A 72,089-nucleotide genomic window follows, 5' to 3' on the forward strand; every position below is an offset into this window, starting at 1 on the left:
TTGGACCACCCATTACCAAAGACTATATTCATGCTTGCAATCCTTTGATGTGTGTGTGAATTGTCCGGTGCTCATACAGCATTTTAACAAACATATGAGTGGCTCATGGAATTTTGTTAGTCTTTAAGGTCCTACTGGACTCTTGCTGCTTTCTACTCGACAGATTGAGTGATACTGAGGATAGCTTGGAGGGTTAAAATCCATCTTTCCTTCTGCCTGAGAGCCGTTGACTGTTTGCACACAGACCGACGGGGCTCTGACATCTCTGCCTCGTCTGCTTTGGCTCTGGGAATAGCCAGCATGTGGGTTTCGTCTCCGATTTGCTCTTTCATGTAAAAATATTGTGATGTCCTCATTTGCTTCAGAATACTTGGAAGGGAAAATGAGGTGCAAATGGCAAAACTGTACACTGAAAAGGGGGCGTCCCAACGATTACTGACGGCTGTAATGAGCTGTGTTTTTCTGCCATTAAAGGATCTCCCGTAGCTTCTCTCCGATTCTTTCTTTGAAGGAGGAAAACTAAAATCTCGAGCTCAGGACTGCAATTTGTTTCGCGGCTGATCTTTTAAGAAAACTGAGTTGCATTTCATTTTTTACTTTTGTCTCTGATGCTTTCAGCAGGCTGCGCCATTTGCAAAAGATGAGTCGCCTTGCCACAACTGCGGACGAGACATGAAATGCCGCACCATTTGGACCAGAACTCAGCATGCGCCATCATGGAGGGCACAGTCCCCTGAATGTGGGGGTGTATGATATGTGGTGGTCCAATCCATATTTTGGGGTGCAGAGCTTTTGAATTGTCCTCAAAAACATTCAGGAATTAGGAAATGTGAATAAGGAACTGGGAATAGGGAACAAACTGGGAATAAGTAACCAACTTCAGCCTCCTCCATCGTGGTGTAGTGGTTAAAAGTGGTGGTTTGGAGCAGGGGACTCTGATCTGGAGAACCAGGTTTGATTCCCCACTCCTCCACGTGAGCGGCGTAGGCTACCCCTACACATGAAGCCAGCTGGGTGACCTTGGGCTAGTCACAGTTCTCTCTGGACTCTCTCAGCCCCACCTACCTCACAGGGTGTCTGTTGTGGGGAGGGGAAGGGAAGGTGATCGTAAGCTGGTTTGAGTCTCCCTTAAATAGTAGAGAATGTCAGCATATAAAAACCAACTCTTCTTTTTCTCTTTTTCTCTTTCTTTCTTTCTTTCTTTCTTTCTTTCTTTCTTTCTTTCTTTCTTTCTTTCTTTCTTTCTTTCTTTCTTTCTTCTTCTTCGTGGGATATGCAAATAGGAGATACAACACAATATTTTGTTTGGATTCCCAATGCTGGGTCCTGCCTGCGGCCTGCCATTTAGGGTTGCCAACGCTGGACTGGTAAATTCCTGGTGGTTTGGACGGAGATCCTGGGGAGAAGAGGGTTTGGGGAGGGGAGGGGACCTCAGCAAGGTCATAGACCCACCTCCAAAGCAGCCATTTTCTCACGGGGAATTGATCTCTATGGTCTGGATATCAGTTGCAATTCCAGGAGATCTCCAGGCTCCACCTGGAGGTTGGCAGCCTGAGTGTCCCGTCAGGTTCCAGGGTAACAGAATGGCATCATAGGTAGGGTTGCCAACCTCCAGGTGGTGGCTGGAGATCTCCTGCTATTACAACTGATCTCCAGGTGAAAGAGATCAGTTCCCCTGGAGAAAATGGCCACTTTGGCAATTGGACTCTATGGCATTGAAGCCCCTCCACAAACCCTGCCCTCCTCAGGCTCCACCCCCAAAATCCTCCTGCCAGTGATGAAGAGGGACCTGGCAACCCTAATCATAGGCATAAACCGCTAAGAAGGTCCCCAGTATTTTGCCCCGGTGTCCTTCAACAGAGCAGACAGACAATCTGCCTTGAAAGGCAGATCATTTCTTGCACAGGGTTCAGAAGAAGATTCTGGGAGGTCTCCAGGCCCCACCTGGAGGCTGGCAACACTATGAATCGCGTCCTTTCCAGAATAGCTACATCCCCTTCTCCAGGCAGAATATTCAAGTTTGCAAACAGTTTTGGGATTGCATTCCAAAGCGCTTTTGCAAATCAATACCATTTTTCCCCACAATGGCCCCAGTAATTAGACTCAAATATGTATTTAGTTAAGGAAATGTCTAGGGAACACAGAAGTACAGTTAATTGCTTGCAAAAGTTTAATGGTGATCCCATTGCATTAGATTTTCAGCCGTTGCTGACTTTGGCATATCCTTCCACATTTCGTTGCATTCATGCCGTGGTTCGCCCCCTGGTTTTAAAAGCTCCTGCAGAAACGACAGTGGATGAATATAACTTTTTATTTAAATGGGTCCTGGTCTATTTTTAGATTTGGATGCTTGGTATTCAGAATGTTAGGAAATAATTAAATAAAGCAAGATTTGCCTAACTCCAGATATTTAATAATGCATGTGTTTGTTTATTAATTGCAAAGTGCTAGGGTTGCCATCACCATGTTGGGAAATTGCTGGGTTTCAGGGAGCATAGCTGAGTGAAGGCAGAGTTTGTGGGGGGGGGGTGTTGGGGGAGCTCGGCTGGCAACCCAAGGGAATGCTCCAATATAATTATTGCCCAACTTTGCTGGGAAGGGAGGCATAATTTGGTATGAACTTTGGAAGCAAAGAGACTCTCCAGTCGACTGCTAGTCAATTTCTAACCGATAGAGCAGTTCCTCAGTGGAACAGGCTTCCTCGGGAGGTGGTAAGCGCTCCTTCCCTGGAGGTTTTTAAGAAGAGGTTAAATGCCATCTGTCAGCAATGCTGATTCTGTGACCTTAGGCAGTTCATGAGAGGGAGGGCATCTTAGTCATCTTCTGGGCATGGAGTAGGGGTCACTGGGGGTGTGGGGGGGGAGGTAGTTGTGAATTTTCTGCATTGTGCAGGGGGTTGGACTAGATTACCCTGGTGGTCCCTTCCAACTCTGTGATTCTATAAATCACACTGGTGGAAGTACTAATTGCCCATACTCAATGGCAGAGATTACTTGGTCTTCTGGAGATCAATTGTAATAGTGGGAGATCTCCAATCGCCACTAGGAGGTTGGCCACCCTACCAATGGACCAGAATGATTGGCTGCTTGGCCAATTTAAGCAGTCATCCCTGTGCCCATGTGTACATCACTTCTCTATGGACCAGGGCCAGCCTGACCAGTAGGGCTGCCAACCTTCAGGTACTAGCTGGAGTTCTCCTGCTATTACAACTGATCTCCAGCTGATAAGAGACCAGTTCACCTGGAAAAAATGGCCGCTACCCAGCAAACATCCGTGGCACAAGTGGGGATTCAAATCCTGGTCTTCCAGATACTGGTCTGATGCTCTTAACCACTATGCCACACCTGATACAACACATCTACAAAAGCAATACCAGAAAGCAGAGACAAAAATAGAAATGAAAAGGAAAGGAAAGAAATGTGCTATATTTATTTCGCGTATTTTTATACCACGTTTCCACCCACAGGTCTTCCAGGGAACATTCAATCCTCCTTCTCTGCATACTTCCTCAGATGTTAATATGAGGCCAAAGTGGGATTTAAATCAGTCAGTAGTAGGGTTGCCAACTCCACACTGGGAAATTCCTGGAGATTTTCATGGTGGGGCCTGGGGAGGGGTGGGTTTGCGGAGGGGAGAGACCTAGGGTTGCCAGGTCCCTCTTCACCACTAGTGGGAGGTTTTGGGGGGGCAAAGCCTGAGGAGGGCGGTGTTTGGGGAGGGACTCCAATGCCATAGAGTCCAATGGCCAAAGCTACCATGTTCTCCAGGTGAACTGACCTCTATCAGCTGGAGATCAGTTGTAATAGCAGGAGATCTGTAGCTAGTACCTGGAGGTTCACCACAAGAAAAGAAGGCTCAGTGCTGTAAGGATAATTGGAGCAACCCAAAACAGCACTATAACACTATAAAGCAAATAAGTGAATTTTATAAAGTGCAAAGTGAATAAATATATACCTTTTTAGGTTGCAGTTATTGGAACAAAGCCACAGGAAAAAGATGTCAGACGTGTTGTCTAGATCGGGACCACGTTTCGCATATGGCTTCTTCGGTGACCTGTATCAATAATAGATATAAGTATAAGTGCCTTAGTAGGTGTTGTCTCATAGGGACCGCAAAGATTTGTATCCAGGTCTCCAAAAGGACAGAATCCAATAACTGCAACCTAAAAAGAATTTGAATGATTCAAAAAATTCTAATATCAAATGATACCTTAATTGGTTGATTACTTGAACTTACCTGTTGAATCAGGATCCTTGGCATCCTCTTGATAAGTCATATTTATTGGATTGTTATTGTAAATTTTGTATCTGGTTGTACTCCCTTTGTATATGCTGTATATATTTATTCACTTTGCACTTTATAAAATTCACTTATTTGCTTTATAGTGTTATAGTACCTGGAGGTTGGCAACCCTAGAGAGACCTCAGTGTAGGGTTGCCAGCTCCAGGCTGGGAAATCCCTGGAGATATTGGGGTGGAGCCTGAGGAGGAAAGGGTTTGTAGAGGGGAGAGAATTCAGTGCCGTAGAGTCCCATTGCCAAAGCGGCCATTTTCTCCAGGGGAACTGATCGCTGTCACCTGCAGATTAATTGAAATACCGAGAGATCCCCAGCCACCACCTGGAGGTTGGCAACCCCACCTCAGCGGGGCATATGCCATACAGTACACCTTCCAAAGGTGCCCTTTTCTCCAGGGGAACTGATCTCTGCAGTCTGGAGATCAGCTGTCATTCCAGGAGAGCTCCAGGAGAGCTCCAGCCACCACCTGGAGATTGGCAAGCCTCATCAGTTGGCATCAAGCACTTGAGCATATAAGTGTGCCCTTTTAATTTTGGAAGGCCTGGGCTTCAGATGCCCCTGCCAGACGACCCCTCTCTTGCTTCCCATCTGGACCCGTTCAACAAAATCGCCTGAGTCAGCAACACTTGTGGCCCAGTGGAACTCCTTCCTCTGTAAAAAAAAGAAAGAAAAAAAGACAGGATGTTTGATTTCCCGTCCGATATTAAATCCCCCAGCCTCTCGCACCTCTGAATGGTTTCTTGCTCAGGGCAGAAATGAAATTACCCCTTTAATAAATTATTACATATCAAGAGAATAATTTTAGAATGCCTGGCTTTTTAAAGGTTCGTTGTTTTTGGTGGGGAGCCAACCCCGTCTGGAAAAATCACAGCGGCTCCGCTTGCAGGGGTGCTGCGGAGGGCAAGGAGGAAAGGGGGCTGAAGCCACTCAAACTTGAAGGTGGTTATGGGTATGGCTGCCAACCTCCAGGCGGGGGGCTGCAGATCTTCCACGATTACAACTGATCTCCAGGCCATAGAAATCAGTTCCCCTGGAGAAAACGGCCCCTTTGTCCATTGGAGTCTATGGCATTAAAGTCCCTCCCCTCTCCAAACCCCACCTTCCTCAGACTCCACCCCTAAAATCTCCAGGTATTTCCCAACCTGGAGCTGACAACCCTAGTTATGAGGAATATTTTAGTTTATCCATTTTGTTTCTCTCATATCCCCGTTCCTAGGGCATGGGGCCAATTGTGACACAAAGACATGCTAAAATGTAAAAGTCTAGGTGGAAATATTATCCTTCCTATGCAAACCCCCCCCCCAGTTCTCTACCTGAGTTCCCTCTTTGCAACACCCCTCCCACCTTCTGTTTAGTGACCCTGGACTTCCTTGGTAGTTTCCCATCCAAGTACTAACCAGGACTGACCCTGCTTAGCAGGCAAGATCTGATGGGATCAAGCTAGCATGGGCTATCCAGGTCAAGGCAAATCCATCTCACCACATCCCAGATTTGTTTCAGCTCTCTTTTAGGTTTTCAGATTTCTATAGTCCAAATCCTATCACACTGTGCAGGGAACTCAGGATTCAGAGGTACAATGCAAAATGTGATCAGTGTGGTGTAGTGGTTAAGAGCAGTGTAGCGCCAGAGTGGTGTAGTGGTCAAGAGCTGATCAGGACAGACAATGTGGTAAATGGAGAGTAAAAATAGAAACCAATACCATACAATACATACATAAAAAAAAGGAAAAAACAGGTTCTGGGTGGTCTTATAATAAATGATGACATTACAATAGTTGTCCTTAATTATTAACTATTCTACCTTCTTAATAACAGGTACCCTTAAGTTTGGCTTGGTCATTCATTCTCTAAGATGTTGATACTTTTACAATTACATAATAAGGCTTACCTTCACTAAATATTCAACTAATTTTAACCTAAATGCTAACTTATTTTTTACATTAATTTCTAGGTCAACCCATATTGTTGTCTATGGAGGCTTAAGCTTCATAACATAAATACTGCCGCCTTTCAAATAAAAGGATTCCTTTTGGAGGTTTCAGGTAGGTGGCTTATTTCATCTGGAGTAGAAGAGTGAGACGCAAGCCCAATAGCATACGGACATAAGAAAGGCCCTGCTGGGACTTCCGGTGGTGCCGTTGGAGAGAGCACTCCATTTCCCCAGGTTGTCCTGGGAGAAATCCAAGTTTGCGTTATTTTTGGGGTACATAGATACCCCAATCCGACCCTTGCAAGTGGGTTGGAAAGCAGGAACTCCCTGCAGCCCGCAAACGCGGTTTGACCTCCTAGGTACTCTGAGGGGGCTTTTTTAAGCCCCTCGGAGTCCTAGACGCCGGTCCTGCGAGGGCACTAGGGAAGGACATCGCCGAAACGCAACTTTGGCAGCAAGCTCTACCCTCCACCGCCTTAATACCAACATAAGGACTACATAAAGAAAAGAACCTCACCTCTTGACACCCAAGTGAGTACAAAAGAACTCTTCGTCTACTTACTAGAAATTTGAACAGACGGGGGGCTGATAAGAATATGTCTGGGACCCCCACCCCTCCATAATCCGAACTGGAAAAGTTTGATCTGAGTTAGTCATCGGGATTAGCGACAGGAGCCTTATCGGATCGATCAGCCTAAACCATAACAAAGAGTCGGAAGGATACCTTTTAGACTGACAAGAATTATCACCAATGAGAAGGTCCGAAGGAAGGGGAGGGTGATCTCTCTTCCTGATTTTCCGGCGAATTCCTGCCACGTTTGCAGTAAGGGAGTGCCTGGAACGGAAGACTCTCTATAACACCCTCTCTATCATTGGAACTAAAATAACAGGAAGTAGCCGCGGGACTGAATATCCGTCGCACTCGAGTTACTTTCAAATCATTCCTGAAGGAATAACCATCGAGAAGAGGCGATAGAAGGTCTGCAGCACTAGTAACTTCCTGTTTACTTCCTGATTAATCCGATCTAGAGCGACCGAAAAAACTCACTGGTATTTTAAAACTTTAAAATGCAATTCTAAAGCCAATTTCGACTCTTTTCAACCCGAAAAAATTATTAGGCTGATCTTTGAACTATCATCTTTTAACCAGCACCTTAAAGGCCCTGTCGGTGGACATGTATTTTACCAGCTTTTTTTGAATGTAAATGTCTCGACCCCGCTCTGGCTCACTACACAGCCCTGCCTATACTAAACTAAGGGACTCTTTACAAACCTCGACCATGGAAAAAAAGTTACAGGATATGCTAACTAAACAAACTGAGGCAACAAATAAACAGTTTGAACAGATGTCTACACAGATGGCACAGTTGACTTCTATGATGACAAATCTTGGTCAAGCATCCCAAGCTATTAATCAGAAGTTGGATGTGGTCACTGGAGACTTGAAAGAAGTAAAAACTCAAATGATTGTTATGAAGACAGATATGCAAGCGATGGATGTATCAATTAAGAAAGTGATGGATGAGCACAAGGACACAAAGAAAAAATTAACAAGCCAAGAAAAACAGATTGAAACAATACAAGCGGATCAGATGGCGGCAAAAAATCAAATGGCAATGATGGAGATGAGAGTGAAAGAGACCAACCTTCGTATACGCAATTTTCCAGATATGATGGGAGACAATAAAGAATCTGCAATACCAAATTTGGCCTACTTATTTCAGATAGATGAACAAGAATTAAAACAAGCCATTAATAGAATATACAGGATACCACTACCTGCTAGAATGAGAAGATCTAAGCCAAGAGATTTGATGATAGTGTTCTATGACACCAGAGTTAAAGACAAGATTATGAAGATTCATTATGAAAATCCAGTGTCAGCAGGAGATTCCTCTCTTATACTACTGAAGGATATTCCAAGGCATCTACTTTCACAGAGGAATAACTACAAAGACTTTGTGTCTATACTGAAAGCTAATGGCATCAAATATCGTTGGATTATGCCACAAGGTTTGGCTTTCACCTATAAGGAAGTGAAAACGACAATTCTATCCCAAGCAGATGTGGGGAAATTTCTGAGAAAATATAAAATGGACCTTAAAGAATTACCTGGAGAGAAGGAGGAAGAAGAAGAGGAAGAAGAAGAGGTACAGGGTGCAGAAGGTGGTACCAAACTATAGACTTTTTATTTTGCTAAAAAACACTACATTATGGCAAAAGCAATTTCTTGGAATGTAAATGGACTGAATGAGAAAACTAAAAGGGCCAGAATCTTCAAATATCTACAGAAATATAAATACTCCCTAATTTGCCTACAAGAAACCCATATAGCTTCAAAGCATAAAAAATACTTGGAGAAACAGGTGCTTGGACAAGCATTTATTGCTTCTGCTAAAACTAAAACAAAGGGAGTGGTAATCTATGCCCACCCCAGTCTCTGTCCAGAACTAGTATATAAAGACAATGAAGGAAGAATTGTAATTATCAGAATTAAAATATTGGGACAAAGGACAATAGTGGTTGGAATCTATGCACCCAATGAAGGGAAAAAATCCTTCTATGAAAAATTACATGATCTGATAACCCAGTACGCACAAGACCAAATTTTATTGATGGGCGACTTCAATGGAATTATTCTCCCATCTCTGGACAAAAAATCAAAAGCAAAAGATATCAATGATGGATGCTTGCCTAAAACTTTCTTTGCCATGGCTTCAGAATTAGAATTACAAGACATTTGGAGAACAATGAATACAACAGCTAAAGAATACACCTTTTACTCAGCAAGACATGATTCACACTCCAGAATCGATATGATATGGGCCAGTAAATCAATTTTCACGCAACTACGTAAAATTCATATTTTACCTAGAACTTTTTCTGATCACAATCCTGTTACCTTTGATTGGAACAATAAACAAGCATTTAGATGGCGAATGAACGATAAACTTTTAAAAGACAACAAGATACAAAAGGAATTACAGGTTTTAATGAAAGACTTTTTTGAAATTAACCTTAATGGGGAAACTTCTTTAAATACAGTTTGGGACGCATTCAAAGCTGTTCTGAGAGGTTTTATGATACAGAAACACTCGGCCTGGAAGAAGACTCAATTGCAATTTACAAACAACATACTTTGGAATTTACAAAATTTGGAGCAGAAATTGGTAACGGTAACACAGGAAGAGGAGAGAAGAGAAATTCAAATACAGATTTCTGCATCTAAACACCAATTAAATTTGGTAATAATGGAGGAAATGAATAAAAATCTGAAACTTGCTAAACAAAAGTATTTTGAATATGCAAATAAACCAGGAAAATTTTTAGCAACACAACTGAAGGACTCATTTCAAAAGAAGATTATAACAAAAATCCAAACTGCTAAAGGACCAGTTTATTCAACTTCAGAAATTCAGAAAGAATTTGTTTCATTTTACTCTAAGTTATATCAGAAAGAAAATACTCCAAAACAGAAAATAGATAAATTTTTAAACTCAATACAGATGAAAGCTTTGTCAATGACCCAGAGAGAATGTATTGAAGCTCCAGTAACAAGGGAAGAAATACAAGAAGCAATACTGAGACAAAAAACGGATAAAACACCTGGACCAGATGGAATTACTGCATTATTCTATAGAACATTTAGTGACAATTTAGTTGGATTTTTTGGTTCACTTTACAATGCAATTTTGGACGAGGGAACATCCCCGGAGACTTGGTCACACGCATTTATATCACTGATACCCAAAGAAGGAAGAGATCCAGAAAAAACATCTAATTACAGACCTATATCGCTCTTAAATGTGGATTACAAAATTTTTGCTTCGGTTTTGGCATGTAGGATAAAGCAATTTATTAAGGATCTTATACATGAGGACCAAGCAGGTTTTATACCAGGAAGGCAAATAAAAGACAATGTAAGAATTTTACTAGATTCACTGGAATATTATGACCATAATATTCAACAAACTGCGGCTTTTGTATTTTTGGATGCAGAAAAAGCCTTTGATATGGTCTCTTGGAACTTTTTGAAACGGATTTTGGATAAATTGAATTTTGGAGATCGTTTTCAGAAAGGTATATCGGCTATTTATACCTCCCAACAAGCTAAAATTTTGGTTAATGAATCAATGTCAGATAACTGCCAAATCACGAAAGGGACTAGACAGGGATGTCCCTTGTCTCCACTTTTATTTTTGTTGGTGTTGGAACCGCTATGTGTGAAACTAAGAAGTATGGAGGACATCCGCGGGCTAAGAATTAAAAAACATGAATTTAAGTTGAGAGCATTCGCGGATGACCTACTGCTAATTTTGGAAAACCCAACACAGTCAATGAATATACTTCAGGAGACTTTGGATGATTTTGGAAAAGTATCAGGCTTTAAAGTGAATCAAGAAAAAACAAAGATAATATTTAAAAATTTATCGGAAATACAACAACAGGAATTTATATCATATACTGGCTGGGAGAAAGCTAACAAAGTTAAATACCTGGGAATTTGGATCACTGCAAAGAATAAAGATCTGTTAGCCAACAATTACCTCAAGTTATGGGGTAAGATTAAAACTGATATGATTATATGGTCAAACAAAAAATTGTCATTAATGGGACGTATCTCAACGATCCAAATGAATGTCTTACCGAGGATGCTCTTCTTATTCCAAAATTTACCAATAATATCACAAACAAAATATTTTGAAACTTGGAGGAAAGACATTTCAAACTTCATCTGGCAAGGAAAAAAACCAAGGACTGCTTATAAATACTTGGTGGATCTAAAAACTAGAGGAGGTTTAGCACTGCCTAATTTTCAACTCTATGCTGAAGCGGTAGCTTTAGTATGGCTAAAAGACTGGATGAATTTGTCAAATGTACGTTTGCTAGACTTGGAAGGTTATAATAACTTAAGTGGATGGCATGGTTATTTGTGGTATGATAAAATTAAATTACAAGCAACATTCCGTAATCATATAATCAGGTCCTCTTTACTTCGTATTTGGATGAGATATAAACACATTTTGGAACCAGAAACACCGATGTGGATATCGCCCCAAGAAATGCTAACTTTGCGCCCACTTAGACCAGACAAATTTATTACTTATCAAGATCTAATTAATTGGGAAGGAAAGAAATGCTCACTAAAAGACTTTCAACTTCTTAAGGATGATTTACAATGGCTTCAATATTACCAAATCAAATCAGTTTTTGTACAAGATGCAAAAAAAGGTTTCTCTAAAGAAAAATCTCCTTTTCAAAGGATTCTACTAGACAATAATACAAAGCTGATTTCTAAAATGTATAATCTCCTTTTAACAATATATTGTGAGCAGGACACGATTAAACCAACTATGATCGATTGGGCTCAAAATGTGGGACATGATATTGTTTTAAATAAATGGGAAAGATTATGGTCTAAAGATTTAAAAGGAATAAAAGCACAGTCAGTGCGAGAAAACATCTATAAAATGATGTATAGATGGTATCTAACACCCAAGAAAATTGCAAAGATTTATAAAACGATGTCCCCTACTTGTTGGAAATGTAACAAAGAAATTGGTTCCTTTTATCACATGTGGTGGACCTGTGACAAAGCCAAAGATTTCTGGGACATGATTTATAACGAACTGAGATTAATACTACAAAAGAAATTCGATATTGTTATAGATGTTGTTTAATGCAATGGAAAATTTCTATCATAAAACCCAATAAAATTTATATAAAAAAAAAAAAGAAAGGCCCTGCTGGATCAGACCAAGGCCCATCAAGTCCAGCAATCTGTTCACACAGGGGCCAACCAGGGGCCTCTAGGAAGCCCACAAGCAAGATGCCTGCAGCAGTATTGCCCTGCCTGTCTTCCACCGCACCTAATATAACAGGCATGCTCCTCTGATCCTGGAGAGAATAGGCATGCATCATGACTAGCATCCATCTCCTCCATAAGAACATAAGAAAAGCCCTGCCGGATCTGACCAAGGTCCATCAAGTCCAGCAGTCTGTTCACACAGGGGCCAACCAGGTGTTTCTAGGAAACTCCCAGTCAAGACGACTGCAGCAACATTCTCCTGCCTGTGCTGCACAGCGGCTGGAGATATCCTGCTATTACAACTGATCTCCAGCCAATAGAGATCAGTTCACCTGGAGAAAATGGCTGTTTTTAATATATATATTTTCCAGCCCTTTGGAACAGATGGGGGCATAGAAGGCAGCCTTTTGACAAAATATACACTTGTTACAGCTGATGCTTAGTTTTTCTTTTCTTTTTTCTTTTCTTTCCTTTTCCTTTTCCTTTTGTTTTTCTGTAAAGGAAGACTTCCTTATCCAAGTCTAGCCATTTAAGTATATAACAGTCTCATAAAGTAATTAAGCACATTGTCACATATTGCCCTTCTGAAGTGTACAGATGAATAAAATGGCTAGTAATCATAATTTAAGACATTGAAGACATCTGTGAACCCCACTTATGAAGCAGTGAGTCCCATGACCCCGCCTTTGACATCTGCCGCCTTCGCAAGATTTACCCAGTTTTATTGTACAGAGCAAAACAACGTAATTGTTTTCAGCACTGCAGTGAAGTTTAATGGTTTATAATGGGGAAGAAAATCACCTCAAAACAAGTTCTGTTTATTTCTCAATTATGCACTTTAGAGTAGAGAGGAGACAAAGAGGAATACTGTGTTTGGCAATTGGACTCTATGGCATTGAAGTCCCTCCCCTCTCCAAACACTGCCCTCCTCAGACTCCGCCCCCAAAATCAATCGGGTTGGTTTCCCCACTCCTACACATGAAGCCAGCTGGATGACCTTGGGCTACTCACAGCTCTCTCATCCCCACCTACCTCACAGGATGTCTGTTGTGGGGAGGGGAAGGGAAGGTGATTGTAAGCCAGTTTGAGTCTCCCTTAAGTGGTGGAGAAAGTCAGCATATAAAAACCAACTCTTCTGCTGCTGCTGCTGTGCAGGCCATTCGTTCTCCAGGGGCCTTTTGAATGAGCCGAGAAGCCGTTCCAAAGGAGCAGATGGGACCCTTCAAGGCCAAGACGCTTGTCCCATAAAAGTTTCCTAAAATGTTTGCATAACCTCTGGGCCCGAACTTTTCCTGCCGCCTCCTTTCCAGGAATCTGTAGCCTTCAGCAAAAGGAACCCAGCTGGACGAGGGACACTGTCAGTTGGGATGCAACCCCAGAGGGGCCAGCGTGGTGAAGTGGTTAGAAGGTCGGAGTAAGATCTGGAAGACTTGGGTTCAAATCCCCACCCCTGCCATGGAAGTTCGCCAGGTAGCCTTGGGCCAGTCACACACTCTCAGACTAGCCTACCTCACAAGGTTGCTGTGAGGATAACATGGAGGAGAGGAGAATAAGCTGCTTTGGGTCCCCCTTGGGAGACAGTCAGGATATAAATGAAGACAATAAAATCCTCACTGCTGCAGAAGACTTACCTGTTCCCCCCCCCACACATCTCACAGAAGTTTTGCAAACCCTTGAAAGGACTTTTCCTTCTCTCATTTCCCTTACATTTTTCTCCATTCACTTTCAGTGGACAGATACAGCTAGAAATGAGCTGAAGAGAAGGAGGAAGGAAGGAAGGAAGGAAGGAAGGAAGGAAGGAAGGAAGGAAGGAAGGAAGGAAGGAAGGAAGGAAGAAAGAAAGAAAGAAAGAAAGAAAGAAAGAAAGAAAGAAAGAAAGAGTTGGTTTTGACATGCTTGCTTTCTCTACCACTTAAGGAAGAATCAAACTGGCTTACAGTCTCCTCCAGTCATTTTCGGAACTGGAAATAAGATGTCCTGGGATGGTGCCCAGCTCACATCAACAATGGGGTGTGTGCTTATTTTAGCTTCTCTACTTGTGCCTCAGACAACCCCAGTGCACAGAGAGTCCTTTGGACTGATGGAAGGATGAGTCCGTGGCCCAGGGCAGCCGTGGTTTCAGTTGCCCAGGGCAGCCCTGGTCACCCCGCCGACTATTTCAGGGGGCTTTGCTTTGATTATGCCTGCACTTTCCGACCAACAGCGGTCGCCTTGCTCTCCCCATGCATTTTCTGGATGCTGGCTAAACACAAATCCAGAAAATGTGTGCAAAATGCAGGGGGAGAGCGAGACGACCTCAGGCAGTCGGAAAAGGCATGCACAATCAAAGCAAAGCCCCGAAATAGTCGGCGGGGTAACCACGAGGAAACAGCCCTGCATTAATGGCCACTGACTGTTGCCCCCATCATTTTAAATATCTGCTGCACTTCGTACCCCGACTGCCCCATAAGTGAAGGGCTTTGTACTTGCTGGAGATTCCTAGCATACAATCGTGGTTTCTCTTTGGACAGCCAAACAGGTGTCGAGGCATAAAACACACAAAGGCTGACAGACTGAAAAGGCTGGAAATAGCTCCAAATGGCAGGTCAAGAAACTGATACCGTCCTGTCGTGCTCTTTAGAGAGAGATCCAAGAACATAAATCGATGCCTTCTCAGGTTGCTCAGCCATAAAAGGATGCAAACGGGAGATATGCTGGACACAAACACAATCTGGGCTGGGGAAGGATACAGCTCACCAGAGATGAAATGAATGGGGAGAGGGGGTCGATAACGGAGAGCTAGCGTGGCAAAGTGGTTAAGAGCGGTGGTTTGAAGCGGTGGACTCTGATCTGGTGAACTGGGTTTGATTCCCCACTCCTCCACATGAGCTGTAGAGGCTAATCAGGTGAACTGGATGTGTTTCCCCACTCCTACACAGGAAGCAAGCTGGGTGACCTTGGGCTTGTCACAGCTCTCTCAGCCCCACCTACCTCACAAGGTGTCTGTTGTGGGGAGGGGGAGGGAAGGTGGTTGTAAGCCGGTTTGAATCTTTAAGTGGTAGAGAAAGTTGGCGTATAAAAACCAACTCTTCTTCTTTTTCTTCTTTTGTTTCTGATTGGAATTTTGCATGCTAAAAACCTGAATGCTACACCGTGGTTGGATATTGGTCCCAGTCCAGCAGAGTGTTTGGAGAGCAGGTAGAGCTGCCTTACTTGAGATCTTTTTAAAAGCCAGAGTCCAGTTAATCAGCTGTGGCAGAGAAGGAAGGAAACTTTGCATAACATTTACATGTGTAATTTCTGGTAGGGTATGAGCTTTCATGAGCCACAGCTCACTCCTTCAGGTATCTGAAGAAGTGAGCTGTGACTCATGAAATCTCCAACCCTGCCAGAAATGTTGTTGGTCTTTAAGGTGCCACGGGACTCTTGCTCTTTTTTACTGCTACAGACAGACTAACACAGCTGCCCATCGTGATCTGTTTACATGCATTTAGCCCCAGTGAGGCAGGGGAATTGCACACCAGATGCAGTTCCCTTCGTGGTTCTCCATCTAGCTCAGTATGCAACACGTGAAGAAGCAGGCCAAAGAGAAAAATATTCTGACCCAGAAATCTGGAAAGCGGTTTCCACTGCAGAACATAGAAATATAGAAACATAGAGCTTGAAGGGACCTCAAGGGTCATCTAGTCCAGCCTCCTGCTTGATGCAGGAAATTCACAACCACCCCCCTCCACTCCCCCAGTGACCCCTGCTCTAGCCCAGAAGAAGGCAAATCCCCTCCAGGATCCCTGGCCCATCTGGCCTGGAGGAAAATTGCTTCCTGACCTCAAAGTGGTGATTGGCATTTCCCTGGGCATGTAAGAAAGGGTCGCAAGAGCCAAACACTGGTGCAGTCCTTCCTGCCCTCCCTCTCATGATCTGCCTAAGTTCACAGAATCAGCATTGCTGACAGATGGCGATTGAGCCTCTGCTTAAAAACCTCCCAAGAAGGAGAGCCCACCACCTCCCAAGGAAGCCTGTTCCACTGAGGAACCGCTCTAACAGTCAGGAAGTTCTTCCTAACGTTTAGCCAAAATCTCTTGTGATTTAATTTCAACCTGTTGGTTCTGGTCTGACCTTTTGGGGCAACAGAAAACCTATGTAGCTTTCTTCTACCATTTGACCCCTGATCCGTCAAGTTGATAGCAATTTGGATTGCCAGGTAGAGAAAGTTCTTTCCTAACAATTTCTCAGCAGTTGCTACCCTTCACCTGTGAATGTGTGAATGCCAAGGGGATTGGATTTAGGACCTTTAGCACACAACAGGTTCTTGGCCACTCAGCCAGTCTTTCCCAGTTCTCGAGCAGATTCACTTATGTGAACACACACAGATATTCAAAGGAAGGCATCTAATGAAGAGACAAGAATTCACCCAGTTGAGAAAAGTATCAGTTTAATGAGAAATTCTGCAATAAATATCGCTTGGATTCATCACACAGGGAAAACCTGGCCTGGGCAGAGAACATGACACACTTCAGGCTGATCTTCTGGTTCTTCTGGATCACTTTCAACCTTTCTGGATCATGAAAGAATGCACAGGAAGAGTTATGTCAAAGTTCCTCCTGGGTAGGGTTACCAGCTCCAGGATGGGAAATCCTGTAAATTTGGAAGGTGGAGCATGAGGAGGGTGGGGTTTGCGGAGGGGTATAAAGCCATACAGTCCACCTTCCAAAGCTGAGGTGATCTCTGTCACTTGGAGATCAGTTGTAATCCCAGGAGATCTCCAGCCACCACCTGGAGGCTGGCAACCCTAGGGCATGGGGTGTGGCGGGCGTTTAGCCCACAATCTCCAAAAATCTTTGCAAAACACTTAAATTCTGAAAAGATGGAGAGTGAGAGAGACCGAAAGAGGGAAGTTACATAAAACCCATTTCAGCATAGCTTCATGAGCAGGATATTTATACTTGTGCATCTTGGGTACCTGTGTGGCTATAAGAAAGACATAGTTAACAGTAGGAGTTAGCTACTACAAGGTTACTAATAGTAGTTATCTACTACGACCCTACTACTAATAGCAATGGTTCGCATTTCGGTTTATGTGCAGACATTGCTGTCTAGAGAATGCTGAAGTCACAATATCCAGCTCAGAGGGCAAGGCTGGGAAGAAGGCAGTGGGTGAGAGAACCCCAATGAATGAGGTTAGAAAGGAGTCAGGTGCTGGAGGGGAGCAAACATCAAATGAGGTTTGGATGGTTCAAGAGAGGCTGGGGAGGGCACGGCGGAAGGCCCAGGGATCAGGAGGGAGAGGCGTGGAGGAATCCCCGTTCCAGAAGGGGAGAGAGAACCACAAAGCATTTTTAACACGTTTGAGCATCCTTCCAGGATCGACTCTGCTGTCAAAAGCCAAGCCCTTTCTCCCACTGCATCCTGCCGCAGCCAGTCGTATCCTAAAAACAAAGCAATTTAAGGGTTAGAAACAAACGCAGGTGAACAAATAAATTGAGGGAGAGTTGATCAACAGGCTTCCTGAAAAAAACATTTTGCTAGGTTTCCACTGGGATTGCTTCCTACCGAGATTCTGTTTTTTAAACAAAAGATACAGAATATCAAGTTTTGAACCCAGGTGATTTCAGAGATATGCTTGAGGTTTGTGCTAGAGATGGAGGGATATTACCCTTTTTGTTATTTTTTGCTTTCATCTTCTTATTGTAAGCAACTCCACCAATTTTTGCTGCAGGTATACCTGATTTTATTTCTTTTGTGCTCTATTTACACCATCCATATGGCTTAAATAAAAAGGTAAAGGTAAAGGTCCCCTGTGCAAGCACCGGGTCATTCCTGACCCATGGGGTGAAGTCACATCACAACGTTTACTAGGCAGACTATGTTTTTACGGGGTGGTTTGCCAGTGCCTTCCCCAGTCATCTTCCCTTTACCCCCAGCAAGCTGGGTACTCATTTGACCAACCTCAGAAGGATGGAAGGATGAGTCAGCTACCTGAAGCCAGCTTGAGCCAGCTACCTGAAACCAACTTCCGTCGGGATCGAACTCAGGTCGTGAGCAGAGCTTGGACTGCAGTACTGCAGCTTACCACTCTGCACCACGGGGCTCCTCTTAATGTTATTTTTTTAATGTAACCTATGACCAGAATAGGTTACATTAAAAAATAGCATTAAGATGTATGGATATAATGGGGAAATTCAACAAAGGGAACAGAAGACAATGCAATTTTTTAAAAAAATATATATTTATGGTTGTAACTCACACGAGAAATAAAATTAATATAAATGCAAATGGAATTTTGAATCAAAGCGATAGTGATGAGAGATGTGAAATTATCCAAAGAGAATCCACATGGTTGGGTCACATCTTTCTATGAGTAGCCCACCAGAATTAATGACTAATTATGCAAATGTTCTGGATCCTTCTAATTATAGCATCTGATGTTGCTTGGGATGTCCTGGTGACACAAATGAATTATTTTTGATGTACAGATCTATATACGTATTCACAAGTGTGTTTTTTCTGGAGTTACTTGAAGCCAAAATACTAGAATGTAGGAGAATGTGCAGGGAGTTGGACTAGATGACCTTGGAGGTCCCTTCTGCTCTATGTTTCTATGATACTATGAACCAAAAGAGGTATGGGCCTCACTTTCCGCAAGTGACATAGAATCATAGAGATGGAAGGTACAACCAGGGTCATCTAGTCCAACCCCCTGCACAATGCAGGAGACATATTTCTTGCTTTTTGCCCACAGTCAGTTTCGATCAAATGGGTTTTGCAGGTTTTTCAAGCTAAGCAAAAACCTGCAACAACTGTTTCTATGATACTAAGAACCGAAAGAGGTGTGGGAGAGGCCCCACTTTCCACAAGAGACACAGAATAATAGAATCATAGAGTTGGGAGGGACCACTAGGGTCATCTAGTCCAACCCTCTGCACAATACACTTTTCTTGCTTTTTGCCTGCAGTCAGTTTTGATCAAAGGGTTTTGGTAGGTTTTCAAGCTATACAAAAACCTGCAACACCTGCTTGCCAGAGACCAGAGACATGTAACCATTTCCTGGTCAAAATTATATTTCCCCTACGCACTCAAGTGATCCTCCCCCTCCCCAAACTGGGAAAAACAGCACAGGGAAAGGATTAACTCCCTTCTCCCCTATGCAGTGGCCCCGATCCAGTTGCCCCCATCTACTTTTTAAAGGAAAAATCCATCAGGACATCCACCTTTGGACATTCCACATACCAAGTCATTTGATCTTGAGAAGACTATCCCATCATTTCTTTCTTTTACCTTCTTTCAGACCTCCTTACTTTTCAAGCACCAGTGAAAATCAGAGGATAGGAGTTACAATAATGAGTTTAAGTTATAGGTAGAAAGGTACTGGCTGAATATTGGGGCGGGGGGCGGGAATTTACAGTAAGGGTGGAATCGGCTGCCTAGGGAGGTGGTGAGCTCCCTCTCAGTGGCAGTCTTTAAGCAGATGCTGGACAAGCACTTCTCAGGGATGCTCTGGGTTGATCCTGCATTGAGCAGGGGGTTGGACTAGATGGCCTCTATGGCCCCTCCCAACTCAATGATTCTATGATTCTAGCCCCAGATTTGAACATAAGAACATAAGAAAAGCCCTGCTGGATCAGACCAAGGCCCATCAAGTCCAGCAGTCTGTTCACACAGGGGCCAGCCGGGTGCCTCTAGGAAGCCCACAAACAGAAGCATTATCCTGCCTATGTTCCACAGCACCTGATATAATAGGCATGCTCCTGGAGAGGACAGGCTTTGGGGAGGGGAGGGACAATGCCTTAGAGTCCACCCTCCAAAGCTGCCATTTCCTCCAGGGGAGCGGATCTCTTTAGTCTGGAGTTCAGTTGGAATCCTGGGAGATCTCCAGGCTCCACCTGGTCCCACTCATGGTATCCATGTTCTTAAAATGAACAGTGAGGGGCCTTATTTTTCCCCCTAAATTTGTTGATGAGCTCCTGAACTCCTGTAGCTTATAGTAAGCATTTTTAAAAAAACAAGCTTAGGATGACCACATGATCATAAAGGTCCTAAAGCGTGGCGTAGTGGCTAAGAGCAGGGGTTTTGAGCGGTGGACTCTGATCTGGAGAACCGGGATTGATCCCCCACTCCTCCACATGTGTGGCAGAGGCTAATCTGGAGAACTGGATTGGTTCCCCCACTCCTCCACACGAAGCCAGCTGGGTGACCTTGGGCTAGTCACACTCTCTCAGTCCCACCTACCTCCCAGGTTGTCTGTTGTGGGGAGGGGAAGGGAAGGTGATTGTAAGCCGGTTTGATTCACCCTTAAGTGGTAGAGAAAGTCGGCATATAAAAACCAACTCTTCTTCTTCTTCTTCTTCTTCTTCTTCTTCTTCTTCTTCTTCTTCTTTTCACCAAGAAACAGAGCGGGGACCGGGGAGGGGGCCTGCTGTTTGCATCTGCTCCCACTCGTTCTGGGCCAGAAGTCACAGAGGACCATGGCCGGGAATGATGTCTCTTTGGACACGGGAAGTTATATAACCAGAACGGCATGTGAACCCGAACAGCACTTGACCGCTGGAGAGGGGTCGAGCAACACGCTATGCAGAGAATGTAGCAAATTGGTTCATATTATCAGGACCTGGCGACCTCTGCGAGAAGGAGACAGGCAAGGAGACTGGGAACGAATGCATAGCTAGGGTTGCCAGGTCCCTCTTCGCCACCGGCAGGAGGTTTTTGGGGCAGATCCGGAGGAGGGTGGGGTTTGGGGAGGGGAGGGACTTCAATGACATAGTGTCCAATTGCCAAAGCAGCCATTTTCTTCAGGGGAACTGATCTCTATCAGCTGGAGATCAGTTGTAGTAGCAGGAGATCCCCAGCTAGTACCTGGTGGTTGGCAACCCTATGCACAGCCATCCCCAAACTGGGATCCGAAAAGATGGAGGGCAACCTCTAGGGTTCATAGAGGTGAAGGTAGGGTTGCCAACCTCCAGGTATTAGCTGGAGATCTCCTACTGTTACAACTGATCTCCAGCCAACAGAGATGAGTTCACCTGGAGCAAAGGCCATTTCAGCAACTGGACTCTATGGCATTGAAGTCCCTCCCCTCCCCAAACCCTGCCCTCCTCAGGCTCCACCCAAAAAACATCCTGCAGGTAGCAAAGAGGGACCTGGCAACCCTAGATGAAGAGCTGCCAACCTCCAGGTGGTGGCTGGAGATCTCCTTCTATTAAAACTGATCTCCCGGCAACAGAGATCAGTTCTCCTGGAGGAAACGGCCGCTTTGCCAATTGGACTCTAAAGCATTGAGGTCCCAACTCTCTCTAAACCCCGCCCTCCTCAGGCTCCACCCCCAAAAATCTCCAGGTATTTCCCAACCCAGAGCTGGCAACCCTAGGGAAGGCCCTTGGCTCAGCTGAAGGGTTCATGGCAGGGCCCCTTAACCTTGTAGATCCTGCGGGCAACTTTGGAATTCAGACAGATGTCTGTGGGCGCAACCCAAAAAATGCCTGCCACAGGAGGTAGAGCCAGCCACAAAACAGGAGGGACTGAGGTTCTGATAGTAGTTCTTCAGCATTTCAAGCAGAAACGTTGCCCAAGTGAACATATTGTTTAAAAATATTTTTTTGCTGACTCTCAGCTTATCTTCAGTCGCACAGTGAAGACCTCTTGTGCTCCAGCGGCAGCTTCTGCCAAAGCAACGTATTTGTGAATCTGCCTCGTCAATCAGATCTCCAGTCAGATACACATTCTTCAGATTCACATTCTAGCCATATGTGAAGAAGTGAGCTGTGGCTCACGAAAGCTCACACCCTGCCAGAAATTTGGTTAGTCTTTAAGGTGCATCTACTGGACCCTTGCTAGGGTTGCCAGGTCCCTCTTCGCTACCGGTGGGAGGTTTTTGGGGCAGAGCCTGAGAAGGGCGGGGTTTGGGGAGGGGAGGGACTTCAATGCCATAGAGTCCAGTTGCAAAAGCAGCCATTTTCTCCAGGGGAACTGATCTCTTATTGGCTGGATTTAGGTCATCTCAGTTGTAATAGCAGGAGATCTCCAGCTAGCCCCTGGAGGTTGGCAACCCTACCTCTTGCTCTTTTCGACTGTATCTAGACTCTTTTCTACTGTATCTAGACTGATTCAGAATTGTTTAATGGTCGAGGAGCAGATGGGAGAGTGAGGTGACCTAAATTCAATTACAGAAGAGTCCTAACAAACTCTGTGGCTGCACACCCATTGACTGCCGAGAAGAATCCAACAGACTGGAAACCTGCTACAAGGAAAAGAAAGCTATCATTGAATCATAGAATCATAGAGTTGGGAGCGACCACCAGGGTCATCTAGTCCAACCCCCTGCACAATGCAGGAAATCCACAACTACCCCCCACAAACCCAGTGACCCCTACTCCATGCCCAGAAGATGGCCAAGGTGCCCTCCTTCTCATGATCTGCCGAAAGTCATAGAATCAGCATTGCTGACAGATGGCCATCTAGCCTCTGCTTAAAAACCTCCAGGGAAGAAGAGCTCACCACCTCCTGAGGAAGCCTGCTCCACTGAGGAACCGCTCTAACTGTCAGAAGGTTCTTCCTGTCTAGACGGAAACTCTTTTAATTTGTTGGTTCTTGTAGGTTATCCGGGCTGTGTAACCGTGGTCTTGGAATTTTCTTTCCTGACGTTTCGCCAGCAACTGTGGCAGGCATCTTCAGAGGAGTAACACTGAGGGACAGTGTCTCTCAGTGTCAAGGGTGTAGGAAGAGTAATATATAGTCAGAAAGGGGTTGGGTTTGAGCTGAGTATTGTCCTGCAAAAGTAATGTGCTAATCATTGTCCTGTAAGTATCAAGATAATGTGCTAATGAGGGTATGGTATGTTAATATGGAACCATTGTATCCTGAAGTGATCTGTTAATGTGTGTAATCCAAAGCTAATCTGTATGGCTATTGTTGAATGTTGTCTTTGTCTGGAGGTTTTTCAGGGCAGGAAGCCAAGCCTTATTCATTCTTAAACTCTCCTGTTTTCTGTTAAAGTTGTGCTGATGTTTATGAATTTCAATGGCTTCTCTGTGCAATCTGACAAAATAGTTGGTAGAATTGTCCAGTCTTTCAGTGTCTTGGAATAAGACCCTGTGTCCTGTTTGTGTCAGTCCATGTTCAGCCACTGCTGATTTCTCAGGTTGGCCAAGTCTGCCATGTTCTTTTATCCTTGTTTGTATGCTGCGTTTTGTGGTCCCGATGTAAACTTCTCCACAGCTGCAAGGTATACGATATACTCCTGCAGAGTATATCGTATACCATACCCTCATTAGCACATTATCTTGATACTTACAGGACAATGATTAGCACATTACTTTTGCAGGACAATACTCAGCTCAAACCCAACCCCTTTCTGACTATATATTACTCTTCCTACACCCTTGACACTGAGAGACACTGTCCCTCAGTGTTACTACTCTGAAGATGCCTGCCACAGTTGCTGGCGAAACGTCAGGAAAGAAAATTCCAAGACCACGGTTACACAGCCCGGATAACCTACAAGAACCAATGAACTCTGACCGTGAAAGCCTTCGACAATATCTTTTAATTTGATTTCAACCCATTGGTTCTGGTCCGACCTTCTGGGGCAACAGAAAACAACTCGGCACCCTCCTCTCTATGACAGCCCTTCAAGTACTTGAAGGTGGTTATCATATCACCCCTCAGTCTTCTCCTCTCCAGGCTAAACATACCCAGCTCCTCCAACCTTTCCTCATAGGAAAGCCTCATAGGAAGGCCTCCGTGTGGACCGAGCATTAGATATTGTGGCACAAAAGTCTCAGCAGGCTGGAATTATCTTCTCCTCTCTGGGGCTCCGGCAAACAGCTAAAACAATAAAAACAACCCTTACTGTCCTGCCGGCCTGTTGCCGCAGCACTGATAATTTCAGATCTTGCTAAATAAACAAGATCAGGATGCGGGAGAAGATAAAATGAACCAGAGGAGAGGAAAACAGGAACTCGGACGACAGAGCCCAAACTGTTTTTCTCCATTAATCTAAGACCACCACCCCCCCTCTCTTTGACTCACATGATTGATGGGTTGGTTGGACCCCAGGTCAAGTTTTTCCCAAGAGCTCAAAAGACATAAACTTGCTTCTTTAGTCACATCAGCTGGCAGTGGTCTTGTTTTTTTATCCTCTTGAAGGGAGGAATACGAAGCTTATCGGTGGTTGCAGCAAAGCTCATGTTGTGATGGGGAATCTGGGGATTAGCTCAACTGACCTCTGTAGCTAATTCTCCAAGCCCAGGGGTGTTTGGAATGCACAGGGCTAGAAGGGTGGCCCAGGCTAGCCTGATCTCATCAGAGATCTCAGAAGCTAAGCTGGGTTGGTCCTGCTTAGTTCTTGGATGGGAGACCACTAAGGAAGTCCGGGGTTGCTATAGAATCATAGAGTTGGAAGGGACTACCAGGTTCATCTAGTCCAGCTCTCGTACAATGCAGGAAATTAACAACTATACCTCCCCCCCGCACACCCCCAGTGACCCCTACTCCATGCCCAGAGGATGGCAAAAACAAAAAAAAACCCTCAAGGATCCCTGGCCAATCCGGCCTGGAAGAAAATTCCTTCCTGACCCCAAAGCGGTGATCGGCAGTACCCTGGGCATGCAAGAAAGGGCCACGAGAGCCAAGCACTGCCACTACCCTTCCTGTCCTCCCTCTGGTGTTCTGCCTAAGTTCACAGAATCAGCATTGCTGACAGATGGCCATCTAGCCCCAGGTTATGCAGAGGGAGGCAATGGTAAACTACTCTGAACGTCTCTTGCCTTAAGAGGAGGGGCTGCGCCTAGTCCCTTTAGCTGGAGATGCTGGGGATTGAACCTGGGACCTTCTGCATACCACGCAGATGCTCCACCATTGAGCCATGGCCCCTTCCCAAAAACATGCACAGGGGGCTTAACATGAAACTATCCATAGAACTCTGACCAGCGGATACAATTGACACCTCCTCTTTAGGGTCTACACATTAACACATGAAGTTGCCTTATACTGAATCAGACCCTTGGTCCATTAAAGTCAGCATTGTCTACTCAGACCGGCAGCAGCTCTCCGGGGTCTCAGGCAGGGGTGTTTCACATCACCTACTTGCCTGGTTCCTTTAACTGGAGATGCTGGGGATTGAACCTGGGACCTTCTGCATGCCAAGCAGATGCTCTACCACTGAGCCAAAGCCCCTCCCCAGTCCTGGGAGCCTGCAAACCCCAACTCATGATGTTCCTGGTTAATCCCAAATATTTCCAGGATTTCTTTGGGACCCATTTTTTGGATATGTTGAAAAATCCTGGGAAATATTTGGGTAACCCGAATATATCTGAAAAATATCATTCAATATGCTGTTTTTCAAATATGTTTTTCAGTCCAGAAATATCTGAATGCACATCCTTAGATCAGGGTCAAACCTCAATCCCGGCAGGGCCTGCACTACAGGCCTCAAAGTTCCTGGCCCCTTGTGACAGGATGGGATCCATGTGGGGTTTTTTGCAAGCAACAAAAACCACCAGCGGCCAAAGCTCATGCTAACTCCAGCGAGCCTTCCCTCGAGGGAACTTTTGTTCATTAAATTTCAAAGATTCTCCTCTGGAATGCTCAGCAAGGCCCCTTCCTATAGCTGCCAATCAATTGGTGGATATAGAATCATGGAGTTGGGAGGGGCCATAGAGGCCATCTAGTCCAACCCCCTGCTCAATGCAGGATCAGCCTAGAGCATCCCTGACAAGTGCTTGTCCAGCCTCTGCTTAAAGACCACCAGTGAAGGGGAGCCCACCCCCTCCCTAGGTAGCTGATTCCACCGTCGAACAACTCTTACTATAAAAAAAGTTTTCCTAATATCCAGCCGGAACCTTTCCGCCCGCAATTTAAACCCATTATTGCAAGTCCTGTCCTCTGGGGCCAACAGGAACAGCTCCCTGCCCGCCTCTAAGTGACAGCCCTTCAAATGCTTCAAGAGAGCAACCATGTCCTCCCTCAACCTCCTCTTCTCCAGGTCGAACATTCCCAACTCCCTCAGCCTTTCCTCGTAGGGCTTGGTCTTCAGGCCCCTGATCATCCTCGTCGTTCTCCTCTGCACCCGCTCCATTCTGTCCACATCCTTTTTAAAATGAGGCCTCCAGAACTGCACACAGGACTCCAGGTGCGGCCTGACAGTGTACAGCGGAACTATGACATCTTGCAATTTGGCTGTTATGCCTCTGTTGATGCACCCCCAAGATCGCATTAGCTTTTTTTGTCACTGCATCACACTAGCTCCTCATATTTAACCTCCGGTCCACCCATACCCCAAGATCTTGTTCACAGACCCTTCTGCCCAGAAGTGTATCCCCCATCCAGTATGCATGTCTCTCATTTCTGTTACCACATACAGGATGGATTAATCATGTATTGAGGATCCCTTGAGAAAAATAATCGTGTGACCATTTTATCAGCCTACCTGGAGTTCAGCTTGCCATGATGTGCTTCACAAAAGCTGGAACAAACAGAAAAAAAAAGAATCATTTGCTTAAAAACTTCCAGGGAAGATCACCACCTCCCGAGGAAGCCTGTTCCACTGAGGAACCGCTCTAACTGTTAGAAAATTCTTCCTCATGTCTAGACGGAAACTCTTTGGATTCAATTTCAACCCGCTGGTTCTGGTCCGACCTTCTGGGGAAACAGAAAACAACTCGGCACCCTCCTCTATATGACAGCCCTTCAAGTACTTGAAGATGGTGATCATGTCCCCTCTCAACATTCCTCAGCGAGCTTCCATGGTGGAGGGGGGATTCAGCCCTGGGTCTCCTATATCCTAGTCCAGTATTCACCACTACACCACACTGCCACTCCAGTACTTCGAATGCAAAAGCCACAGCCTGCTTTTGCTCCCTTCCCTGCTGAGCGTGTGAGACAGAGCCCGAGATTTCCAATTCACAGTCCAGCTCTGCCAGCACCACTGCCCCCGCCCCCCCCGATTGCCCAGGCGTCAATGCCACAGTTGCCCTTAACCCAAGCCCCACAGCCTTCTGTTTCCAGATCCTGACCTTCATAGTTGATGCAGCCATTCGAATCCTCTTGGCCAGCCATGAGCTTGTCAACCTCCTCTTCGGTCAGCCTCTCCCCTGGAACGTGAAAACAAAGAATGTGGAAATACATATTTCCCCATTTTCTTTTTACTGGTCTGACTGACTGTTTTTTAATAAATTTGAAACATATTTCCCCATAAATCTGCATATTTCAGACATCTTATTTTGTATGTATGTGCCATTGAGTCACAACCGTCTTATGGCTTTCCAGGCTAGTGAGAGAAACAGGTGGTTTGCCATTGTCTTCCTCTGCAGAGCCTTTCTTGGTGGTCTCCCATCCAAGTCATATGGTGACCCCAGCAAGGGGCTTTCAAGGCAAGCAAGAAGCAGAGGTGGTCTACCATTGACTTCCTCAGCAGAGCCTTCCTTGGTGGTCTTCCATGTAGGACATAAGGTGACCCCAGCAAAGGGCTTTCAAGGCAAGTGAGTAGCAGAAATGGACTGCCACTGGATTCATCTGCAGAGCCTTCCTTGGTGGTCTCCCATCCAAGTACTAATCAGGGATGACCCTGCTTAGCTTCCAAGATCTGATGAGATCGGGCTAGCTGGGGCCATCCAGGTCAGGGCAGCACATCACACACAGCTACAAAAATAGTCTTGGCAAAGACTCCCTCTTTTTGAGACAAACAACCTTCTGGTCCCCCAAGCTTGCAAAAACAGGCTTTGTGGGTAATGTGTGCTCAATAGGGTTAACCAGACCCTTCCCCATAATCAGATCAGGAAATAACCCAGTAGCCAGATTTATTTTGGGCATGTTCTGATGAACTTCAGAAGAGAGTGGACAGGGAGAAGTTTTTCTCCCTCTCCCTTAATACTAGAACACGGGGTCATTGCTAAAGCTGGAGGGTGAGAGATTCAAAACAGATAGAAGGAAGTATTTCTTCACACAACGCATAGTTAAATTGTGGAGCTCCCTTCCCTAGGATGTGGTGATGGCCGCCAACCTGGATGGCTTTAAGGTGGGAGTGGGCATGTTCATGGAGGAGAGGGCTATCCATAGCTACTAGTCAAAATGGATACTAGTCATGATGCATACCTATTCTCTCCAGGATCAGAGGAGCATGCCTATTATTTTGGGTGCGGTGGAACACAGGCAGGATGGTGCTGCTGCACTCGTCTTCCTTGAGGGCTTCCTGGAGGCACCTGGTTGGCCACTGTGTGAACAGACTGCTGGACTTGATGGGCCTTGGTCTGATCCAGCAGGGCCTTTCTTATGTTCTTATGTTCAAGAGTTTAAACCAGATCTTAAATTGGGTCTGTGATGAGGCCTTTAGGCATTGTTTAGTAGGGATAATGTCATTCTAAAGGAAAGATATTTGGGGCACTTTCTGGTATTGTAAATGGTAGCCAAACCCAATTCAATGAAAAAGAAGGAGGGTTGTTTTTTATAACCCGCTTTTCTCTACATTTAAGACATCTCAAAGTGGCTTATAATCGCCTTCCCTTCCTCTCCCCACAACAGACACCTTGGGAGATAGGTAGGGCTGAGAGAGTTCAGAGAGAACAGTGACTGGCCCAGGGTCACCAGCCGGCTTCATGTGGAGTAATGGGGAATCGAACCCAGTTCTCCAGATTAGCGTCCACAGCTCATGTAGAGAAGTGGGGAATTGAACCTGTTTCTCCAGATCAGAGTCTGCCGCTCATGAATACATGAACAAATGAAGCTGCCTTACACAATATCTGACCCTCGGTCCATCGAAGTCAGTATTGTCTACTTAGACCGACAGCGGGTTTCCAGGGTCTCAGGCAGAGGTCTTTCACATCACCTACTTGCCTTACAAGTAGCCCCTTTAACTGGAGATGCTGGGAATTGAACCTGGGACCTTCTGCACACCAAGCAGATGCTCTACCACTGAGCCACAGCTCTTAACCACTATGCCACACTGGCTCTAAGGGGTCAGTGAACAGGTATCCACGACCACGATGTTTGATTGGAACCAGTCGGGTTGCCAACCTCCTGGCAGAGCCTGGAGATCTGAAACTTTAGCTGATCTCCAGAGGACAGAAATCAGTTCTCCTAGAAGAAATTGCAGCTTTGGAGATTCTATGAGATTATACCCCACTGAGGATCACTCCCCTCCTCAAACTCTGCCCTCCCCAGTTCCACCCCCAAATCTCCTGGAATTTCCCAACCTGGAGTTGGCAGTCCTAGAAACCAGTGTGGTAGCATTCTGGACCACAACTAGGGAGACTAAGAATAAAGTCCCTGCTTAGACCTGAGGTTAACTTGGTCTTCTTTACCTAATCTCTCTCTTCCCCCCTTTCCTCCTATCCTACCTCACAAGGTTGTCGCAAGGATAAAAACATGATAGCTAGACTTCAAGGCCTGGTAACTGACTTCTTGCCTCCTTCATTTGAAACTGCCACAACTAGGGATAAAATCTTCAGCAGAGAGAGCCAGAATATAGAGTCATGTGTGAGTCTTTGCCTTTCTCCATAAACTGCAGGTGTTTAGTCTGTCAGTCGGCAAGTACATTTATATAAATGAGCTTCATTTGCAGAACTTGCTATTTTGGGTACATAATGCACATTGGGCAAAGATTTTATCTCCGCTTTCCTTCAAAGAGCTCAAATTCGCATTCACAGCACCACCCCCTATACTTTTCTCATAACAACCATGCGAGCCAGGTTATTTCAGGCTGAAAGTTAACATACTGGCTGCAGGTAAGCTTCATGACAAAATGGGGATTTGAACCCAGGTCTCCCTAGTCAGGAAGGGCTGTGGCTCAGTGCTAAAGCATCCCCTTAGCATGCCAAAGGTTCTAGGTTCAATCCTCGGCCTCTCCAGTTAAGGATCAGGTAGCAGGTGACATGAAAGATCTCAACCTAAAATCCTAAGGAGCTGCTGCCAGCCTGAGTAGACAATACTGACACTGATTGACCAAGGATCTGATGCTGTCTACAACAGCATGTGTATTGGGGAGGGGCTGTGGCTCAGGGGGAAAGCCTCTGCTTGGCATGCAGAAGGTCCCAGGTTCAATCCCCGGCACCTCCAATTCAAAGGACCAGGCAGTAGGTGATGGGAAAGACCTGTGCTTGAGACCCTGGAGAGCCACTGCCAGTCAGAGTAGACAATACTGACCTTGAAAGACCGAGGGTCTGGTTCAGTATAAAGCTGCTTCATATGAAGGGCTGTGGCTTAGTGGTAGAGCCTCTGCTATGCAGAAGGTCCCCGGTTCAATCCTAGGTATCTCTAGTTAAATGGGATCAGGCAGTAGGTGATGTGAAAAACCTCTGCCTGAGATGGTGAACAACAGCTGCTGCCTGAGACAACTGGAGAGCTGCTGCCAGTCTGAGTAGACCATACTGACATTGATGGACCGAGGGTCTGATTCTGACTAAGGCAGCTTTGTGTGTTCATGTGTAGTCTAAGTCTGACAGTACTCATTGTCCTACATTGAATTTTCAACAAACGCAGCCCTTCCCTTTCTAAGATGGGTAATACAGAATAGAAGGAAGTCACTGTTATCTACCCACTCCTATTGTCATAGGTTGTTTATGCAGGGGAGTTTTACCTGAGGTTCATTGCTCGCTGGACCCACACCTTTCTGGAATCTCTGCACCAGCAGTCTCCAGGCTCAAATCAAGTCCCTGCCCCTTGAAACGCTGCTTTGTAATTGGCTTACTTTGTAGAGCTTACTGTGAGCGAAACCAAGCTTGCATGTCCCGTGCTTTGCCTTATGCACGGGGATTTCACCTGGGCTGAGCTCAGCGGAGAGGGAAGAATTGGGTTAAGAGAGGAACGGGATTTGTGAGGGCTGGCAGTGAGGTCATCTCTAATGGACAAAAAACTCATGCAGAGTTCCAAGGAACAACCGAGACAGACCGGGGGCAAACATGAGTGAAAGTACCCATGCATAAACGACCAGACCAAAGAGTCTAAACAGCCATTTCCCACCGGCATTTCACTGGAAACACGGGAAGAAAGCGCCCAAGCAAAGCCTGCTCAACATGTGTCGATATACTTCTACCGCGCGGCTTACCGAGAGTCGCCAAAACGTGGCGGAGTTCGGCCCCCATGACAGTGCCGTTCCCTTCCTTGTCGAAAACTCGCAGGCCTTCCACGAAATCCTCGAAGGTCCCGGTGTCTTTGGTCTTAGCCATGTGTTGCAGCATAGGCAGGAAGGTGTCAAAGTCGATCATTTTGCTGTTCATCTCTGCTCGCCCCACACGCAGCAAATGAGAAGAAGCACGACAGGTGATCTGCCTAAAGCATTCATTTTTTCATTCATTCATTCATTCGAGTTTATATTCCAGGGATCTCGGAGCGAGTCCCAGCTCCCCTATCAGCTGTTTTTGTCCTCGGAGCAACAGCCCCGAGAGGTAGATTACATGAGGCAATGGGACTGGCCCAAGATCACACAGAGAGCTTTCAGGCAGGGGATGGATTTGAACTCGGGTCTCCCGGAGCCTAGTCCGACACTTTGACGTTACACCACTCTGACTCTCCACTTTGCATGCAAGTTAGCAGGTTACCAGGCAGGGGGTCAGAAATAGCTTATCCTCTACAGCTATTTCTTCCCCCTGCATTCTTGACGGAAGGATGTTAGCCTCCTCAGACAGCCCAGAACTGGAAACCACAACACACCCCATCCCTATAATGCTGGAACAGCTGGTTTCATTTTGGTGCCTGGTTGGAATTTTCTGGGTCTCAGGGTTGCCAACCTCCAGGAGGGGCCTGGAGACCTCCCAGAATTACAACTGATCTCCAGACAGAGATCAGTTCCCCTGGAGGAAACAGCAGCTTTGGAGGGTGGACTCTATGGCATTATATCCTGCTGAGGTCCCTCCCTTCCCCGGGTTCCACCCCCAATTTTGCAGGAATTTCCAACCTTGAGTTGGCAACCCTAAATTGTGCCTGACAATACATCACAGTACCAAATGAAATTTCCCAGCTGAATTGCCCAAGGGGCAGGTTATGTAGTACTTGACTGTTCATGCATGCCTAGGGTTACCAGGTCCCTCTTTGCCCCTGGTGGGAGGTTTTTGGGGTGGAGCCTGAGGAGGGTGAGGTTTGGGGAGGGGAGGGACTTCAATGCCATAGAGTCTAATTGCCAAAGCAGCCATTTTCTCCAGGTGAACCAATCTGTATGGGCTGGAGATCAGTTGTAATAGCAGGAGATCTCCAGCAACTACCTGGAGGTTGGCAACCCTATGCGTGTCTGCTCACACACATGTGCAGTAGATAAAGCTACCCTCTGCTGAGAGAATTAAATCCTATTGTCCTGAAGGAAGAGGTTGGAGCCCAAAGACCAGGGTGGCCAGCTTCAGGTTGTGCAATACCTGGAGATTTTTGGGGTGTGGATCCTGGGAAGGGTGAGGTTTGGGGAGGGAAGGGACCTCAGTGGGGTACAATGCCATAGATTCTACCCTCCAAAGCAGCCATTTTCTCAAGGGGAGCTGATATTTGTAGTCTGGAGATCGGTTGTAATTCCAAGAGATCGCCAGGCCCACTGGAAGCTGGCAACCCCTACCAAAGACTGACAATGCTACTGCACACTTTTAGAAATGTATTCTCCTATCCCTCCCCCCCCCAAAAAAAAGTCTCTCAAAGAAGAAAAATAAATCTACAAATGGCAATCAGTATTTATCCAGGAGAGGCACCAGGAAATTAGGGATGATTGAATGCTGCACGTTTCATTTTTAAATATTTACTAGATCATCTGTTTCACTTAGCCGTTTTCACAGCTGTTTTTATCAATCTGATTGTATTGTGTTCATACACTGTGTGCTTTTTATAGGCCTTTTATGTGGCTTTCTACATCAGTCAAAATCTGCTTCATGGGTTTGTTATCAGGAAGGATCTCACCTTCTGGTTTCGGCCGGCCAAGAACCTTCAGAACTTCTGCCTGGGTTGGGTTCTGCCCACAAGCCCTCAAGACGTCGCCGCACTGCGCATAGGTGATTTTCATCTCGTTCTTCGGAGTTCTGTCAAAGATCTGGAAAACCTCCTTAAAATCTGGAGAGGGGAGGGTGAAGAAGACCATGCAGAAAATACTTAGATATATGATCTCATCAGTGTATACCAGTTATTCTCAAACAGTTTCTAGTGGGTAAAAGGTAAAGGTAAAGGTCCCCTGTGCAAGCACCGGGTCATTCCTGACCCATGGGGTGATGTCACATCCTGACATTTCCAAGGCAGACTTTGTTTGCGGGGTGGTTTTCCAGTGCCTTCCCCAGTCATCTTCCCTTTACCCCCAGCAAGCTGGGTACTCATTTCACCGACCTCGGAAGGATGGAAGGCTGAGTCAACCTTGAGCCGGCTACCTGAAACCAACTTCCGTTGGGATCGAACTCAGGTTGTGAGCAGAGCTTTTGACTGCAGTACTGCAGCTTAACACTCTGCACCACGGGGCTCCTAGTGGGACTCACTTCTAAAGTTATTCTAGATTTTGGGATCCATTCTCAGAGTAACGGTATCTTGCCTTCCCCATTTCCAACATAGAAAAAAAGTATCTCACACAAGTCAACACCTCTACATTCAGAGGCAGTCAACCTCTGAATCCCAGTGCCAGGAGGCAACATCAGGGGAACACATTGGCCTCTATGGCCTGTTGCTGGACTTCCAGAGGGACTGGCTGGCCACTGTGTGAGAAAGGATGCTGGACTAGATGGACCCTCCTTGGTCTGATCCAGCAGGGCTCTTCTGAGGTTCTTATCAGGGGATGGCCTCGTCCTCTATGCCCTGTTGCTGGACTTCCAGAGGAACTGGTTGGCCACTGTGTGAGACAGGAAGCTGGACTAGATGGACCCTCACTGGTCTGATCCAGCAGGGCTCTTCTTGTTGACATTTAAGACTGTTGACATTTAAGACTGCTGACACTTCTGAGGTTCTTATCAGGGGACGGCCTCCTCCTCTATGCCCTGTTGCTGGACTTCCAGAGGAACTGGTTGGCCACTGTGAGACAGGAAGCTGGACTAGATGGACCCTCACTGGTCTGATCCAGCAGGGCTCTTCTGGTGTTCTTATCAGGGGAAGGCCTCGTCCTCTAGGCCCTGTTGTTGGACCTCCAGAGGAACTAGTTGGCCCCTTTGTGGGACTTGATGTTGGACCAGATAAACCACTGGTCTCATCAAGCAGGGCTCTTCTTCTGTTCTCAGAACTGGGTTATATTTTGCGTTTCAATTTTAATACTACTAAATATATTGCAACGTTGCTATATATTCATAGACACAATGATCACCCCTCCTCTGGAGACATCTACGCATCCCAGCTTAGGCTGAGGGATGGCGGATGCCATGGTAATGGCAGCAATGCAGCAGGCTTCACAAGGAGGTCCAGATGTCCTCCTACAAGATGTCCAGGCCGGATGGGATGCTGTGGTTGCAGTGGTATTCATAGCACTTCAGCCTTCCTGGTGGGGTCATTCCTCAGGAGGTTATATCCCAATGTGCACCGATGAGCACAGCTGAGTTTTGGGCTCCAATATTGAGACTGCAACCTACACAGCGCATGTCTCCATGACCAGCCCACAAAAGTAAGTTGTGAACCAAAGTCTGAGAGCCACTGGTGTATATCATAGTTCCTGTTTAGCTGTTGCGGATTCCACAACCAATCATTTTGCTTTTGTGTGTTTATACTTGAAATATCAGACTGTGCAGATATTCCTCCCTTCCATTTACAGAGTGTGATGCAGACTTCAACTTCCTCAAGGCTGGAAAATCCCCAACGGCAGTGTCATAGACACGACTGGTGTAAATCAACTGTTACTCAACATTTTAGACGTTTCCTTATTTTATTAGCGGGCTTTGGTTGTTTCCCTCACTTTCTCCTCCGTCCCTTTCCGTTGATTATTCCTTCCTGTTTGATTATTGCTAGGGTGCCTCTTTGATTTTTAGAATCTATAAGGTTTTAAATGTTATAATATGCATTTTAAATTAACTGTTTATTCCTGTTGGTAGCTGCTAGGGTTGCCAACCTCCAGGTAGTAGGTGGAGATCTCCTGCTATTGCAACTAATCTCCACCTGGAGAAAATGGCCGGTTTGGCAATTGGATTCTATGGCATTGAAGTCCCTCCCCTCCCCAAACCCTCCCCTCCTCAGGCTCTGCCCCAAAAATCTCCAGGTATTTCCCAACCTGGAGCTGGCAACCCTAGTAGGCGCCCCTGAACCTAACTGTAGTCAGGGCAGGATATAAATTTAACCAAATGAATGAATGAATGAATGAATGAATGAATGAATGAATGAATGAATGAATGAATGAATGAATGAATGGAGCAGGAGTCCCTGACTTTTTAAAGCTTACAAGCACCTCTGGAATTCTGACACTGCATGGTGGATCCAGCCAAAAACGGGTGCCCCAAAATGGCTGGCAGAAGAGGTGGAGCCAGCCATACAACGGCTGTTGCTGTGCACCTTCGGTCACACAGTTGACGATCCTTGTGCTCTGCCCAGCGGCTACCAAAGCAACATTTTAAAAATCTGCATAGTCAATCAAATCTCCAGTGGCCTGAAGAGGAGAAGACTGAGAGGGGACATGATAACCATCTTCAAGTACTTGAAGGGCTGTCATAGAGAGGAGAGTGCCCCAAAAGGTCGGACCAGAACCAACGGGTTGAAATTAAATCAAAAGAATTTCCATCTAGACATTAGGAAGAATTTTCTACAGTCAGAGCGGTTCCTTAGTGGAACAGGCTTCCTCAGGAGGTGGTGAGCTTTCCTTCCCTGGAGGTTTCTAAGCAGAGCCTAGATGGCCATCTGTCATCAATGTTGATTCTGTGACCTTAGGCAGATCATAAGAGGGAGGGCATCTTGGCCATCTTCTGGGCATGGAGTAGGGGGTCACCGGGGCTTGTGTGGGGGGGAGGTTGTTGTGAATTTCCTGCATTGTGGAGGGGGTTGGACTAGATGACCCTGGCGGTCCCTTCCAACTCTATGATTCTATGATTCAGAAGCCTTGCTGAGCAAAAGCCCCACACAGCTCTGCCCATTTTATTAAAAACACTTGGCGGGCACCAGGAAAGGTATCCGTGGGCACTATGGAGCCCAAGGACGCCATATTGGAGACCCCCGGTTTAGTAACATAAGCAAAATGGAGAAACACACCGATCCCTGGCCCAAGGAGTTCACCACTGAATATGTTGACAATGAGGGAGATGGAACAACACAGGGAAGGGAGGAAGAACATAAGAAGGGAAGGGAAACATAAGAAGGAGGGATGCCAGTTAATACAATCACTCGTGTTTATAAAAAACACCAAACACAAACCCTTTGTTTATTTTTGAACAAAAAACAAATTGTGCTCAACCAGCCGCTAATCCGTCAGTTTTGTTTTGGCGTTTCAAGTTTGATGAACTCTGCTGTTGGTCCTGTTATCAGATCCGCTTGCATTCCGTCTTCTCGGGGCTTCCTGGAAGAGGTCGCACGGAACGGCCGGGATCCGGTCAAAGAGTTTGCCGTGCCGTCTCTGTAACCCGCGGACAGCCGGGAATTGCCAGAAAACCCATGTCCCGGTTGACCCTTGGAGAGTTTGTCCTGTCGTCTCTATAACCCATCAACAACTAGGAATTACTAGAAAGCCCATGTCCCGGTTGACCCTTGGAAGTATTCCAGATCAGTATATTAAAAAAAAAAATTGCATTCAGTCCCGATTCAATTGCTTTGAACCGCTGTGTGGTTCATGTCACAGTTTGACTTGTTTATTTGTATAGTCGAATACTTCACTATTGTCCGGTCGGCGGCAAATTATCTTGAGTAGAGGTTCCAGAAGAATGTTAATGATAATAATAATAATAAAAAACAGTCTCCAGCAGTTCCCTGAGGCCACAAAGATGATCATTAAGATAATTGCCAAAGGCCTTCCCCAAAGAACTGCTGCCAACGGCCAAATTAAAATCCAGACTCTTCTTCCGCCCACCGTCACTGGGCTGGGTAATCTCTATTTGCGGGGTGGATCCAAAACATAAGAACTTAAGAAAAGCCCTGCTGGATCAGACCAAGGTTCATCAAGTCCAGCAGTCTGTTCACACAGTGGCCAACCGGGAAGCTCCCTAAATAATCTGAGCATCTGCCCAATTAAATAAGCTTACTGAAATTGAATAAACCTTAAAAAAAGCAGACTTGAAGGATTTTGTCTAACAACCTTCTCACTGGAGCATCTACAAACATGGAGTATTTCAGACCTAGACATGCCTGCCTGTTATCTAGTAGAGCGTATTCTTCTAACAACCCTCACCTAAATGGGCTAGGTTAGCCTAATCTCTTCAGATCTAGGAAGTTTAGCAGGGTCAGCCGTGGTCAGTACTAGGATGGGAGGCCACCAAAGAAGTCCAGGGTTGCTCTTCAGAGATAATCAATGGCAAACCACCTCTGTGTATCTTTTGCTTGACCTGGATGGGCCAGGCTAGCCCGATCTTGTCAGATCATGGAAGCTAAGCAGGGTCAGCTCTGGTCAGTACTTGGATGGGAGACCACCAAAGAAATTCAGAGTTGCTCTGCAGAGGCAAGCAATGGCAAACCACCTTTGTGTGTCTTTTGCTTGGCCTGGATGGGCCAGGCTAGCCCAATCTTGTAAGAGCTTGGAAGCTTTGCAGGGTCAATTGTGGTCAGTACTAGGATGGGAGGCCACCAAGAAAGTCCAGGGTTGCTCTGCAGAGGCGAGCAATGGCAAACCACCTCTGTGTTTCTTTTGCTTGACTTGGATGGGCCAGGCTAGCCTGATCTTGTCAGAGTCTGGAAGCTTAGCAGGGTCAGTTGTGGTCAGTACTAGGATGGGAGGCCACCAAAGAAGTCCAGGGTTGCTATGCAGAGGTGAGCAATGGCATACCACCTCTGTATGTCTTTAGCTTGGCATGGATGGACTAGGCTAGCCTGATCTTGTCATCTTGTGGAAGCTAGCCAGCATGGTGTAGTGGTTAAGAGCAGTGGTTTGGAGTGGTGATTCTTCCGTAAGTGGTAGAGAACGTTGGCATATAAAAACCAACTCTTCTTCTTCTTCTTCTTCTTCCTTCTCCTCCTCTTCCTTCTCCTCCTCCTCCTCCTCCTCCTCTCAGGGTCAGCCCTGGTCAGTACTAGGAAGAGAGACCACCAAGGAAGTCCAGGGCTGCTACTCGAAGGCAGGCAATGGCCAACCACCTCTGTTTGTCTCTTGCCTTAAAATCCCTATGGGGTCGCCATGAGTCAGCTGCAACTTGATGGCATTTGACACACACTGTTTCTTCTAACAAACAGCACATGTTTAAGATGTCACAGTAATTGCCCAAAGATGATTTCCAGCACAAATAATGTGATTCAGGTGCTGAAGACGCTTAGTCTTAATTATGTCTCATTCTAATCATTTTCCCTTCCTCGGGGCGGGGGAATCACACATTAAGCTGCTTTATAGGGAGTCTCTTGGTATCTTGACATTAGTCTTGCCTCTGGTGTGGTGTACTGGTTTACCTCAGTGACATCACCAAACAGCCATACGTGATTGGCATCAGGATGTCACCCCATTTGCGGTGTGGTCCCTGATTAGCTGGGATCATCCCTATGATGGAAGAAGAAGAAGAAGAAGTAGAAGAGTTGGTTTTTATATGCCGACTTTCTCTACCTTTTAAGGAGAATCAAACTTACAATCTCCTTCCCTTCCTCTCCCCAAAACTGTCATCTTTGAGGTAGGTGGGGCTGAGAGGGTTCAGAGAGAACTGTGACTAGCCCAACAAGAAGAGCCAGCATGATGTAGTGGTTAAGAGCGGTGGTTTGGAGTGGTGGACTCTGATCTGGAGAACCGGGTTTGATTTCCCACTCCTCCACATGAGCAGCGGAAGCTAATCTGGTGAACTGGATTTGTTTCCCCACTCCTATACACAAAGCCAGCTGGGTGACCTTGGGCTAGTCACACTCTCTCAGCCCCACCTACCTCCCAGGGTGTCTGTTGTGGGGAGGGGAAGGGAAGGTGACTGTAAGCTGGTTTGAGTCTCCCTTAAGTGGTAGAGAAAGTCAGCATATAAAAACCAACTCTTCTTCTTCTTCAAGGTCACCCAACAGGCTGCATGTGGAGGAGTGGGGAAACCAACCCGGTTGTCCAGATTCGAGTCCGTCACTCATGTGGAAGGGTGGGGAATCAAACCTGGTTCTCCATATTAGAGTCTCCCCTCTTAACCACTACACCACACTGGCTCTCCAGAGGGGTAAAAAGAAGTTGTTGAAGCAGCAGGGTTGAGAAACAACGGCTCCAAACAGTTTCAAAAATTGGAAATAGTCACAGAACCAAAGTATTTGGGGGAAACATTTCTCCTCCACTGAATCTTTGATCACCACATGAAAGCGGGATATTATCGGGGGCAGTGGTGCTTCCCTAACCTAAGTTTCCCCTTTTACTTTCCCTCCATTGTCTGTAAAGCGTCCCATGAACTCGAGGGCTGTTATTTTGCAACTGGGAACGTGACGACCAGGACGGAGACCAGCTTCCAGGACAGCAGCTGAACAAACAGGGGGTGGCTTTGGCTTTCTTCTGGCCTATCATTATCGAAAGACCTTGTCAGCAGGATCTACATTGCCGTTGGGTTTTTGGATGGCAGCTGTCAGAACGGGGCCCAGCTTCGCTCTTCCGCCGCAGACAGTGGGCTGATGTTGTGGTGAGCGGCTTGGAAGCAGGAGGCTTAGAAAAGAGCTCTGCCAGTCCACTCCGAAGGCAATTTGCCTGCATCCAATTCCACGGAGGCCCAGATCGGGGACTCTGTCTTAAATAGGGTTTAATGTCAAGATACCAAGACTAATGTCAAGATACCAAGAGACTCATTCCATAGGGTTGCCAGGTCCCTCGTTGCCACTAGCAAAAGGTTTTTGGGGAGAAGCCTGAGGAGGGTGGGGTTTGGGGAGGGACTTCAATGCCATAGAGTCCAATGGCATTGGACTCATTTTCTCCAGGGGAACTGATCTCTATTGGCTGGAGATCAGTTGTAATATAAGGAGACCTCCAACTAGTACCTTAGGGTCGCCAGGTCCCTCGTTGCTACTGGCAGGAGGTTTCTGGGGAGGGGCCTGAGGAGGGCGGGGTTTGGGGAGGAGAGGGACTTCAATGTCATAGAGTCCAATGGCCAAAGCGGCCATTTTCTCCAGGGGAACTGATCTCTGTCGGCTGGAGGTCAGTTGTAATAGCAGGAGATCTCCAGCTACTACCTGGAAGTTTAAACAAAATAAACAGCACGCGGCTCACAATTCTTATGTAGAAACACTTTGAAATTTTTACTATAGTGAACTAAGGAGATGAAATATAGTTATTACATGCAAAAAACTTATAAGGTGCTGTACAATAAACTCACATCAAAACACACACACAGACAAAAACCCCTATTATGTCTCCATATATACAAGGATGAAAGAATTCAAATAGTAGCCTCAAAAGGGCCGGTTTTGAGCTAGTAAGCAAAGTCTTTGACCAATAGCCCAAAGTACATCCAATAACGCTCAAAGTGTAAGTAATTGGCGTAACTTGCGTGAGTAACGTATCATTTCATTTAAAAAGGTAGAGGTCCCCTGTGCAAGCACTGGGTCATTCCTGACCCATGGGGTGACGTCACATCCCGACGTTTTCTAGGCAGACTTTGTTTACGGGGCGGTTTGCCAGTGCCTTCCCCAGTCATCTCCTACTCCAATAGCGTAAGTGTGACTTGCGCAAATGACGTATCTTCAATTTTTATATCGCTGGATTCAATGTTTAGCATAGATCACAACTGCTTCGAAGTAGGAGTTATTCATAAAGCGTTTAGGTTTTTGTTTGTAACTACCTGGAAGTTGGCAACCTTATCATTCCATAATCTTCATCAGTGCCATAATGTAGGCTACCAAGCAGTGAAGAACACTATCAAACTAACTCGTGTTGGGAAACCCCTGAGAAAACTGATCCCTCTGGAGGACTTTCTTTGCATCCCACAGCTTTTCTTGGATTTTGCATACAAAATTCGAGCTTGACATTTCACTTGAGACAATATTCAGGGTAACTCTAGCACAGGGTCTCATTAGGATTGCCCACTCCAGGATGGAAAATTCCAGGAGATCAGTTGTAATAGCAGGAGATCTCCAGCCACCACCTGGAGGTTGGCAATCCTACGCTTAAAAAGGTAAAGGTCCCCTGTGCAAGCACCGGGTCATTCCTCACCCATGGGGTGACGTCACCTCCCGACGTTTCCTAGGCAGACTTTGTTTACAGGGGGTTTGCCATGGCCTTCCCCAGTTGTCTACACTTTACCCCCAGCAAGCTGGGTACTCATTTCACCGACCTCGGAAGGATGGAAGGCTGAGTCAACCTTGAGCTGGCTACCTGAAACCGACTTCCGTCGGGATCGAACTCAGGTCGTGAGCAGAGCTTGGACTGCAGTACTGCGGCTGACCACTCTGCGCCACGGGGCTCATAATCCTACGCTAGAGGGAGCAAAACCCATGCAGAACATAACACACAGCCAGCAGCTGCCAGATGCCCTTCCCCAGCAGCCGGGCCCTCTACCGGTCATCAGAGCTTGTTAAAGCACAGTCCCCCTCTCGTGTGTTCAGTTTTTGGATTGCAGATTACAAAAGTGTGAGACATGAGAGGGACAAACCAACTATTCTTCTGCCATGCGTTAATGGCCACCCCCCCACCCCTGAAGAAACAGGAACTAACAAGTGAGGAAAGTCAGAATGCGGAAAAGCCCCCGTTTGCAAACGATTGCTAAAGTGCGTTGAAAGTGGATAGAAAGTGCATTATTTGGAGTGTGTGAAAGCGCAGAAACACATCCTGTAGTTTGGCTCTCGGACCCCTAGCTTCAACAACACTATAGGTTCAGGCGCACTATAGGTTCATATCTCATGGCCAGGACTTTAGCTGTGTCGGATCAAATACTCTGAAGGAGTGTGAGCAGGGAAAAGGTGCATGGGGTTACTGCAGCTCAGAGCTATGGTAACTCCCTCTTGAGCGGCCTTCCAGTCTGCCGCCTTTAGTTCAGGCTCCCCCTTCTAGGAGGATCTGAGTGCTGGATTTTGTCACCATTTTGTAGAAATGTCAAGCGCTGCTCTTAAGAAGAAGAAGGTTGGTTTTTATAGGCTGTCTTTCTCTACCTTTTAAGGAGAATCAAACCAGTTTACAACTCCCTTCCTCTCCCCACAACAGACACCCTATGAGGTAGCTGAGGCTGGGAGAGCTCAAAGAGAGCTGTGACTAGCCCAAGGTCACCCAGCAGGCTGCATGTGGAGTAGCGGGGAATCAAACCCAGTTCTCCAGATTAGAGTCCACCACTCATATGGAGGAGTGGGGAATCTGATTCTCCAGATTAGAAGTCCCTCCCCTCCCCAAACCCTGCCCTCCTCAGATTCCACCCCCAAAATCTCCAGGTATTTCCCAACCTGGAGCTGGCAACCCTAACTCGTAACCACTGCTCTTAACCACTACACAACACTTAGCACAATTTAAGAAGGATGTAGACAAGCTGGAACGTGTCCAGAGGAGAGCAACAAAGATGGTGAGGGGTCTGGAGACCAAGTCAGATGAGGAAAGGTTGAAGGAGCTGGGTGAAGGAGCCAGCAGAGGCGAAGACTGAGAGGGGATATGATAACCAGCTTCAAGTAATTGAAGGGCTGCCATATAGAGAAGGGTGCCAAGTTGTTTTCTGTTGCCCCAGAAGGTTGGACCAGAACCAATGGGTTAAAATTAAATCAAAAGAGTTTCCATCTAGACAGTAGGAAGAATTTTCTAACAGTGGTTCCTCAGTGGAACAGGCTTCCTTGGGAGATGGTGAGTGCTCCTTCCCTGGAGGCTTTTAAGCAGAGGCTAGATGGCCATCTGTCAGCAATGCTGATTCTATGACCATAGGCAGATAGTGAGAGGGAGGGCATCTTGGCCATCTTCTGGACATGGTGTGGGTCGCTGAGGGTGTGTGGGGGGGAGGTAGTTGTGAATTCCCTGCATTGTTCAGGAGGTTGGACTAGATTACCCTGGTGGTCCCTTCCAACTCTATGATTCTATGAGCACTGGAGAACTCCGAGGGGCACACTTCCCAAACAGGCAAGGACACTTGTGCCAAACAGGAGGTTGTTTGGGACATTCACTCTGCAACACATGATGGGCCTGGGAATTCATTGCTCCCACAAGTAGAAAAATTGATCCTGGTATCTGCCTTTGTGGGGTGGGCAGGAGGGGCACACGCTGAAGAGCGGACTCTTCCCCAGAGGAATTCTGCCTCTGCAGTAGATTAGCTCCCGATTTGACGACAGGAGAAAGAAACATTTTCCGAGCCAAATGTTTTTAATGTAAGGAAAGGCCATATGGGAAAGCCCTGCCTTATTATTTGGGCTGTTAAATGTGGGCGAGGGCAGCGGTGCAGAACGGGGGGAATGCTGGCAGCACATCCACGTGGCAAATATGCCCTGTGTGTGCCAGTGTGGCTCTGAAAACAGTTGCTCCTTGGGGTTGCCAGTCAAATTTGAAAACTACTTGCCTTGGGAGGAGCCTGTAGCATGAGCCCCATCAGCTCGTTCCCTCTGTTATTTTCTGTGCACTCATGTCTCCCTTCCCATTTATCGTACTTTGCTCTTTCTCCATTGCCACACCTTTGTCTGCATCTCCGTTCGATGGATGGATGGATGGATTAGAATAATAGAATCATAGTGTTGGAAGGGGCCATACAGGCCATCTAGTCTAACCCCCTGCTTAATGCAGGATCAGCCTAGAGCATCCCTGACAAGTGCTTGTCCAGCCGCTGCTTACAGACTGCCAGTGAGGGGGGAGCTCACCACCTCCCTAGGTAGCCGATTCCACTGTCGAACAACTCTTACTGTAAGAACTTTTTCCTAATAACCAGCCAGTTCCTTTCCGCTCACAATTTAAACCCATTATTGCAAGTCCTGTCCTCTGGTGCCAACAGGAACAGCTCCCTGCCCTCCTCTAAGTGACAGCCCTTCAAATACTTCAAGAGAGCAATCCTGTCCCCTCTCAGCCTCCACTTCTCCAGACTGAACATCCCCAACTCCCTCAGCCTTTCTTCATAGGACGTTGGTCTCCAGGCCCCTGATCCTCCTCGTCGCTCTCCTCTGATTGATTGATTTGATCGGTATCCTACTTTTCCTCTAAAGTGGGGGTGTTGAACTCAATGGTTACAAGGGTCAGATATGTTATAAATGTCACTCGGTTGGTCCGGGCCATGCCTCGCCAGCCCAGACCGAGAGTGTGTGTGTGTGGGGGGTGGCTGCCTCAGCTGGCTAGCGGGCTGGATAAGAGCTCTCAAGGGGCCGGATCTGGCCCGCGGGCCATATGTTTGACACCCCTGCTCTGAGGAGCTCAGGGCAACATACATGTCCCCTCCTGTTTTTATCCTCCCAACAGCCCTGTGACGTAGGATGGGCTAGGCTGAGAGGGAGAATGTGACTGCTTACCCTGTGAGTTTCATGTCAGAATAGACCCAAGAAGACTTCTCTGGGGGACCGCTGGTGTGGTGGGGCACCTCTACCTCCTTCAAACCCATCTCCAAAACTTGGGGAGGGGCCATGGCTCAGTGGGAGAGCCTCTGCTTGGCATGCAGAAGGTCCCAGGTTTGATCCCCGGCATTTCCAGTTAAAGGGACCAGGCAGTAGGTGATGGGAAGACCTCTTCCTGAGATCCTGGAGAGCAGCTGCCAGTCTGAGTAGGCAATACAGACCTTGATGGACCATGGGTCTGATTCATTATAAGTCCTCTTCATGTGAGTGGCTGGGCTCAGTGGTAGAGCATCTGCTTGGCATACAGAAGGTCCCAGGTTCAATCCCCAGCATTTCCAGTTAAAAGGACCAGGCAGGAGGTGATTCGAAAGACCTCGGCCTGAGACCCTGGAGAGACGTTCCCTGCCTGACCTTGAGGGATCAAAAATCTGATTCAGTATAAGGCAGCTTCACGTGTCCAAGTCAGTTCCCTTTGTCTTCCTTATTGGTTCTCTGCCGCTTTAAATGGCATCAGTCTTGGAGCTGTAAAAAGAGTGTGATGCAATCTCTAGGCCCCTTCTGACAGGCTAATAGCCTTCCGCCTGAATATAGCATGTCTATACACTGAGCAATGTGATAGATATTCATCCATTGCGACTAATTCCCGATAGACAAAGCGATAGCGAAATGGGATTCATACCGGGTTCCCATCTCAGGGATTCTCCAGTCTGATCACTACTCGTGATCTTCGTCACCGTTCCCCTCACTGTTGGGCGTTTCCAACTCTACTCTGATCCACTGTTCAGGTAGATGCTCTTCACTTGGAGCGGACCTACATTCATCTCGCCTGAGCTTTCCACCTGGAGTGCGAACTTTTGGGGGGGACCTTGTGTTCAGTTTTTGTGCCTTATGTGACTGTTCGTGTTTTGCACATCCTATTGGCTTGAGATTTATTGCCTTTCTGGTTCTGATTATATGTCCAGTTAGCCATCAGTGCTGTCTTTGTTTATTTTGCCATTCTGGAAGTTGGCAACCCTAGCACACTTCAATTTCCCCATCGTCTTCTCCCTCCTGACTTCCATTTGCCTTTTCTGTCACCACTTCTTTTGAACACAAGCAATTCAGCAGTAGAGTTGCCATCTCTGGGCTGGGAAATACCTGGAGATTTGGGGGCTGAGGGCTGGGGAGAGAGGGGTTTGGGGAGGTATATAATGCCATAGATTCCACCCTCGAAAGCAGCAGTTTTCTCCATGGGAACTGATCTCTGTGGTCTGTGATAATTCCAGGGGATCTCCAGACCCCACCTGGAGGCCTGCAGCCCTGTTCAGCAGGGATTCGCCTTGAGCCTGCACCACGCTTGGCATTGCTCTGAGCATTCAATACATGGGGATCAATCACAGTTCAACATCAACATGGGAAATGAATGAAACCCCAACATTCCTTACCTTGAAGTTGCTCGTTGTTGAATTCAAGCTGGAAAAGAATTTAAAAACAACAACGGTGAGTTAACTTTTGAGAAGACACTGCCCGGGGGTTGTGATTCAAGCCATGCAAAACTGACAGGCCATCTGTTTATTCAACTGTATTAAAAAAAATTATCTCTCAGCATTCTCACACCAGTGCTAGTTTTCTGCCCCAAAGCATTTCTTCTCTGCTGTAATCTAGCTGATTACAAGGTGCATTGTACCTCTGCGTCCTGAGTTCCTTCTTAGCAACACCTAATGTGGTATAGTCGTTAGAGTGTCGGACTAGGATCTGGGAGAACCAGGTTCGAATCCCCACTCTGCCACAGATGCTCACTGGGTTACCTTGGGCCCAGTCACACGCTCTCAGCCTAGCCCACCTCACAGGGTTGTTGTGAGGATAAAACGGAGGAGAGGAGAACAATGTCAGCCAATCTCCAGGTACTAGCTGGAGATCTCCTGGGATCAAACTGATATCCAGCTGATAGAGATCAGTTCACCTGGAGAAAATAGCAGCTTTGGCAAACTGAGTCTATAGCATTGAAGTCCCTGCCCTGCCCTCCCCTCCCTCCCAAAACCCTGCCCTCCTCAGGCTCCACCCCAAAAACCTCCCGCCGGTGTCAAAGAGGGACCTGGCAACCCTAAGTGAATCCACAATTTAATGACTTGTTGAGAAACACCCCTCCCACCTTCTGACTGGGATATAGATCTCAGCCATAAATGGCATCATGTTCCTTTCCGCTGGAACTAATATACCACCAGGGTTGCCAGCTCTGGGTTGGGAAATACCTGGAGATTTCGGGGGTGTAGCCTGAGGAGGGCGGGGTTTGGGATGGGGAGGGACTTCAATGCCATAGAGTCCAATGGCTGAAGTGGCCATTTTCTCCAGGGGAACTGATTTCTATTGCCTGGTGATCAGCAGGAGATCTCCAGCCACCACTTGGAAACTGGCAACCCTATATGCCACACAAAGCAAACAGAACAGCTATCCCAGAAGGACCATTTTCACCAAGCATCATTTGGATGGGTGGGGGTTTTTTGGGTTGCCAGTAGGGTTTCCAGGTCCCTCTTCACCACCGGCAGGAGGTTTTTGGGGTGGAGCCTGAGGAGGGCAGAGTTCAGGGAGTGGAGGGACTTCAATGCCATAGAGTCCAATTGCCAAAGCGGCCATTTTCTCCAGTTGAACTGATCTCTATTGGCTGGAGATCAGTTGTAATAGCAGGAGATCTCCAGCTAGTACCTGGAAGTTGGCAACCCTAGTGGGGGGGGGTCTAATGAGGACCAGCTCAAGCATGTGGTTGCGCGCTCTCGTCCTTTTGAGTCCTAACCCAATTTGACAGGGAGGCTTTGGCCTGTAAGAGGATCGCCTCCCTCCTCTGATTGAGAACATGCCCCCATCCTGTTCCACAGCCTGGGGGAATCGTTCTCTGAATCCCCAGCGAAGGAGAGCGACAGCCGTTTGGGAGGAATGAGATGGGTTTCTGGCAAGCGCTGCCACCAGAAATGTAAAACATTTTGACCGAAGGGGCTGATCCCCTGCTAATGGACTTCAGAAACATGACCCTGGATTCTCGAACTGCAGCCTCAAAAATCTGGCTGCCTCGTCTCCTTTTCCCCAGGGCTGCCAACCAATTAGGAAAAAATAAAACCAAGCTGGCCAAGGCTTTTTTTCCTTTTGGGCCGGCTGCCCAAAAAGAAAGGGACAGGCTGGAACACCCCCCCTTCCTCTCGGCTGTTTTGCTTTTAAAACCAAGGAAAAGAGACCGCTGAGTTAGGGTTGCCAGCTCCAGGTTGGGAAATACCTGGAGATTTGGGAGGTAGAGACTGAAGAGGGCAGGATTTGGAGAGGGGAGGGGACTTCAATGCCATAGAGTCCACAAAGCTACAATTTTTCCAGAGGAACTGAGCTCCACCCCAACTTGAAGCTGGCAAGTGGCCACCCTACCTACGTATGTATCTCACAAAGTTCTTGTTTTTAGGATAAGGTGAAAGAGGAGAGAAGGGTGTGATAATCCCCTTTGCCGCCCCATTGGGGAGAAAATGTGGGTACAAATACATTAATAAATAAAACACACACGTTACAGTCTCTCACACAAGGCACTGAAGATGCTCACGCAAATGCCTTTAACTGCTTGAGTGAGGAATAAAATACGGCGCTTCTCCTTGTGATGCCACATTTCATGTTTCTTATCCCTGCTCTTTCAATCCCTGTTTCAAATTATCTGGTGTTACTCAAACCTGTGATGTTTTGAATCATCTTTAGTAGTTTAAGTAGCTCCTTATTTTGGATTTATCATAATGTATGCAATTTAAAAAAACAACTATGATGCTTCTTCACAGATTGCATTGATTTACCCTTTGTAATCTGCCTTAAATCTTAGTGAGAAAGGGGGACCATAAAATGAATGAATATTCTTTATGGTCCTTTTTTAAAACCCTGACCATTTTACCATGGGTTCCTGGTGGGCTGCAAATATCTGACTGTGGATTTTGAGAGAGAAAAACAGGCCAGAGATGGGTCATGTTTGGACCCCAGATACTCTGTTTTAGCTGTTCTGCCCATGGCTGATAACCCCTACTGCCTAATGAGGGTATTCAGGGATGTTGAGATCCATAGGATGAATGGGCTATTTCAGTGTGCTTGGGTCCACCGAATTATCACTGGAGGATCCTCTCGTTGAGTATGCAATTTGAGAAAACAGAGAAAGAGAGAATGTAAGTTTATATGGAGCGAATAATGTAATACCAATCACCCAGATCCAGCAAGGGATGAAATTAAATATCGGAATGGAAGCATGCCCAGACATAATCAGACCTCAAGGACTTCTTCTTTTCCCTTTCCCAGGGAATCCTCTATGCTTTAGCCAAACTGAAATTTGCTGCCAAATAAATTCTAAATTCTGCATTGCAAAAGGCTCAATTCTGCAGCTTGTCTTGATGATGTAACATTAGGACATTCGCAGGATAGCCCAGGATAGCCTGATCTTGTCAGACCTCAGGAATTAAGTGGGTCAGCTGGTATATTACTACTACTACTACTACTACTACTACTACTAAGAGTCAGCTTGGTGTAATGGCTGGGAGCGGTGGACTCTAATCTGGAGAACCAGGTTTGATTCCCCGCTCCTCCACATGAAGCCTGGTGGGTGACCTTGGGCTAGACACAGTTCTCCCCGAACTCTCTCAGCCCCACCTCCCTCACAAGGTGTCTTTGGTGGGGAGGGGAAGGGAATGAGATTGTAAGCAGCTTTGAGACTCCTTAAAAAGTAGCGGGAAGTGGGGTATAAAAACCAAGTCTTCTTCTTCTACTACCACCACTACTACTATTACTACTGCTACAATGTGTGTGATGTTGTAAAATAGAGTAGTAGTCAATAGACAGGCAGGCAGGCAGACAGACAGACAGACAGATGTTCCTGCCTAGACCTGGCTGGTCCAGGCTAGCCTGATCTCGGAAACTAAGCAGGGTCGGACCTGGTTAGTACTTGGATGGGAGACCACCAAGGAAGTCCAGGGTTGCTACACAGAGGAAGGAAATGGCAATCTCCTTCTGCTCATCTCTTGCCCTGACCTGGATGGCCCAGGCTCGCCCCATCTTGTCAGATTTTGGAAGCTAAGCAGGGTTGGCCCTGGTTAGTACTTGGATGGGAAACCGCTGAGGAAGCCTGGGGGGTCGCTGTGCTGAGGCGTGCAGTGGCAAACCACATTTGTTCATCTCTTGCTTTGAAAACCCTAGACTTGAAGGTGGTTTCCACCACCACGCATTCTTTCCTGCAGGTCTGCAACCATCTTTGCTGGCCTGGTTTTGTGACTAACAGGGGAAAATACAGCAAGTGAAGGTTTTCCGGGCATGGAGTTGAGACCATGGGAAAAGCTTCGCCCATTCGACTGTCCAAGGGAAGAAGAGCAGAGCCAGTGGAAGAAAATACACAGTACCCCAACCTTCTGGGACATCCACAAATAAAGGGTTCTATTTCGGACAGTGACAAAGGCAGAGAAAAATCAACAGGAGCCAGGCAAACAGAAGAGGAGATGGACAGTTGTTCTGCTATTAAAAGCCTGCCTTTTCTTACCCCCCGCTGTATCCTCGGGCAAAGAACAGACTGTCCATCTGGAGGTATACTCCATGAAAGATATAAATGCAAAGAAAAATGAGCAAGCGAGAAGACCCCTCGATGTCCATGTTATGGTCACTGTTTGGGAGTATGGAGTTGTTTTCTGTTGCCCCAGAAGGACAGACCAGAACCAACGGGTTGAAATTAAATCAAAAGAGTTTCCGTCTAGACATTAGGAAGAACTTTCTAACAGTTAAGAGAGGTTCCTCAGCTGAACAGGATTCCTCAGGAGGTGGAATGCTCTCCTTCCCTGGAGGTTTTTTAAAGCAGAGGCCAGATGGCCATCTGTCAGCAATGCTGATTCTATGACCTTAGGCAGATGATGAGAGGGAGGGCACCTTGGCCATCTTCTGGGCATAGAGAAGGGGTCACTGGGGGTGTGGGGAGGGAGGTAGTTGTGAATTTCCTGCATTGTGCAGGGGGTTGGACTAGATGACCCTGGTGGCATCTTCCAACTCTATGATTCTATGACCAGCTTTATTAGCAGGATACATGGTAAAAACCTTACATCACCTACATGGAGAAGAGGAGGGTGAGGGGGGACAAGATTGCTCGCTTTAAATATTTGAAGGGCTGTCACTTAGAAGAGGGCAGGGTTAGGGTTACGGTTAAGGCAGCAGAGGATAGGACACCAGTAATGGGTTTAAATAGTGGGAGGAAAGGTACCGGCTGGGTAGAAGAGGGGGGAATGACAGTAAAAGTTGTTCAACAGTGAAATCAGCTACCTAGGGAGGTGGTGAGCTGCTCCCCCTCACTGGCAGTCTTTAAGCAGAGGCTGGACAAGCACTTGTCAGGGATGCTCTAGGCTGGTCCTGCACTGAGCAGGGGGTTGGACTAGATGGCCTGCATGGCCCCTTCCAACTCTATGATTCTATGAATACACAAAACAGATGGAAGATGGACCACTGCCCTCCCCACAAACTCCAGTAATGAAAAACAGCAGAATTTCCCACCAACCCCCATCTTTTCTGGCAGGTTGGCCTAGGAGAAGAAACAGAGATCACACCAGTGGCTATGCCCTTTCTTTCTTTTCTGTTCCTCTGATGTGCTGTTGTGAAGATTACACCTGCCGGCTCTAGCCTGTCCTAGAAGGTTAGCTCTCTCAGCGGGGGCACAGAACAAATAGGGCCGTTGACCGAATCAGGGTTATTTTTAATCGTACGCATGGTGCGCATTGCAGTGAATGTCCAAAATGTGTGAATGTTGTTTATCCCAAGTTGTCAGCATTATAAAGCTGAGAAGCACACCTGTGGATGTTGGCCAAAATGATGCGGCTGACAGCATGGACTTTCAGATGTGTGTCTGCAAAGTGGGGGGGAATAAAGATGCTCTGTGTGTGCATGAACCAAAAAGATTGAGCTAGCATGAAGCAACAAAATAGAAGTTTCTTTATTGTGTGCACAAATCCATTAAAAAAGATTAAAAACCAAAGCCCCATAGCAGTGTTAAAACCACTGTATGTAAAAATACTGCTTAGTAAACTGCTTGACCAGATGCATTTCGGCCCAAGCAAGCTTGATCTTGTCAGATCTCGGAAGCTAAGCAGGGTCAGCCCTCGTTGGTTCTTGGATGAGAGACCACCAAGCTAGTCCAGGGTTGCTACGCAGAGGCAGGCAATGGCAAATCAACATCTCTTGTCCAGACCTGGATGGCCCAGGCTAGCCGGATCTCGTCAGATCTTGGAAGCTAAGCAGGGTCGGCCCTGGTTGGTACTTGGATGAGAGACCACTGAGGAAGTCCAGGGTTGCTATGCAGGGGCAAGCAATGGCAAACCACCTCTTAACATCTCTTATCCTGACCTGGATGGCCCAGGCTAGCCTTATCTTGTCAGATCTCAGAAGCTAAGCAGGTTCGGTCTTGGTTGGTACATGCATGGATGGGAGACCACCAAGGAAGTCCAGGGTTGCTATGCAGAAGCAGGCAATGGCAACCACCCCTGTTCATCTCTGCCCTAACCCGGAGGGCCCAGGCTAGCCTGATATCATCAGATCTCAGACGGCCCTGGTTAGTACTTGGATGGCAGACCACCAAGGAAGTCTGGGGTTGCTCCACAGAAGCAGGTGATCATGGCAAACAGGAGCAGGCTATGGCAAACCACCTCTGCTCGTCTCTTTTCTTGAAAACCCTATGAGGTCGCCAGAAGTGGTCTGTGACTAAATGGCACTTTCCAGCCACCCACACTGCCTCAAAAGCTTTCAAGCTATGAAGCGATATAAAATAAAAAAAAATAAATGTTCCTCGAGGCATTTCAACCAATGGGGTAGGCAAATGTCAGAGCCCTTGGGTTCGTTTTTGTGTCTGTTAGATAAGGTTGCAACATTTCAACAATTAGCCAGTTACAGGAGTCTTGTGCTCAATTGAAGGGTGGCTCTGATTATTTGGATAGCAGACAAATATATAAGTAAACATAAAAACCAGTTGATGGGGGAGGAAAGTGACTGACATCTCTACCTCAAAGGGGCAGGAATGACCCTCCAGTGGTGACTCTGCCTGTGAGTTGCATATTCATTATCAAAAATTATTTCCCCCTTCAGAATGAATGTCCATGCTTATGAGCAATTGAATTCATGCAGATTTAATTATGAACTCCAACAATTTATTGACAAATATTCCATTAAACAACTGGCTCCCCCTTCCCATCCCTCAAATTTATTCCAGTATCCTTACTGGAATCCCTGAAAAAGACATTCACACATGTGGAGAGGAAAACGGATGAAGAAAATCCATGGCCGTTGCTCTAAATTCACCGCCGAGTTTGCTTTAGACACATCGAGCGGCAGTTCTTGATGTCCGGTTCAAGCAAGCCAGTGCAAGATCAATCGCAAAGGGCTACACACTCGGGTATTTTGCTTGGGTACAAAATCCAACAAAAGAATCCACCGCTGTGTAACTTCATCGTTCTCACTTGGCATGCCCCTGCTTTCCCATGTTAAGAGGCACTCCCCACTTACCCATAAATTTGTCCAGGTAGAATTTCACCATATGCCCAACAGAGAACTTCTGCTTCCCATTGGCACAACCCCACTTTCATGTATGTAAATGCTGTCAAATTGCAACCAACTTACGGTGACCTCGGCAAGGGGCTAAAATGATCAAAAAAAGGGGGGTCTACCCAGAACAGACCAGGTTGGGGGGGGGGAGAGAAGAAACCTTTATATATGGAATGATCACAGTCAGTTAAAAACAGCTAAAATTATACTCCAAAAAATTAATCAAATTATAAATATTAAAAACTGTGCATCAAAATACATATAGGTACCTTCCCCTAGTGTAAAAAAACAAACCCTCTTTTTTAAGTACAGTTGTACCTATACACATGGGGATGTCACAGACCTACAAGCATCTTTCTTGTGACCAGATACAATTAAAAATATAATAAAATACATGGTTTGGTTTACATGTATTTTATGTTATTTACATTTGTATCTTTTTTTTTTAAGGAGAGGTATATATGTAACAAAAGACTGATGTATTTTGATGTAGTTTTTAATATTTATAATTTGATTAAAATTTTTGAAATGTTATTTTAGCTTTCTAAGTCGACAGTGATAATTCCATATATAAGGTTTTCTCTCTCTTTTTTTTCAACATTTTTGTTTACCCAGCAAGGGGCTTTCAAGGCAAGTGAGAAGCAGAGATGGTTTGCCATTGCCTTCCTCTGTATAGCCTTCCTTGGTGGTCTCCCATCCAAGTCTTATGGCATTCACAGCAAGGGGCTTTCAAGGCAAGCAAGAAGGGGAGGTGTTTTGCCATTGCCTTCTTCTGCAGAGTTTTCCTTGGTGGTCTCCCATCCAAGAGGCTTTTAAGGCAAGCAAGAAGCAGAGGTGTTTTGCCATTGCCTCCCTCTGCAGAGCCTTCCTTGGCGGTCTCCCACCCAAGTACGGACCCTGCTTAGCTTCCAAGATTAGATGAGATAGGGCTATAGCATGCCCCCTTCTCTCCCCGATCCCTCCTTTAGGATGCCCCCCGAAAATACACTTACCTTGATGTTAGCCGGGTTAAATTCAACTTCCTTGCGGGGCTCCGGTTCTGGTGGGGGAGCCGCCTTGGGGGCCGCCTTTGGCTCTTCTTTCTTGGGTTCTGCCTTCTTGGGTTCTGGCTTCTTGGGTGGCATCTTGATAGGTTGCGGCGAAGGAGATGGCAGCCACTGGAGGGGGGATCAAGCAGAGCGCCAGAGGTTCCTCTCAACGAGGTCTTTATTCACCTCTCAGCTCTTGAATGTCACACTTTGTGTTATGTGGCCTCCCCCTGTCACACATACCGCCTGGCACAATGGGGCCCGTTGCTATAAAAGGACAAGACGTTTGCCCCTGCTATTTTGGAGTAGCTGCTTATGGCATTGTTCTGAATTAGCATTGAAATAGAAAGAGGGGTCAGGGGTATCAGGTACGGAGCCTGGAGCTGCATCAAAATATGTCTGTCTCTGGGGGCGGGGGAGCATGTGGGCCACTTGCACATGACCAAGGTATCAGTTTCATCCCCGGAGAGATGGAGGGAGGCAGTTTCTTTCATTGTGCTTGGAGGGAGGAGGGTCATGCATGGGGGTCTAAGGCGATGGGGCCAGGAAGAAAGATCATTTATTGCAATCCCGTCGGCAAGAATCAACTCCAGGAAATGATAACTTGTGGGTGTTACAAGAGACAATCTGCTGGGCAATTGGGACAGAGAGGGTGATTCAAAGAGGAGGGGCCGTGGCTCAGTGGTAGAGCCTCTGCTTTGCATGCAGAAGGTCCCAGGTTTGATCCCGGGCATCTGTAAAAGGGCAAGGCAGGAGGTGATGGGAAAGACCTCCACCTGAGACTTTGGAGAGCTGCTGCCAGCCTGAGTAGACCATACAGACATTGATGGACCAAGCATCTGGTTCAGTAGAAGGCTGCTTCATGTGAAGGGTTATGGCTCAGTGGTAGAGCATCTGCTGAGCACGCAGAAGGTCCCAGGTTCAATCCCCAGCATCTCCAGTTAAAGGGACTAGGCAAGTAAATGATGTTAAAGACCTCTACCTGAGATCCTGGAGAGCCACGGCCCATCTGGGTAGACAATACTGACTTTGATGGACCTTATACTGATTCAGTATAAGGCAGCTTCATGTGTTCATGTGGGGGTACTGATGGGGGTGGTGGTACAAAAAGGGTGCCAATATACCATAGGAGCTCAATTCACCCCCAGCCATCAGTGGTATGGGTGAGGGCTGGCCTTCCCTACTGGACACATACCACAGCTGGGCAGATCCAAACCCTTTGCCATTGCCCTCAAGATAGGGTTGCCAGTTTCCACCACCCCCTCCGCCAGCACAGGGATGGGTGGGGGGAGGGTTGGCAGAAACTCCTGGAGATTTGGAGGCAGAGCCTGTGGAGGACAGGGACCTCAGTGAAGTACAATGTCACAGAGTCCACCCTCCAAAGCATCCATTTTTTTTCCAGGGGAATTGGTCTCTGTAGTCTGGAGGTGAGCTGTAATTCCGAGGGATCCCCAGGTCCCACCTGGTGGCTGGCATCCCTGCCTCAAGGGCTAGTCCCTACCTGGCTATTGATGACACAGTCCCATGGGGGAGAATGGGGGCACCTTGTTTTGGGGCAATAAATACCTTGAGCTCTCCCTTAGAACCAGTGGAGTGCAGTGAATTATTTGGCAGACCTTGAAGGAAGAGATCTAGGTCTAAATCCCCACTGAATCAAAAAACTCACCGGGTTTCTTTGGGCGAGATAGGATCTTTATGGATACTTAAGAACAGAAGGACAGAAGAAAATCCCTGCTGGATCATATTGAGGCCCATCAAGTCCAGCAGTCTGCTCACACAGTGGCCAACCAGGGCCTCTAGGAAGCCCCCAAACAAGACGACTGCAGCAGCATTATCCTGCCTGTCTTCCAACAGCACCTAAGACAATAGGACTGCTCCTTGAATGCTTGAACTTGCACACTTTCCTTATATTCATTTATATTTGATAAAGACACAACTTTTTACATTTTGCCTCCATTTTTGTAGATGTTTTCCTACTGTGAGCACATATGGACAGATCTATGAAGCACACAATTTCTCGCCATTGGATATAAAATCGACAGAAACTGTGCCTATCATTTATATGTACAATAAACACATGATGCACAGTGCTGATTTATTGAGGTCCAAATTGCATTTCAAAATGCATTCAATTTAAGGGGAAATTCTAGTGTGAGGAATGGTGTGAAAATAAAGAATCATATGTTGGATTTGTAGGGGGGAGATGAAATGGTTAGAGGTCAGCAATTTGATAACCCCCCTACCAAACTCTCACCCTCAACCAACCTCACAGGGCTGTTCTTAAAACAATATTAGCAATGCATTCTGGGATGAAAATGGTAACCCACGTGCTATAGGGGAGAGAACAATGGAACTGACAATGGACAGAAATTCTCCCATCCTGCTCTTCAATTCCACTGGAGCCATTTCTCTTTGTCTTGAATCACAGAGGATTGAGAGACAGATTGGTTTTTGGGGTGGTTTTTGGGGTGGAGCCTGAGCGGGGTGGGCGGGGTTTGGGGAAGGGAGGGACTTCAATGCCATAGAGTCCAATTTCCAAAAACTGGAGATCAGTTGTAATAGCAGGAGATCTCCAGCCACCACCTGGAGGTTGGAAACCCTACCTAGAGATGGAAGATACTTTTGAGGCCATCGCTATTGTTGTCTGCTGTCTTGAACCACTAGGAAAGGTGGGATATAAATGTTTTAATCAATCAGATCTCATCCAATCCTTAGCTCAGTGAAATCCAAAACTAGGGTCTCTAACTGAGCGAGAGTCCATCATCGTGATGCTATCGCTGAACTGCTGCTCTTCACACTTGAAACCACCTCCTAGTGTTCAACCAAGATCTAACTCCACTCCCCCAGAACATGTCCTGAAGCAGCAAAGGAGTCTTTCTCTTTATCCATGGGTCCACCTATAATGTATTTGAAGAATGCAACTGTGTTCTCTCTTTGGTCGTTTATGCACGGGAGTTTTACCTGAGGTTCGTTGCTCGCTGGACCCACACTTTCCTGTTGGGAATCTCTGCACTGGCAGTCTCCAAGCTCAAATCAATTCCCACCCCTTGAAATACTGCTTTGTAATTGGCTTACTTTGTAGAGCTTACTGTGAGAGAAAATTCCCCCCAAAACCCAACTGCACATAAAAAATGCATTTTAAGAACAAAAAAACAAAAAAAGGAGCAATCTGAAAGGAGGGGGGGGAGAAATCCAAGCCTCGTTTTTTAAAAGTCTTTCTTCTGCTCAGAAAGAGCTCCGAGGAAGCAGGAAGTATTTGAATCCCCGCCTCTTGATACGCTGCTTTGTAAATGGCTGTGAGAGAAACCAAGCTTGTGTGTCTCACACTGTGCCTTATGCATGGGGATTTCAACCGGGCTGAGATGGAAGGAGATGGAAGAATCGGGCTAACAAAGGGAAGACCCGGGATTTGTGGGGGCTGGGTGTGAGGTCATCTCTAACAGACGGAAAACTCATGCATAATTCCAAGGAATAACTGAGACAGATCGGGGGCGAACTTGAGGTAAGGTACCCATGCATAAATGGCCATTTTCTTCTCCAGACCAGACATGGCCAGTGCCTTCAAACTTTTCTCATAGGCCTTGTCTTTGCAATCACCAACCATGTTTAATGCATTTCTGGGAACCCCTTCCAATTTTGTCTCCGTGACAGGCATGACAGAGGTAGCCACCCCTTGTGGTTTGTTGTTGGCATCAGGTACCTGGAGGTAGCCTGCTCCTGATCAGGGAAGCACTATACTGAGCCATCAGGACTAACAGTTTGGCAACTGAAGCGGTCATTTCCCATCGCAGCTTTTATTCCCAGCAAATAAATTATTTGGCAGCTGTTTCTGCTGGAGCTCAGGACGGACACATTCTATGCCTTTTTAAAGAGAGACTTTCCACCCAAAGTTGGCACGCCGAATCAGAATCCTGTCCCATGATGTCACGCATGTACAATAATGCCACTGCCCGAAATATACCTCCTTTCCCTTTTACATTGTGTGTAGTCCCAGGACTGGCTGGGAAATTCAATCTGGCAGGAAAGCTGTAATATAATCCTCCGGCGAGAGCTTAGAACAATACTTGCGGAGTGAAGTCTTCTCCGCACACGGCCCGTCCTGTCCACCCGTTCAGTGCGAGAATGTGGACGGCCGCCAGTTTCATCTTGCTCCAGGGAACAGCACAAACCTTTCCTAAGTCGGCAGATTCTGGTTTAACCGGGTTGATGATTGCCGACTTAAAAGCTAAGCTCGGACAGACATTCTCTCCATCAGGTTTGCACAGTTCCAAAGGTTCTCCGTGAGACCCCTCTGTCCAGACTGCTCTTCAAAACTGGGAATCCTCAGCCTAAGGGAGAAATGGGAGGCTTTTATTTTTATTTTATTAATTTTATTATTTTGTTATTTTATTTTATTGAATTTATATCCCGCCCTCCCCAGCGAAGCTGGGCTCAGGGCAGCGCACAACATATTTAAAAAGCATCCCCTCATAATGAAAACATTCCTAAGTAAAAATTTGCCCCGTAAAAACTCATTTTGGTGCACTTTGTGGTATAAACTATAGCAGAAATAACCAGCAAGCACCCCCCCCCACAACAACAACAATGGTCTACAGAGAAAAAAGGAGAGATGGGAAGCCAGCGATTGATGGAAAGACTGTAGCTTGGGTTGCCAACTGCCAGATGGTGGCTGGAGGTCTCCTACTATTACAATTGACCTCCAGCCGATAGAGATCACTTCTCCTGGAGAAAATGGCTGCTTTGGCCATTGGACTCTATGGCGCTGACATCCCTCCCCAAACTTCGCCCTCCTCAGTCTCTGCCCCCAAAACCTCCTGCCGGTGGCAAACAGGGACCTGGCAACTAGGGTTGCCAACCTCCATTGGCTACTTATCTACCATTTCACACTTTAAAAAGTGGGGAAATTTTTTTTTCTTGACACTATAAAGGGAAAAGTTGCCGCGTCTCTCACACAGTTCACTGATCTACATGACAGCAGATAACAGAAAGTGTCTCAGAAATTGTCATTTGCTGTTTTATCCAGGGAGTGATATATTTATTTCGTGCAGTATTATTTGGTGAACATCTTAAAACAATGTGGGAGAGGGAGTCTACTTGATCTGGACAAAATGGGCAGTTTCATTCTCCTGCGATAATTTTATTGTTATCTCCCTTGCATCTCATTTGAGTCTAAGACATTACACCTTGCCAATAAGAAAGCTTGTCTAAATGTATGGATTTCTAAAAACTCTTCAGAATTAACTTGGGGCACACAAGAGCCTTTTATGCATGGGTTGGATCTCCCTGGTTGGACCTGGGTTCATTGCACATTAATGTAACCCGATTTGGGGGAAACTGTATGCATTGGCTTGAATGATCAGGGACGAAACTGTGTGCTAATCGAGCCACGAATACAGAAAAGCAGTCTCCCAAGCTCAAATCAAGTCCCATCCCTTTAAATGCTGCTCTGTAATTGGCTTGCCTTGCAGTGCTCCCCTTGAGAGATTTTCTTCCCCCCAAACCCCGCTGCTGCATAAAAAAGCATTTTAAGAACAAAAAACAAAAAACGGAGCAATCTGAAAGAGTGGGGGCGGGGGGAGAAATTCCAAGCCTTGTTTTTAAGAAGCTTTTCTTTTTCTCAGAAAGAGCTCCAAGGTAGCAGGAAGCACTTGAATCCCCGCCTCTTTACACACTGCTTCGTGATTGGCTGAGAGAGAATCCAATCTTCTGTATTTTTCCCTAATGGAGTATGCATGCTCAGTGACTCCGGAATATGCCAGGATCAACGGTTTAATTTGGGCCAGAAGAGGAATGGGAAAAGCCGGGTTAGTTTTTCGTCGGAACAGCGTTGAGCTTCAAAGGAATGAGATAGCGTGCATACTGAAAAATTTGATCCTGGCTGAAACAGGGAATAAAGGAGGTTAAGGTGACCGTGCATAATCAACCTTGGTAGAAAGGCTGGTCACCACTTAGGTTTGTGGTGTAGTGTTTAAGAGTGATGGTTTGGAGAGGTGAACTCTGATCCAGAGAACCGGGTTTGATTCTCCTCTCCTCCACATGAGTGGCTGAGGCTAATCTGGCGAACTGGATTTCCCCACTCTTCCTGTTTCCTTGCCCCTCCACATGAGGCCAGCTGGGTGACCTTGGGCTAGTCACGGCTCTCTCAGCCCCACCTACCTCACAGGTTGTCTATTGTGGGGAAAGGAAGGTGATTGTAAGCTGGTTTGATTCTTCCTTAAGTGGTAGAGAAAGTAGGCGTATAAAAACCAACTCCTCCTCTTCTTCTTCTTCTTCTTCTTCTTCTTCTTCTCTTCTTCTTCTTTTAGACCAATAAAAAGAAATATTATGCTGACACTATGACCCCTATGTCCTACCTGGGATTCTGACCTACCCATTAAAGATCAGTGTGCTTAGCATCTCCTTACAGATTTTGAAGACGTGCATTCGATAGAGCCAAACTATTGGGCTGGCGGGTTTGCACATGTTACCCTTCTGTGCGAGTAACAGCCATGTGATTTGTCTAGAAGAATAGTTTGCGCACAGAAGGGCCTTCGATGATGTCAGGAGCATTGCCCCAAGCCGGAAAGTGACCTCCCGACTGGAAACGTTACGCAAAAGAATTTCAGTGACCCCCTGAAGCTGTTTGGGGGACTTGATAACAAAAGAAGGCCATTTTCTTTAGAACATCTGGCAAGGAGCCATGTGAATGCTTTGATGAGAACAGATGGGAAACAGGCATGCCCCGCAAAGGCGTGTTGGATTCAAGTTGAATTCAAGGTTGGATTCTTTTATTGACTCCTGTAGCTTCACACCAGCTGAGATCTCCCCCCAATGACCATTTCCAATTCGAACAAGGGTCTTTGTCTGCGTATCTCCAATAGCTGCATCTGAACTCTGGTTTGTCTGATACACAAACAGAACATGAACAGGGATGGCCGACTTAATATGGGGGAAGTACACTTAGGTCATTTATGCATGGGAGTTTTACCTGAGGTTAGTTGCTGGCTGGACCCACACTTTTCAGCTGGGAATCTATGCACCATCAGTCTCCAAGCTCAAATCAAGTCTGCCCCTTGAAATGCTGCTTTGTAATTGGCTTACTTCGTAGAGCTTACTATGAGAGAAATTCCCTCCCCCCCCAAAAAAAAAAAACCTAACTGCCACATAAAAAAGCATTTTAGGAACAACAACATTAAAAAAAACCTGAGCAATCGGAAAAGAAGGGGTGGGAGAGAAATCCAAGCCTTGGTTTTAAAAAGTCTTTTTTTAAAAGAGCTCTGAGGAAGCAGGACGTATTTGAATCCCCACCTCTTTACATGCTGCTTTGTAATTGGCTGTGAGAGAAAGCAAGAAATTTCGCCTCTTTACATGCTGCTGTGTAATTGGCTGTGAGAGAAACCAAGCTTGTGTGTCCCGCACTTTGCCTTTTGCATGGGGGTTTCACCTGGGCTGAGATAGAAGGAGATGGAAGAATCAGGTTAACGGAGGAACAGGAAGACCTGGGAGTTTTGAGGGCTGGCCATGAAGTCACCTCTAATGGATGGAAAACTCATGCATAACTCCAAGGAACAACTGAGACAAACCAGGGGCGAACATGAGTGAATGTACCCATGCATAAATGACCTTATTGTTGCAATTCTGTGACTGGTACTCCAGATGGGTAATTCAACCCTAAATGGACTGCCCAGGACTATGGGTCGAGCATTGAGAAAGGGGGCTAACGCTTCTCTTCCCCACCATTTCCCTGATTGGAAATAGCTCCCTTGGAACAACAAATTCAGTCAAGCCTTAGGAGGCACTTGAAGAAAATATCTGGCTTTTGTCTCTAACCGTGATGGCTTGAAGCGCCCCCATGATCAATGTTTATCAATAATGTTAATGAAATTTTTCCTCAAATGCATAAAAGCAAGAATTACATGGCTATGAGGCAGGGGTGCCAGGTCCCTCTTTGCCACCGGCGGGAGGTTTTTGGGGCAAAGCCTGAGGAGGGCGGGTTTTGGGGAGGGGAGGGACTTCAATGCCATAGAGACCAACTGCCAAAGCAGCCATTTTTTCCAGGTGAACGTACCTCTATCAGTTGAATAGCAGGAGATCACCAGCTAGTACCTGGAGGCTGGCAACCCTACTACAAGGCTTGGGACGAGGGCATCTGAAGGACCATCATCTCCCATATGTTTCTGCCTGGGTATTAAGATCACAGTGAGAGGCCCACCTGACTGTCCCATCAATCAAAGAAGAATGTTTTGTGGGTACAGGAGAGAGGACCTTTTCGGTTGCAGCCCCACAATTATGGAACAGCCTGCCCAGGGAATCCCATCTGGCCCCCTCACTTTTGATCTTCAGGAAGCAGCGGAAGACGGTCTTATTTAGGGCTGCGTTTGATTATATTGTGTATTTTGTTGATTTTGTATATTTTATTCGGTGTGGATTTTGTGTATTTTCATTTGTGTCTTTTGTTGCGTATTTTATTTTGTGCATTTTATGGATACCGCAAGCTGCCTTGAGCTCCTCAAGGAAGAACAGCAGCTCATAAATGTTTCCAATAAATAAATAATAAACAGCACTCTCTGCCAGGCCCAAAATCAGAAAGGGGAAGCTGGAGTAGACAATCCCAAAAGGCAGCTCTTGAGTTCTTCTGTTCTTAACAGACTCCTGCCTCGAACAAGACACAGCTCGAGTCACGGGTGGCCGTTTTCCCTTTTAATTACTCATCCTCAGAGAGGCTCTCTGACTTCTTTATTTAGAATTCCCTTTTTCTGTCACATATGCTATTAAAAAAAAGAACAATCCATGCAACGCCCACCGAGCTTTCTGTACAAATGGCCCCAGCCGGGTTCAATTAAAACATCATAAGGCCACACGTGCCTTCCAGCCATCGTGTTTGAGCGCTGTGATTCTCTTGCTCTCTCTTTTTTTCCTTCTCTTGCCTTCTCCGTCTCCCACCCTCCTTCCCCGAAATTAATTCATGCCCTGATGTGGCACGATCTAAACACATTCCAGACATATTTAGTTTTGCTGACAGCCAGATTTTGGAGGAGAGTAGGATTTAATGAAGCCATACGATACCCTGGGTGTATGAAGCCATACGATACCCCCCCAAAGAAACAGAACTCGGGTCGAATTCTACTGCAGCTTTGGGAATTGAAGCCTTAACAGAAAACAGAATATGATTGTGAACAGCTGTGGGTGGGAAGACCCCATGTTTTTGTGTGTTTTTGTGTGCGCAGACACAGGGCTCAGATGCTCACAAAGTGTAACGTGAGAGCGGTGTCTACCGCACTGCTTAGCTGTTTGCTTCCAGGCAACTACGGGCATCTGCTTGGTGTGCAGAAGGCCTCAGATTCAATCCCTGGCATCTCCAGTTAAAGGGACTAGGCAGGTAGGTGATGTGAAAGACCTCTGCCTGAGACCCTGGAGAGCCATGGAGAGGGACCATGGCTCAGTGGTAGAGCACCTGCTTGGCATGAAGAAGGTCACAGGTTCAATCCCCGGCATCTCCAGTTAAAGGGACTAGGCAAGTAGGTGATGTGAAAGACCTCCGCCTGAGACCCTGGAGAGTCACTGCAGGGCTGAGTAGAATCGGCTGGACATCAGTTATAATAGCAGGAGATCTCCAGCTAGTACCTGGAGATTGGCAACCCTACATGCAGAAGGTTCAAAGTTCAATCCTCTGCATCCCCAGCAATCTCCATCTAAAAGAATCAGGTGGTCGGTGATGTGAAAGACTGCTACCGGAGAAAGCGGAGAGCCATTGCCAGTCTGTGAGTCGACAGTACTAACCTTGATCTGACAACGGTCTGATCTCGTATAAGTAGGGTTCTCAGGACAGAGTTGATAACCTTATGTTCTTATGTTCATGGAGGAGAGGGGTATTCATGGCTACTAATCAAAATGGATACTAGTCATGGTGCATACCTATTCTCTCCAGGATCAGAGGAGCATGCTGAATATATTAAGTGCTGTGGAACACAGGCAGGATGGTGCTTCTGCAGTCGCCTTGTTTGTGGGCTTCCTAGAGGCCCCTGGTTGGCCACTGTATGAACAGACTGCTGGACTTGATGGACTTTGGTCTGACCCAGCAGAGCTTTTCTTATGTTCTTATGAGATGAAATTAAAAGAAGGGGCTTGTAGCAACAGAACCCACCTGTTGATCCTACGATAAATCCAGGTCCTTATGTAAAGAGGAGAGTGTTCCTCTTTGTGCTTCTTCGTGCTGGATTTTCTCGTGGGTCCCGCCAGGCAATCTCTCTTTGCCTATGGCTTTCTTATCACCTGAGAAGCAAGTAGAACCATGTTGAGGCTCACATAAAAGCTAATTGGGCTTTGGAAAGGGGGGGAGTGTTCCCTTTGAATCACAGACAGCATGTTCTGAATCACACGGCCGTGGAAAGAGCAGTTAAGGTTCGATTGTTACTCACTTGGGGAAGGATTTGATTCCTGGTTGTTACTCTGCACGGACGTGTAATGCCATTCCTCTCTGACCCTGAGGCAGTAAGCATCCTACAGCTCCCAGAACCATAGCGATCTGCTGGATAATTGGGGGAATGGGAGTGATGTGGGATTTGGAGCATGAGAAGGATGCACAAAGGTGTTTCTGCTAGCAAACAGGAAGTGAGGGGAGATGAAGGCTATGTGATTAGAACTGAGAGCTGGAGTATGGTGAACCATGGAGGTATTGGGGTTAGCATGTTGGACTGATACCAGGGAGACCTGGGTTCAAATCTCCACTTAAGCATGGAACTCACCAGGTGGTTTTGTGCCAAGGAGAATAAAATGGAGGAGGAAATAGCCACATATGCTGCCTGCGCTCCTTGGAAGTTGGCTACAACAAATAAAGGAAGCTGCCTTTTACTGAGTCAGACCCTTGGTCTATCAAGGTCAGTATTGCCTACTATAACTGGCAGCAGCTCCCCAGGGTCTCAAATAGACGTATTTCACATCACCTGCTACCTGCTCCTTTTCGCTTGAGATGCAATAGATTGAACCTGGGACATTCTGCACACCGAGCAGATTCTCTCCCACTCAGCCACAGCCCCATCTTAAATCAAAACAACACAAAACAGTGTGGACGCATGGAACTGCCTTACACTGAATCAGACCCTTGGTCAGCATTGTCTACTCAGACTGGTAGCTGCACTCCAGGGTCTTTAGCAGAGATCTTTCACATCACCTGCTACCTGGTACTTTTCACAGGAGGTGCCAGGGATGAACCTGGGACCTTCTGCATGCCAAACAGATGCTCTACCACTGAGCCATGGCCCCATCTTAAAATCAAAACAACACAAAACGTTGTGGACGCATGGAAATGCCTTACACTAAATCAGACTCTTGGTCCATCAAGGTCAGTATTGTCTACTCAGACTGGTAGCGACACTCCAGGCTCTCTAGTAGAGATCTTTCACATCACCTGCTACTTGGTACGTTTCACGGGAGATGCCGGGGATGAACCTGGACCTTTTGGGACCTTCTGCATGCCAAGCAGATGCTCTACCACTGAGCCATGGCCCCATCCCAAATAAAAATGGCTAGACAGATCCAAAGTGGTGGTTGTACTTCCCATCGCAACAGTTATTTTTTCCATGGATGTTCAGTTGGTGTCTGAGGTTACCCAGTTCTGCTTTCTCCCTCCGGGCCTCCCAGATGGTTCTTGGGAGGTTTGGGGGGGTGGGTTTCTTCTTCTGCCCTTATTTCTTTTGCATGTTTGCGCGGTGACCTCAGTCCCAGCTAATGTACGCAGTGATCAAAACAAGACTGCAGAGCAGAGCTTTGGCTCAAAAGGAGAACTGGGTCCTGGAATCTTAATCCAAACCTCCTGCACATTCTCCCAAAGGCTTAACTCTCCAGTACATCATAGGCATGGAATCCATACGATTCTGGAAATAATTTAAAGAAAACAAACCCTAATTGCCCAATGCCTTCTTGGTAGCCTCTTTAAAATAAATGGAACACGATGACCCACCATCCGGCGGCCACATCACAGGAACCATCGCTAACTCGAATGGTTAAATCTACAGGGAAGAAAACCCAACATTTAGGGAATGTTAATGGCAAGCTACTACTATTTCATGTAGGTAGCATGTTGTTGAGATTTCCCATTGTTTGCTCTTTTGGTAAGACCCCGAGGCCTCACACTGTAGACTTCCAGCCAGACCCAAGCATGATACTCTCTGCGCCATTGTGGCAGCTCGCCAGAAGAGGGAGCTACCGGTCCTGCTACTTACAACTCATTACCGCCACCAGTGACAATGGCCAGAAGGAAGTACTGCAGCTCGCTGGCAGCAGTTGTCAGGCGACCCAAGGGGCCCAGTTGAGATTCAGCTGACCTATAAAGCCACAACCTGTAGCTTAGCTCTTTAGTTAGAGCATTGACTCCCAACCAGGGGTCCATGGACCCCCAGGGGTCTGCGAGAACTAAATTAAGGACCGCGAAACAAAGTTATAAACCTATAATAAATTAATATTTTAAATTAAAAGTTCTCTATTATAAAATATATATATTCAAATATAATTCTAAGTTTAATGTTTAACTACGGTAACAGTTATGATTAAAGTTTATTTTCAAATTCCCGGAATTTTTATTTTGAACCCTGGGGTCCCTGCACCGAACAAAAAAGTCCTAGTGGTCCCTGGTCAAAAAAAGGTTGGGAACCACTGAGTTAGAGCAATTTGACCAAGCTGGTAGGGTTGCCAGCTCTGGGTTGCAAAATACCTGGAGATTTTGGGGGTGGAGCCTGAAGAGAGTGGGATTTGGAAAGGGGAGAGAATTCAATGGTGTATAATGCCATAGAGTCCACCTCCAAAGTGGCCATGAGTGATGGACGCTAATCTGGTGAACCAGGTTGGTTTCCCCATTCCTACACATGAAGCCAGCTGGGTGACCTTAAGCTAGTCACAGCTCTCTTAAAGCTCTCTCAGCCCCACCTACCTCACAAGGTGTCTGTTGTGGGGGGTGGGAAGGGAAGGCGATCATAAGCAGCTTTGAGACTCCTTAAAGGTCTAGAGAAAACCAGGGTATAAAAAATGGGAAAACATGAACCCCCCCCAACCTGAAACCCTCCTTGAAGCAGCCCCAATCATTGAGGACCCCTTTGCCTGTGTGCTGTGCACAGAAACTGGGGGAAATAATGAGGCGGCAAAAGGAAAAGGCATTTCTCCTCCATTTCAGCAAAAGCTGTTCTTGGAAGAAAGCCCTCAGAGGGAAGGGAACCCCCTTTGATCTGACAGGTGTCTGTTTGCACAGCTGAATGATTTTTACAAGGTGTATTATTTCCGTAGCAGCCCTTTTTTAAAAGGGCTTTCTGCATCCAGAGGGAGGGGGGTGCGTCCCGTGAAAACAGATGCTGGAAATCAGCCCCTGGAGGCTCGTGGGGGTGGGGGATTGTTGGTGGAATTAGACAAAAGCCTTCTTCTGTCTTGTTGAACCAAATGGCAGCCAGAGCAGAAAGGGGTTGTCCGAGCAGGTCTGCAGAACAAACAGGAGGCTGAGGAGAGCCAGTGTAGTGGTTAAGAGCAGTGGTATGGAGCGCAGGACTCTGATCTGGAGAACCGGGTTTGATTCCCCACCCCTCCACATGAGCAGCAGGCGCTAATCTGGTGAACCGGGTTGGTTTCCCCACTCCTCCACATGAAGCCAGCTGGGTGACCTTCGGCTAGTCACAGCTCTCTCAGCCCCACCTACCTCACAGGGTGTCTGTGGTGGGGAGGAGAAGGGAAGGTGATTGCAAGTCGGTTTGATTCTTCCTTAAGTGGTAGAGAAAGTCAGCATATAAAAACCAACTCTTCTTCTTCAGCAGACCCTACGCGCTGATGAGGACAAGGTTTGCCACTCAATGTCTACAATCCTTTGTTTCAGTAATCTGAAAGCCTGCTGCTCACCAGACAGACGCATAGAGAGACTCCAATGGGATTCCCGTTTTCTTGAGTTTAAGGGTGATTAATTTGAGCCATTTAGATTGACAGAGATCGCCTAGCATTAACTAAACCAAACTGGAGCCCCGCAGCACTTCTGAACTGAGTTCCCACAGGGAACTCGTGGCTGCCAGGTGGCGGCAAGAACCTGTGGTGATCAAATGGTAGATGTAATGTGTAGTTCGGACCTCAGGCCCCACTGAAAGCAACTTCTGTCTCACTCGGGAGCTCTCCCAGGTCCTGAAAATCTTGGTTTCTGCCGCTGTCGGGATTCCAGTCCTGGAAGCCAATATCTCATACCTGCTGATCAGTTCTGGATTCCCTGAACTGCAGCTTAAACCTTACTTGAGGCCCCCCTGTGTGGCCTGTGCCTGGCTGGTCCAAGATTAGTTAGCAGCTGCCATTGCTCCGTCTCTCCATCCCAGGGAGTGGCAGCTAATTTTTATGGATATATGACAGGAAGGGAAAGCATTAGATAGTAAGTGTGGTATAGTGGTTAGAGGGAAAAAAACAAAAGGGGGAAGGAAAGAACCAACCTAAAAACCAAAGCTGGGTACGCAAAGGTTGGGTGAGAAAAGACTCAATTAAGTATAGAAATTGTTTATTTTAAGGTGCTAATATCTATATTAAAACAATAAAAAATTATATTAAAAGAAAGCCAAATGGCAACTGCTACAGGCTGATAAACTGAAGCCACAGTCCAAACACGTTTCACCCCCCTGGCCTTCGTGGTTTAACACAATCACTTATAATGCACACATATACATAATGCAACATATATAACAGGATATAACAGAGCCAGGATGGCGTAGTGGTTAAGAGTGATGGTTTGGAACAGTGGCCTCTGATCTGGAAAACCAGGTTTGATTCCCCACTCTTCCACATGAGCGGCGGAGGCTAATCTGGTAAACCGGGTTGGTTTCCCCACTCCTACCCACGACCCAGCTGGGTGACCTTGAGCTAGCCACAGCTCTCTTAGAGCTCTCTCAGCCCCACCTACTTCACAGGGTGTCTGTTGTGGGGAGGGGAAGGGAAGGTGATTGTAAGCCAGTTTGATTCTTCCTTAAATAGTAGAGAAAGTCAGCATATAAAAACCAAGTCTTTTTCTTCTTCTTTTGTAGCAGAATTCTAGCAATCCAGGTATGCGCGTAGGGATGCATTCCAATTCTGTGCTCAATATATTCTATAAAATTAAACAGCCAACTACCAATACATTCTATAAAATACCAATATATTCTATATACCAATATATTCTATAAAATTAAACAGCCAATAAACACTACTTGTTCTATTTCTGGGCTGTGTTAGCCAGTATCTGGTTGATACTGGTATTCACACCGTGTATAGAAGGCCATCACAGCCCAGAAACAGAACAAGCAGTATGTATTCCGTGGCAGTGGGCTCTTTAATTTTATACAAAATATTGAGCAAAGAGTCAGATCGGAATACATCCCTACACATATACCTGGGTTGTTAGAATTCTGCTATAATACTGTTATATATCTTGTATTATGTACATGTGTGCATTATAAGTGATTGTGTTAGACCACTGATGAAGGCCAGGGGGCCCAAACGCATTTGGATTGTGGTTTCAGTTTTGTTTTTTGGTTTTTTAATATATTTAATTAACCCTTTAAACATTACAAACACTTAGCATACACATACACATTAAACTTCTTCCAAGGAAATCAGTTAACAATTCTGAATAAAACAATGAATAGTCAAAACACTGATTTAAACTATAAATTCTACTTAATAATAAACTGCTCTAAACTGCCTATATCTTGTATAAGCCTTCTATTCTTTCGCTCTGTCGATCTTCTGATTAATCCAAATTCAAAATTCTAGCATTATAAACCACATCTAGTACTACTACTTTTAGTCTTACTTGTCCCCCTACTATGACTCTACTATATATTCTTCTCCACAATTTACTATCTATTTTCTCAGATCTGTGGTTTCAGTTTAACAACCTGCAGCAGTTGCCATTTGGCTTTCTTTTAATATAATTAGCACCTTAAAATGAACAATTTCTATACTTGTGTAAATTATACGATCATATCCACACTGGTTCATTGATTTCATTATTAGTGGACTGCCCCAGAACTCTGAGAAAACGATGTCTAGTGCTCCTCCTATCGGATACAATAGTTAATTTATCTGTTAGCATGGCCAGATTTGCTTGGCTTGCAATTAAAATAAGGCAGAGATCGCTTAAGACTCTACAATAGTCAAGGAAACAGTGAATGTGTACTGTAGGTGCTGTATGGATCTATATACTTGTATGTTTATTTTGACAGATTTATCCTTTGTAATCTTTTGCTATTAATAAGCATTACAATTTTAACTATATTTAGTATTCGCTCTATTTTATATTAACTAGCTATATACCTCTGTAACCGTTGCCATTTTTAAGCATTTTAATTTCAAGTGTATTTTGTACTTGTTTTACCCCATAATATTTAGTTATGTAAATTCGCTCTATTTGATGGTCTATGACTGCAAATAAATTGATTGAGTGATTGATTCTATATTTAATTTAGTCTTTTCCCACCCAACCTTTGGTTACCCAGTAGTGGTTAGAGGGTCAGATTAGGATCTAGGAAGTAAGTAAATGAAGTGAGTAAATAAATAAGTCAGCCAACCACCAAGGCTGATTTTAATTAAAAAGAAAACATTTGTTTATTCATCTTATTCATATCCCAACCTTAATCCACAGAATTTAGTGCATTCTAAATGTCAAGGGGGAAAGACATAGGACTCATTGTCTCATCTAGGTTGGCTCTAAGAAAGGACAGGTGGTGAAGTGGTTAGCCTATCTGATTAAACGGGGGCAGAGCCGAGTTCAAAACCGCCCTCAGCCATGAAGCTGAAGGGATGACCTTGGACCAGCTCCTCTTTTGTAGCTTAACCTTGTTATCCGGTGGTCAGAGTGTGAGATCAAAAACTGCTCAGCCCACCTGAGCCAATGCTACATTCACATTTATTTATTTATATCTCACTTTTCTCCTCAGCTGGGACTCAAAGCAGCTCAGAACATCATTCTCCCCTCCTCTGTTTTTTCACAACAGCCCTGTGAGGGAGGCCAGGCTGAGAGTCTGTGATGGACCCAAGATCACCAGCAAGCTTCCATGGTAGAAGTGGGGATTTGATCGTGGGTCGCACAAGGCCCAAGTCCACCAGTCTGTCCACTACACCACACAACACATCACCATATACCCGGACATAGCGTTTCACCATACTTAGTAGCCTCTTGTTTCTAGAAGAAGGAGGAGGGGAGGGGCCATGGCTCAGTGGTAGAGCATTTGATTGGCATGCAGAAGGTCCCAGGTTCAATCCCTGGCATCTCCAGTTAAAGGGATTAGGCAAGTAGGTGATGTGAAAGACCCCTGCCTGAGCCCCTGGAGAGCCGCTGCTGGTCTGAGTAGACAATACTGACTTTGATGGACCAAGGGTCTGATTCAGTATAAGGCAGCTTCATGTGTTCGTGTGCTGAAGAAGCAGGGTCAGCTCTGCTTAGTACTTGGATGAGAGACTACCAAGGAAGCCCAAGGTTGCTACACAGAGGCAGGTGATGTCAAACCACCTCTGAACATCACTTGCCTTGAAAACCCTACAAGGTCACTGTAAATTGTCTGTGAATTGACAGTAGGGTTGTGCATATCGATAACCCCAAACCAAAAATAATTTTTTTGATGTAATTTTCAGGTTTTGGGTTTACCGAATGCCATAACCTGGGGATCTCCCCGAAGCCAAATAGGCAATTCCCGAAAAAGCTGAATAATTAAAATACAGGGCTCATCAGGTCCGTCAGGAGGGATATACCCTCCAACTAAAAAGGGGACTCTACCTCCAAAAATGCCCCCACAGGAGCTTTGAAAAAATCCTCATAGACTATAATGCACCTGAATTTTTTGGTAAACCCAGAAATAAGCCGGATACTGATATTTACCAGTATGGGTATTCAACTTATTCAAGGTTTACTTAAAAAAATCAGTCCCAATAAACCTGAACTGCTGCCAGCCTGAGTAGGCAATACTGACTTTGATGGACCAGCAGTCTGGTTCAGTAGAAGGCAGCTTCATGCGTTCATGTGTTCAAGAGGATCGGCCCATCTCTGCAGAGTTTTCCCACCAGGTCCCAGAGCTCCGAAGGCAACCCAGAGAAAAACAGGCTTAAAACCTGACCTCTTTCCAAA

General features: G+C 46.2%; 1 protein-coding gene across 1 annotated transcript; it reads right to left on the reverse strand.

The window, feature by feature from the left end:
• Positions 1-26,432: 26,432 nt before the first annotated feature.
• On the reverse strand, positions 26,433-54,129 carry MYL3 (myosin light chain 3). The gene is made up of 6 exons (XM_056857517.1): positions 53,969-54,129; positions 45,854-45,881; positions 32,871-33,020; positions 31,045-31,218; positions 27,020-27,097; positions 26,433-26,469 (listed from the first exon to the last, which is right to left on the reverse strand). Exons 1-6 carry the CDS (start codon positions 54,098-54,100, stop codon positions 26,441-26,443), a joined length of 591 nt encoding a protein of 196 aa, XP_056713495.1. The 5' UTR covers positions 54,101-54,129; the 3' UTR covers positions 26,433-26,440.
• Between the last annotated feature and the right edge of the window lie 17,960 nt (positions 54,130-72,089).

This window comes from Euleptes europaea, chromosome 11 (genome assembly GCF_029931775.1).
Source record: "Euleptes europaea isolate rEulEur1 chromosome 11, rEulEur1.hap1, whole genome shotgun sequence".
NCBI classification, from domain to species: Eukaryota; Metazoa; Chordata; class Lepidosauria; order Squamata; family Sphaerodactylidae; genus Euleptes; species Euleptes europaea.

Excerpts from the sequence above, each read along its gene's own strand:
- MYL3 (XM_056857517.1), bottom strand. The coding sequence starts at position 54,100 with ATGCCACCCAAGAAGCCAGAACCCAAGAAGGCAGAACCCAAGAAAGAA. Across the intron at positions 33,021-45,853 it reads CAACAACGAGCAACTTCAAG|ATTTTAAGGAGGTTTTCCAG; the intron begins GTAAGGAATGTT and ends TCCCCTCTCCAG. Across the intron at positions 27,098-31,044 it reads CCACGTTTTGGCGACTCTCG|GGGAGAGGCTGACCGAAGAG; the intron begins GTAAGCCGCGCG and ends TTCACGTTCCAG.